At 38.5% G+C, this 72089-nt stretch overlaps 1 long non-coding RNA gene and 1 pseudogene across 4 annotated transcripts; both read right to left on the bottom strand.

The window, feature by feature from the left end:
- Positions 1 to 13720: 13720 nt before the first annotated feature.
- LOC102553276 (uncharacterized) lies at positions 13721 to 43737 on the bottom strand. Of its 4 annotated transcripts, none has more exons than XR_015643614.1 (5): positions 43678 to 43737; positions 39782 to 39835; positions 36765 to 36807; positions 19469 to 19544; positions 13743 to 13817 (listed from the first exon to the last, which is right to left on the bottom strand). It is a non-coding gene; the product is annotated as an uncharacterized LOC102553276 (long non-coding RNA). The 4 variants fall into 4 exon arrangements; XR_015643615.1 differs by lacking the exon at positions 43678 to 43737 and adding an exon at positions 42471 to 42619; XR_015643616.1 differs by lacking the exon at positions 19469 to 19544 and having other exon boundaries at positions 13721 to 13817.
- Positions 43738 to 59619: 15882 nt separating this feature from the next.
- Positions 59620 to 59826, bottom strand: LOC147999430 (translation machinery-associated protein 7 pseudogene; annotated as a pseudogene).
- Between the last annotated feature and the right edge of the window lie 12263 nt (positions 59827 to 72089).

Genomic DNA, 72089 nt, shown 5'->3' with positions numbered 1-72089 from the left:
ATTTGAGAAACTATTACTGGGTATGGTTTGGTTTTCTGTCCTAACCAAAAGAATTCTGAACGAAACTCAGTTGGAATGAACCCTAGTGCCATGTTGTCTAAGAAGCCACTAAATGGTTCTGTGCTACCAGGTATCACAGCAGATGCCTCTCATGTCACAAGACTAGCTGCTTCCTGAGGCAGCGTTCTCCCTCAGTGGCCATCATGGTTATCAGTTATTTCACTGAATCATAATGTCTCTTTTCTTCTTAGTCTGAGACAATATGTACCTTCCATGTTCTTTAAATAATGTCAGAAGTTAAGATAGCGTCTCTCATAGCAGGTGTTAACTTTTGTTTTTAACCAAGCCCTAATTAGCTTTTTTTTAATCTCTCACGATGCTTTTGATTGTTTCCTCCTTTCTGCATACATTACTTCAAGTAGTCTGGGAAGTATAGAAAACAAGATTTTCTCTTCCTTCATTTCAGGACTAACATTACAGTCATTTAAACTTCAGTTAATTGCAGCTTTTGGCTCCTTCACTGTTTCTTATTTGTGCTACAGATCTGGCCTCACTTCCTCCTCACGTGAGGCTTTCAGTCCTCCTTTCAGTCACGTGAGGCTTCTGAAATCAGCTGTCAGATCCATGGCGAGATCACATCAGTATCCTGGCATGCTCCATCACAAATCAATCCATCGAGTCATGGATTGAAGATGATGGAGAACCTCTGGCGATAGATGAATTTGATGGCTGCTCTGCAAATGTCCTTAGGCCACTGTGCAGTGCACTGAGCCAGTAAGACAGCTCAGCCAGAAAAAGTAGTTGCTGGGCAAACCTGATGACCCTGATTTGATCCCCAGAACCATGGAAATACTGGAAGGGCAGAGCTGACTTTCAAAATTTGTCTTCTGACTTCCATATGAGCATAGGCACTCATGCCACCCAGCATACACACAGACACACAGACAAACACATACGCACATGTGCACACATGTACGCATGCATACCATGAACAGACATACACAATAATGACAAATAAAACTAAAAATAATCTGCCTGAAATTGGAATTTTCTAAATTGAAACAAATGAAAGCAGTAGTAACACATCACATATATATGACGACCCAATAACTGCAAGCTTTTCTGTATTATATATAATATATAATGTGTATGTATACATATATATGTGTGTCTGTACATACATATTTCTAGTATATATTTATATAATATATAATATTTATTATATATTATATATTATATATGAAAATGATATGTGATGTGTGATATTTGATATATGATACATGATATATGATATAATATCTAATGTGTAATGTATAATTTATTATTTAATATATAAGTAAACATATACTTTATTTATATATAACATAATTTAATTAAACATACATAATTATATTTATAATATATAATGTATAATATATAGTAAACATAATAGTATACATAATAATCCTCCTCTGGATTAAGACAATAAGCTTTCATTCATCTCATACCCAGGTAAAGTGCCAAGGCCAGGATATTGAGCATGTGCCGAGATGCAGAAGAAGAATAACAGAAAGTGCCAGCTCATCCCAACTTGCCTTTAATAAGGTGCTCATGGAATAAACCATGTGTTAACTACCACTTCCTTGAGACTATGAGAAAAAATGTTAGGTAAAGGAAAGAACAAGGAGGATGGAATGATGTCGCTAGAGGAGGTGACTGCTCTCCACTGCTGCCCCTAGAGGAGGAGGTGACTACTGTCCAGTGCTGCCCTTAGGAGAGGAGGTGACTGCTCTCCTGTGATGTCCCGAGGGGAGGGGAGTGACTATTGTCAAGTGATACCCAAGGGTGTAGGTATCAACTCTGAGATGATGCCCATAGATGAAAGAGTTTTCCATAAGATTTGACTTGAGCAAGAAAATCCTAGCAGAATGCCAGCTTCAGTATGACACAGGAGGGTTGGTAATGACCTAGAGAAAAGCTTTCAGCTACTGGATCATCAGCTTTCCAAACAGCTAAAGCCCTGCCCCGTCTTTAATAGGTGTATTTAAAGACAGATGGTCTTGTGTACCATCTCCTGCTCAAACCTGTCGGAGATTCTCCCATCCTGTAAAGGACAGGGCAGAGTCCAGCATAAAAACTTCTTTATTATCTGATGGGTGCTGTCTATCTAGCTGCAGCACTCATCCTTGACACTCTTTACTTCAAGAGCTCAAAGTTCACTTGCAATTCCTTGACATGCTTTGGGTCTTCAAACCACCTATTCCCTCTGCTTATCAAGTCCCCTACCTCCTTTAAGTGTCAGCTTCACAGATTCCAATGGACAGCAAGAGCCTCTCTCGCTGTAGCCATAACACATTCATCTGGGTTCCTGCTGGACAATATGAGCATGTGGCTATGACACACCCTATGTGATTCTCAGGCTCTAAAGATAGCCAGGCCTTACTAAGACAATTCCCAGAAAACTGCTACATTTTCCAAATCCCCTGATCCTCTCTCTACTCTAGGACAGATTAACTGTCTCTTTTGGACTGACTTTAAATGAAGCATTTTAATGGGATAGTCTGTGTCCAGTATGTAAATTCAAATTTAGCCAGCAGGGCCCTGGTGGGAACTCCTGCTCACACCAAGGGCCTCATGCTTAGCCTGGGTCACACAGCAAATATTGTGGCAGCCTCTGTTTATTTCTCAGGCTCTATCAAGCTCCCCAAGTTGACCCATATTCCTTGTTCTCCAAGCTTGTCCTCAATCACCCCTTCTCTTTATCCAATCCTACATCTGGTTCAAGATGGAGTCCCTTCAGTTTCCAGGAAGGGAAACTCATGACCATTGCTAAAGTGCCTTGTCCAATCAGAGCTGGATTTCTTCAATTCAGAAAGAGGAAGTGAATTTCCAAGAACTGTCATTTTCCTGTCATTCCCAGAGTCACATGATGGTCTTTCCTTTACTCTTTGAGAATAAACAGTCCTTCAGGTCGAGTCTCACTTGAGCAGTGCCTTTCTCTCCCTGTGCACATTTTCATAGTGAAATGCCATGCTCCAGTCTGAAGTTTCCCATTGCTGCTCTGAGTAGTGTTGGTCTAATTAGTCTCTTTGCTTTTCTGCCATTCTATCTGCTGTCTCCCTCTCTCCATGGGGGTCCCTTTGTTACCCTGAGAGCAGTGTGCGCCACGAGTGTGTGCGCATGCGCGCGCGCGCGCACACACACACACACACACACACACACACACACACACACACACACGGCTTTCCTTCTCATTTTGCTCTACTCTTTCCAACAGCAACCCTTTTTCCAAGCTGCAGCTAAACTGGACGCATCCTCCCTGCCCAAACGCATTTACTTCATGCACTCCCTTTTTTATCCAGTGCACAAAGACCTTATTTTCTTAAATCTTCTCTAAAACAATTAATGCTACAGTTTTGTAATTTATTTGCCCGTGGTATTCAGAAGGGATTTATGGCATATGTGATCAGCTGGGAAAAATTACCCTTGCAAATAATGCAAATTATATAAATCTACCTTTCCTTCTAACTTGGGTAACTTAAAAAGTTCAGGTAATTATACTCTATCAGACATTTATTTTTTCATAATCCCAGGTTAAGATTTTGGAAGGCACTATTGAAACAATAAATACCTTTTCATATGAATATTTACAATACATTAAGTACATTCCCTAGGCATTTTCTAAAATCTCTTATTTTCATAAGGACTTTTTGAATTTGGAAGAAAGTATTAAACTTCTTAGACATATTTCTCTCAATACCAGAGAGAGAGGGGGAGGGAGAAAACTGTATGAATATTTTAAATACAAACTAACAGAGGGCATGAATTACACTGTTTTGTTCCCTACCATATTTAGCACCCAGGACAGTTGTAGGCACATAATGCACACTCATTATGTATTTGCAGGATGCATGAGTTCATGAATGAAGAGTGTCACTTAAGATTACATAAAATGTACATACTAAAATTTGAATTAATTTCAACCATCTCAGACATCAAAACCAATCATTCTTTTGTTCCCCTCATCCTCCTTCTCCTCTTATGCCTCTGCTTCCTCATGTCCTCCTTGCAAAAATACAGAAACAGGATACAATGACATAAGGTCCCAGGCATGGCATTGCATTCGAAGGGAATGTCAACCAGTACCTTTCCGTTTTCTGGAGATTTAAACTGATACACACTAAGAAAATGAGCTGAATATGGGAGAGCATCAAAACGGATGTGATTCACACAAAGTAAAATTCTAAGAAGGTGGAAGTTATTAGGAGGAAAGATCAAATAAGGGAAAATGGAACAGATACACAGAATGTAACAACGCATGTCCCTCCAAAAAAAAAGGAATATATATGTTATATCATACTGTACACACATGCACACATACATGTACATGCACATGCACACTCTCACACACATGCAAAAATATCACAATGGAATATCATTCAACTCTAAATATAGCATTTTGTCACTTATGGCAACAAGCACAGGACTGAAGAACATTATCTTTCGTAAAAGAAGTCAAAGAAAGAAAGGACAAATACCATGTGCTCTCACCCTTTTGTGGATAATAAACAGGCAGATGCCTAGACATAGAAATGGTGGCCATTGGAAGCTGGATGGGGACAGAAGATGGAAACAGGGAAGGTCTGTTACTGAGTATCACATATAGTTAGAAAAGGACTTTAACATTCTAGCACACCAGGGGGACTGGCAGTTAGTAACTTGTGCATTTCAAAATAAGTAGAAAATATGAGTCAAACTCTGGGACCCACATGGGGAATAATAGAATGGATTCCTATATTATAAACTGTTCTCTGAACTTCATGTGCACAAGAAGCTTGTATATTCCACAGCGCAAGTGTACACACACACACACACACACACACACACACACGAATAGATGAATAAGTCTGAATAAATAAAATAAATGAACAGAAAAACTGAAATAATCCCATCCAGAGAAGCAATAAACCTTTAAGATGAGAGGTTGGCTAATTACACTGTCTTTCTCCACACATTGTATGTATCAAAATCATGCAACAATTCCAAATCACTTCTCTTATGCCTGTGACAGAACAAATCATAGAAGGAACTTACGGGGGGGACAGGCAGAGTTTATTTGACTCACAAATAAAGGGATCCCTTTCATCCTGGTGAGTCAGTATAGTGGCTGGAACTGAAACTTGGTAGTCAGAGAAGAAAGTAGTCCTAGGGTGGTGCTATAATCATAAAACAGCCCTTGTGATCTCTTTATCTACCCCAGTGTATTTCCACAACTTCCCAAAACAATAGCATCATCTAAGCACCAAGTATTCAAATACATGAACCTGCAGGGCACTTCTTATTCAGCTAGATTTTGAGAGAGAGAGAGGGGTGCGGGGAGAGAGAGAGGTTTCCACTATAAACATTAACAAAGCTCTAAAGACAATCTGCCCAGGGTCTATCTCACCACCATTATTTCTCTAATGCCACTACAATAGTATATTCAAAGTCCATTTTTATACCTCTCATCTCATTGAACAAATGTCCTCATCTATGGATTATAAACTGAAGGCATAAAGACAATAAATGACTGAGTGGCCCCGCATAACATGGTAAACTTCCTGTGCTCTTCAAGTGCAACACAGTCCCTCAGCACTGTCCACTTTGACAGTCTCTGCATGAGTCTGCAGGTCAGATTTGGACAGTGCTCAACTGCCTTATTTTACTGCACAGTTTCTTCTATGGTCTTCCTTTATTTATCATGTAGTTGGTCAGTAAACACTATAAATTATTTACATGCCTTAAAGGATGAAATAACATTTTTAATACTTAAGTCTAATGACTTTTTAGCGTGTACCATTATTTTAATGCTATTCCATCAAGTTTAGAATAAATAGCACTATTAAGCTGAACTGGCAGCACAAAAATATGTTCTTTAAACCCCATGCTTTGTAGTGTTTTATTTTAATAAAATCTATTCAGAAGAAACCTCTCACATCTTACCTATTCTTTCTCATAAAACAAAACAAAAAAAAATTTGCTCTAGGCCTTTCAAGAGAGGCCAATTGAAAAATTAACCATAATTGCTATAGTGATGTCAAAGTTGCTCCAGAGTATCTTTGTAGCACTTAATTGACTATTATTTTCTATAATTGTCAAAACTTAAAGTCATAGTCAATGGAGGAGGAGAGAGATGCAAGGAAAAGGAGAAGCAGGAATCTGAGAAAGCACGAACTCTGGTAAATTTCAAAATGGTTAAAGAGTTAGTGCAATAATCTGTCAAACATTGATAATTGCTCCTCTGTAGTACTTCAGGCTGTTGCCATGGAAATGTGTACAGCTGCCAGGTGCGCATGCACACACTGAGGTGGGGTACTATGTGTCACACTGTCATTTTGTTGAATGCAAATGGAATTCCATGGGTGTCCTGTTGCCACTGCTGTCAGAAGTCTCTAAAAAGTACATGTGACTGTGAGCCCTACCGAATCATTTACATATATAAAAATATATATACATATATATACATATAATTTCATAGGATCCAGATTTTAAGATTAAGTGTGTATATGGTATGGTCATGTGCATATGTGAGATCCTGGGTAATGTTTTATTTAAATACACTAGTAAGAGAGAGGACTCTATGCATGGATTTCCATGTCTGTCCTTGCAGGCCCTTACTTCTTAACTCACCAGACAGGTATCAGGTAGATGCAGAAGTCACACAGCCTGTGGCTGTTATGAGCTCTGTTATTTTGTGGGAGCTGTACTAACATGACACCAGAAGATATTAATTGCTGGTAAGTTTGGTAGGTCCTCTGGAGGCAGGACGTCACTGAAACACAAAGCATTTTCAAGTTTTCAAGTCCACAGGGGGCAGGAAGCATCCTGATAGACGATGGAAGGTTTTCAAGAAACATAGCTGGCCCTGTTGGGTGTGGCTGTGGGCTTGCAAGAATGCTCTGGTAAACTACTCTCTCCTGCAAGCATTTCTAGTGTGCAGGAACCTGGATGGAGAGCAATTCTAGCTATTATTGTGCAAGGAAAGTGTTACCCTAGTGAGGTCAGATCAAGACTGAGCTAAAGATCTTCCTGATAGAGTCTGAGAACCTTGGTAACATTTTAACCCACAGTTGATTGCAGATAACTGTTTACATGCAATTTATTTGAGGGTCAGTAATGTAATACTTTTCATTTGGAGATTTAATTTTATTTTTATTAATGCTAAAGCCTCCTGGATATGGGGGTGGAAGCCAGCAAAGAGGGCAGACCACAGCTTATTCTGAGGAAGGAAAGCAAGTTGGTAAGTTAAAGACGAATCCTCTCTATCTCACCAACCTTAGAACAGTGAGCATCATTAATATACGATCTCATAACCAAGCCTGCATATCTCATATAGGCTTAAGGCCAAAGCTACTGGATGGTGGTGAAGGAGCCTGAAAACCCTCCACCTTTGTCTGCTGGATCTCTCAAACTTCTATGTTAGTAGCAAGGACTGACCTTTGCCAGTTTCTCTAGGAGCTGACAATATTCCAGAAACTGAATTTCTTATGCCCAAATGTGGAAAACCTTAAGCATGCAGTGTAGTATTGCCAAAGTGTTGGAGGGAAAGAGGTGAGTTATCATAATCAAATATATTCTAGAGATTTATGATACACAAATAGTATCATATTATTGACCTTAAGATATCCTATACCACTGAATCTATCAAGGTTTGTTACCAAAGTTTATTTAATGTATTTAGTAAGTGCATAGGTTGCATAAGAATCAACAAGTGTTCTGTTAGGCAATTTGCAAAGAAAGGCAAACATAGTTCTCCTTATGTTCTGTGCTTGCTACTCATTTTTGCTACCTTCACAGGGTAAATCCATCCTTTTGTCTGCTCTAAGGTCTAAAGTTTCTAAATGAAGGCCCACAAGATGGCCCTGTGGGTAAAATCACTTGCCACACCAGCCTGACAGCCTCAATGAGTTCCAGTCCCAGAACTCAACCCCCAACCCCCAATCCTGGCTTTTTTATGTGCCAAGAAGTTGAATTGTTGGATCATTCAAGATATAAGATATTCAGGGACTGGCGAGGTGCCTCTGTGGATTGAAGGGACTTGCTGCCTGAGAATGCAAGCCCAGTGACCTGAGTTTGACCTCTAGAAGTATGCAGCGTTGGAAAAAGAGAACCAATACCCACAAAGGTGTCTCCTAACCTCCATTTAATTACGTTTTATACATGAACAATAATTTAATAAAAGTAAAAATATAGAAAGAAAATTAGCTCAGATTTCTGACATTTCAAACAGTGTCTCCAGTGTCTGCTGCTGGGAGGCACACATCTGAATATTCATGTACCCAAATGTCTGTCCCTCCCACAGCTGGGCAGGTTTCATGGAGATCACCCCTGGATCTCTGAAGTGCATGCATTTCTGCACCTCACTGGATGGACAGCCAAAAATAACATCAATACTCGTGAGAATGTGAAAATGGCAACAATTGCATAAGGCTATCTATCCCGCTAAGCCTGTGTGTGTACAGCTTGGCTTCTCTGGAGCTTCCCCCCTTTCTAGGGCAGACTGTATCCTGAAGCTTCAGGGCCTGCCTCAACCACACTGTAAATTGCCTGGCTCTGTGTGAAAGCATGTTCCCCATCTCATTTCCGGTTTGAGAGTCCCATGCTTACCTTATCTTTTCTTTATAACCGTGTATCATCTCTCGGTGCTTTCCACATCTTGCTCTGTGAGGCCAGGGAGTCAAGGGAAATGATCAATCCTGTTTCATAATGGCCTTTTCCAGTGTTCTTGAAGATGCTAGAGCATCTCACATTACACAGAAAGATCACATTTGTCTCTCACACTTGATTTTTCTATGCTGGGTTTTGTATTTAGTCGTTCTCTTCTCTATTAGGTTAATATGTGGCAATTTTTAACAATGGGTGGACATTCAAAGTGACCTTTAGAAGAGAAAATCAACTCTTGTGTAAAGTCTATTGCGTAACTCTGGGACCCACTTTTTGCTACATCACTGAGCATCATGCCAGAGGCGGTGACTGGCCTGCATTTCCACTAAATGATTTTGTGTTATAGACATGTGAACTGCATGTAAATGTGTATAACACAACTGAAAACAATGTATGAAATCTAAAAGGAAATGTGTGTGTGGGTGCAACATGCATAAAATTAGAAGCAACAGATGGATAATGAGAAAATTACCACCAGACACTCAGTATTTCTTTACAGTAGGCAACTTGTCCAACTGGGTCAACGACAATAATGGAAGGACAGTTTCAATGACAGCATAACTGTGTTGTGGTCCTTAAGGGAAGTCACATGCTCCTCATTTTTGCTGTCTTTTGCCATTTCTAATCAAGGACATGGCCATAGGGTTTGGTTTTGTGATGTGCACTGGGTTCACTATTTCCTGTCCTCCAGTCTTGAGTAAAAATATTACTCAGATTACAAACCTGAGGCACAAGCTGGTTATACCTCAAACACTTTCATTTGTAAATCTTTTAGGACAAACTACACTTCATACCTTAGGTCCTTAGAGTTCTCCTAATACATAATCCTTATCTCTCCTTTATAATTCCATGTTCTTGGTCATAATTTTTAAATATATATGAAACATGCAAAGTTGTACTCTTAGTAACTTAAGAACTGTGCTGTGTGATAGAGTACAGAGAGGCAGGGGCAAATCCACACAACCCCTGATGCTTTATAAATGCTGTTTTCCTAAAGAAGACAAGGTCTATGGAATAGAAGCATCAAAGTGAGGGTCAGCAACCTTTCCAGATCTTTAAGTATATCTTTCACAGATCTGAACTCAGTCAAGACCTGGTAGGATCCTCTGTTTTAGAATATCAGACTACTTTTCTTTGTTTTCTCTTACTCTCCAAAACTTCCAAATCTTACATTTCTCAGTGTTTACTTACTCCAAACTTTTATTTATGTACATTGACCATGATGAAAATATCCCCTCTAGCTTCTCACTGAAAACTATGCTTTAGAGTTCTGCATAGATCAATTGCACACATAGAGACTCCATAGCTTTAATGTAAATAAATGGGCCGAATGGATACTTAAACCTCTATTTCATTTGAATAAGAGAATAATGCTTTTATTTCCCCTTTTGGACCACCAGAGGAGATCTCAAAGATTTCTGGTTTAAATGTAAATGGTTTAAAAATAAATGCTAGGGGCTGGGGATTTAGCTCAGTGGTAGAGCGCTTACCTAGGAAGCGCAAGGCCCTGGGTTCGGTCCCCAGCTCCAAAAAAAAGAACAAAAAAAAAATAAATGCTAGCCATATATAATTTACTTTGGCCATATTCTTTGCAAACATCTGGTATCTATCCATACAGGTTCTCAACTAGCAAGTAAGTTTGACAGCTATCCCAAATGTCAATGTTGGTTGGAAGGACCATTCACGACTTACTCAATAAGTCTGGACTATCTAAATATACTTTATGTAATTTGAGCTCTTAATAATTTTCAATAAAATGTATTCCAGAGTTTATCCTTATTCATAGAGTTCTTTTCCTTTAAAAATATATATGCTACAGCTCTAGCTATTGGTACCTAAGGCTGTGACCTTTTTAAGATATAATAGCATTGTTGCAGAGGGAATAAATTACATAGTACAAGCTTTTAATCCAGTATGACTGGTGTCCTTATAAAAAGAAGTTTGGATACAGATACTAAACACAGAAGAACACCATATGAAGAAAGTAGTAGTATCAGATGATACATCATAAACCGAGGAATAGCATATTCTAACAAGGTAAGGAAGCTTGGAGAGATGGCTGGATCAGTATTCCTCACAGGTTTCAGATGGGAGTAACCCGAAAACATGTTGGTCTTAGACATCTCGTCTCCAGAGGTACAAAACAATGAACTGCTGATGTTGTTGTTAGCCATTCAGTTTGTGCTAGCTTGTTATCATAACCCCAAAGACAGAATAGGACTGGGGCCAAAATCAATGATTCTCCAGCTTCCTATGAAATCCAGGTCTGACTATAAGGAAATTGCCAGGACATGGGCTGTCACTGGATGGATTAAAGCTCCTGCTGTGAAGAAATGTGTCCCATGGCAGCCCGTAGAAGGTGCTGGAACATAGTATATGCTTAGAGCTAAGCCAGTATTTATTGTGATTCTAGAAAAACAACAGTATTGAGAAAGCAGCTACCACTAAGATCTATGTCATCTGATAACACAGTTAAACCAGCACAGGGCTGGCCTCTGTTAGGATTTCCATAGACACCACAGCCATGGCTAATCCAGAGGGAAACTGATGTCTAGATTTTGTTCATTAATCCCAGAGGTGTGAACATTGCAGCCCACACAGGTCAGACTTGACCATGTCTGGTAGAAGTAATTTTGTTCTCAGTCCACTCTCACTCCACACTCTCTGAAACTGTTTTTTCCTTGAATTTTCACTTCAGAAAATATCCAGGACCACAGAAGAGTAGCTTCTCTAGCTCAATGAAAAAGCAATGAACAGTCCAAAGAGGAAATATGTATTGGCTTAATTATGGAGTCATATGACTAAAAAAGTCCTAGAAAAATCTCAGATCTGTTCCTCTATTCCTAAGCCCTTTATGAAAGAATTTTAGAGAAAAGAGTATGCTTTTTGTCTCTTTCTTGACTTCTTGGTACTTGAAATTATAAAGGAAAAATGGAAGAGAAAGAATACAGAAATACATTAGTATTATTACAAATCCACATCTATATTTGCCTCAAATGTTATATAGTGCTTTTTGTATCAGCTGTTATATGTGGTCTTCACAGAAACCCTTGGAAGCAGATCTTCCTTTTACAAATTAAACAACATTAATTCATCGTTTTACCTGAATATCGGCACTCAGAAGGAACTGGCTGAAGTTCAGGCCTCTAGTAATTAACTGATGAACCTCACATTCAAATCATGTATAATTTGCATCAAGATGTGTTTGAGAGAAACAAGAGAACATAAAAGGAAGGAATAAAAATGAAAGAAATGAAAGAAGGTGGGTAAGTCAGCACTCTGTCCTAACGGAACACCTGAGATAATCAACTTAGGAAAAGGGAGCTTTAGCTCATGGTCCAAAAGTCCACGGCCAGTGGCCAAGTTGCTATTTAGCTTGTCCTAAGTATTCTTGGCCTCGCCAGGTAATCTGAACATATATAATGGCCATGATATGTCACTAGGTTTCAGTTCTTATTTCATTTTATTTTTCTGGGCCAGGTTTTCACTATACAGGCAAGTTACCGAAACCAGCCAGTTCACTCCTGCCTCTGCCTCCTGAGAAGTAAAGTTATGTACTGTCTTGCCTCATGCCTCACCTCTTTCTGTGACTGTTACATTGTTGCCAACCAGTTTTCCTTCCTTGTCATTCTGGCACTCCCAAGCTTCTCTCCAGCCTCTTCTCTCCTTTATGTCTATTCCTTGGTTCTCCAATGCCCTGACTTTATTCTCTTTCTGAAGCCAGAACTAGAATTCTAGTTCAATTTCAAGTGTGTCTTTATCCAGTATATCTATGGCTCTGTACCTTGTAACAAATGAGTCTATCAAAAATTATGACATCATTTAATTCAATGTACATTACTTTTAAAGCAAACTATCTTTGCATGACAAGATGTACTCTTCAGGACCAGTGTTTTATTGAAGTAGTTCTTCATTTGTCTGCTTTTCCGTTTACTAAAACCACCTGATAATTAGATAGTGGGAGGGGAAAGTAAATGTCATCGATTCTGATAATACTCCCTATGTCCACATTTTCAGGGTAGCGTCTCTTGCAGACTTAGCAAATGTTAGTTCAGGCAACGTTGATTCCTGGTAAAAGTTCTGTCAAAATCTTCCATCAGTTGTTAATGGGAAGAAATACCCATCTACTTCAGATTACTATCACCCATCTATATTCAACAAAAGAACTAAGAGGATGATGGATCATTCAACTGCATCACTTGTGTTAAGGCCTTCTGTCCATTGGCCTTACCGATCTCCATAACTGTAGGATTTAGATATTGTAATTTTATAGTGACAAGAAAGATGTGAGTAAAAAAAACCAAGTGATATGGCTTATCTAAGTTTAACCTGAAGCTCTTAGCTACCACCTTCAGGCACTAGAATAGCATCCATACAAATAAAATAGCCAGTACAAATAAAAATGTCATAAAGAAAGGAGAAGAATATGCTGTAAAGACATCTTTAAAATAAATGAATTTAACTTTACACGTAACAGTCAGATAGAAAGAAGAAATGCTTCTTTATTGACAAAAATTTGAGAAGAATTTTTCTGTTTTGTTATTGTTTTCAGTTTGCTTTTCCTTTTTTTTTTTTAAAAAAAATTGCGGGTTGGGGATTTAGCTCAGTGGTAGAGCGCTTGCCTAGCAAGCACAAGGCCCTGGGTTCGGTCCCCAGCTCCAAAAAAAAAAAAAAAAAAAAAAAAAAAAAAAAAAAAAGAAAGAAAGAAAGAAAGAAAAAATTAAAAAAATTGCATTATTTTGTGTTGTATTGTGGTTTGTTTTCTATGATAAAGTATGTAGTTATGTGTTCCAGGGTGACCCAGAACGTCTTGCCTCTGCCTTCTGAAAGTTGGCATTACAGGCAGATGTCACCATGCTCAGTTAACATGGATCTCTGGATATTTGACCCTTTACCAAATTAGTAGCCTCCTCACCATACTTCTGCCATGACTTTCTCAAGCAGCAGAGCTGAGACTCATGTCTCAACTGTTACCCTGGCTGTTCTGTCTACCGTTCCTAAAGGATGAAATAATCCAGACAATTAACAGACAAAGTGATAGAATACTGATTGAGCCATGGTTAATTTCATTCTTTCCTGAGTTTAATAATTGTCTTGATCCACCATATAGCTGAACTTCTTGCTTCTTAGGGTACCTAGAATAAAGCATGTGGTATTTGAGTTATTTCCATAACATAACTATGGCCTTCAAATTAACCAAACACAAGAGATTTATTTAATTGTTTTCTTTAATACATTTTATAGTGCTTATATTTTTCTATCCAGAATACATACATATTTTACCTTTTAGCTATAACTTTGAAGAACATTCATCAATAAATTAAGCTACCTGCAAAGGCAACTACTTTCCATACTAGAATACTTTGAATTAATGAATAACTAATATTTACTATTGGCTACCATCGTTAAGTGAAAGCTAATAGAGCCTTAATGTTCATTTCAGAAAACAAAAATAACCTAGATTTATTTTTGCTAAGATATTTATAGTCTCTATTGTAATTATTTAGCCATCACAGTTTCTGCCAAAACAACATAATTTCACCAATAAGCAACTAACAAATAAGTAGTCCTGTGACTAACAAAATGACTGAGTAATAAGGGGGAAACCCACTAGTCTACTTTCTAGAAAGCTGGAATATAATAATCTCTCTGTCAGTCTGACATTCACCTAACTCACAAAAGTCTAAGTCATGGGGAAGTGAAGTTCTTTAGTCTAAACTAAAGAGAATCAAAAGCCTAGAGTTCATTGTCATAGGTCTGGATTCCTCTCCTGGTTCTATAATTTGGACTTGGAATGTCCTCTAAATATCCATGTTTTAAAGTCTTGGTCCCAAGAGTGTAAGTGTTAGGAAGCTATAGAACCCTTAAGAGGTGGGGCCCAACCCAGGTGTTGTGGTTCCCAGGCAGTGGCATATGGATCTCTGTGAATTCTAGGCCTACATAGAGATTTTCAGAACAGCCACTTGAAAAATCTTCCTCCTCTATGACCTCTGCAACCCGGAAAATGACAATGCAGTAAAAATAGCCCAGTCATATCATCTAATAACTTGGTCTGACAGTATGCTCTAAATTTTCTTACAGTCTTATCCAAGAACACTTAAGTGGTCACACCCCCTTAGAGTCTTCCCTTCTGCATTGCACAGAACCCAGTTCTGTTGCCAAGCATCTACACAGACCTTGAAGAATACAAACTAACACATGAATAAACGATAGGGAAAGCAAAAAGGTTGTTATTATTCTTGCTCGAAATAAAACTGCCCAGTATTTCCATCTGGATTTTCTGAGTGCTTATTATATAAAGAGGTTTATGTTTCAACAATAGAGAGTTAGAGCCCACTTGGCAACTTCCCAAACTTGTGCCCAGTTTCAAGCAGGAAAAAGAAATATAATGAGAAGCCACAACATGATATTATTTCCCAATGGTTTTCTAATTCTACTCATAACACGGATATTTTTAAGACAATGGTTATATTTCTAGGTCAGAAGATCTCTTCAGTGATTCTGTTGTTCCCTGCATCTTCCAGTTCACCCATCTCCAGCATTCACTGCTCTCTAGGCTTTTAAATTGAATTCTGTATCAGCCGTGACATTCGAGAGGCTGGTTTTTATAGCCTCCCAAGTAGAAACTCCTATAATCTTCTATAGTAATCTTTCCTTTTCAGCCAATTTGCCTCTATTTTTTTTCATATCTAAATCCTATATGCTGTAGTTGGGGCACAGTTCCTCTCATATTGACCCTTACTATAAATAAAGAATGGTTGATTTCCATCCATTATGCTAAGTAATTTTTTAATGTAAGCGTATTAAATAAGCAGTGCCTATCCTCCTAAGTTGAATTATCATAGTTATTTTAATTTTTGCTCATGGCCCTCAATTTTTTTATTTTTATTTTATTTTTTTATTTTTTGGCTCTCTAAATATTTTGTATTGAGTCACAACTTTATTTCTTTAATATTTTTGGTTTTGTCCTATCACTATCCTATTTTCTACTTTCTCTTCTCCCTCACACCTCCCTCTTCCTTCCTTCCTTTCTTCCTTCCTTTCTTTCTTCCTTCCTTCCTCCTTCCTTCCTTCCTTTCTCCCTTCCTTCCTTCCTTCCTTTCCTTATTTATTTTGAGACAGGGTCTTATGCAGCCCAAGTTGGATCTCACTCACTGGGTAGTAAAAGATACTTTGAAGTCTTGATCCCCTACCCCCTTCCCTGCCTCCACCTTCAGGAAGTTACAGCTATAAGTGGGAAACGCCCACTTATAAAAGTCAAGACTCCTATTCCTGCCTCTCACTGTACCGCTTCCCATGTTCCCCTACAGAGCTATATTCCCAAGACACTGAATATCAGCCCTAAAATATTCATCGGTCTCAGATTGAGAAGCAATGTTCTTAACCTGCCTAATGCTCCAACCCTTTACTACAGTTCTTGTGTTGTAGTGACCCTCATACATAAAATTATTTTTGGTGCTACTTCATAACTGTAATTTGATACTGTTATGAAACATAATATAAATATAAAAAATGTGTTTTCCAATTGTCTTCCAACCTAACAAAATAGTCCTTTGACCTGCAAAAGAGTTGGGACCCACAGGTTGAGGATCACTAAAGAGTAGGCTAGAGAGCAAGGATCAACTCTTAGAAGCTATTGTCTGCCCTCAGTATTTGAATGTGTTATGATAATTCTGCTAATCTCTTTCAATTTGTCAATATTCATGAGAAATATTCTACTTTAATAACCAATCCTATCCTCTGTAGTCTACACCATGATAAAAATAAATCTCATGGGCCTACCCTTTTCCTAAATTATTGATACTTCATTCACAACATACTTCCTTCAAGTTGGTATGTATTTCATAACAATTATGGGTTTGATCTTTGGTCTGGCAGTCTTCTGTAAAGCTGTTTTTTTTTAAAAAAATAGATTGATGATTGTCTCTTGTAGAATTTAATTTAAAACATGTTAAAGCCACAATAAAAATCCACCAAGTCTTCTAAAAACACCATACTTTTCATAGTCACAGCAGATGGGTCTGACAAGGTCATTTTCTTTAAGAATATGCAGTTCGTTATTCACGTTTAAAACAAAACCAAATTGTAAATAAGGGCACACTCTAAAATGCACACTCATCCATCACTGTCTTGCCTTCTCTTGGGTATAATACAGTTACCGATTTTACATAAATGCCTCTATCTTTCCTACCTTTCCCTGTTAAATTACCTCCCAATCCATGGTCTTTGATTTTGTTGTTAATCGCAAAAGTTTGGTCATTTCTGTGTTCCTTTATAAATTCTACCGTTTTATTTTTGTATTTTGACAATTATAAAGCATCATCTATCACATCAAAGTGGAAAAATGAGTAGCAGGTTTGATGGACTTCATTGGTCTATACAGTCAAAACAACTGAGACTAGTGGTCCTTTAGTGTAGCCTTTGAGGATTATATTACTTTTATCATAAATATGACTCCGTACTCAGTAACTTTCCTCTCTCTTAGAGTTTGTTTGTTTCCTTTCATTGGAGGGTACATTTTTACCTCATAGACTTGAACTGATGACACTTCTGTAGAGATTGCAGGTGCACACGTCCATGAAGAGACTGTTCTCGATGTTCTTATGTTCTGACAGTACGCTTAATTATCAGTTTTGTCTTGAATTACTATCTCTAAGCTGCCTAAACAGATATTTTTTTAAACCAGCATCCTAAGGTTACAAATATTTGATTGTATGCTAAATTTACTTGCCTGGTAGAAAAGATGCTACCAAGGAACTCTATTTGGCAAACACATTATTATTAAAGGAATTCAGAGCTCCAGAGAAGAATCGTTAATCTCAGTCTCGGGTGTGACTGAGGCCATGGGGTTAAATGGTGGGTGGCCTTTCTTCAACTCTTCCTTTAATTTTCTTTCAAGCAGTTCCCCTTCATTAATCCTATTCATGATCCCCCACATGTATCCTTTCCAATTTTTCTTATATGCCCATGCTTTACTTAGTCAAATAATGATTAAAAATCACCAGTGACTCTTCATATCTCCTCTCCAGTCATCCTCAGTTCTCTTTATCTTCATTCTCTTATTCAGGATAGAAACTAAATAAACAGGATTGTATTGCCTTCACCAAATGGTCATCAATTGGTATTTATTTCCATAGTATTATTCTTTTCATTAGCTTTAACTTAAACCATCCTTTCTGCCATGCATACATGGAATTTTCTCTTCTACAAGCCAGCTGTGTTCTAGATTCTATACAACATTCAAAGTGAATGTCATCTGTGAAGTTTCCTCTAACACAGTCATATATGAGGCATTTAATGTCAACTCAAGCTATAACCTGAGTTGACAGGCTAGCTTTCATGTACCCCAGGGCACTATCAAATGGTCCAAGTATGAGTAGAGTATATTTTAACATCTATTTGTAGTGATTAAAAAAATAACAAATAAATTGATAGTTACTTATATCTAACATACGAATTAACATATAAATTTCCCTGAGCATATGTGTCAGACACTAATATTATAGAAAGGGGTCTTCTAAGTCTGAAACCTACAGGGTACTGCTTCTTCTGTCTCTCATTCATTTCATCTTAGGGTGGTCTATAATATGAGATAAGGATCCAAATAGTCTTTATCTAGCCTTTTAAAATTAAAAAAAATGATCTCCTGTATGCTTTCCTGCAAAGAGTATACAAATTTAAAATAAGAACAATAATGTCCTTGCAATGTAAGGATTTGCAAGGAAAAGTGAATTGCGCATACATTTTCTTCATAATACAATGTTTAAAACAATACTCTTGATGCAAAATCCTCAGCATTCAGTCTGATCTGTTATAGAAGTCACATTACTATGACTGAAAATGCCATTAATAGTGTACTTCACAGGGCAAGGAATGGTTTCTGTAGTCATCCAGTAAAATCAAACCACCTCAGATATATTGCCTATCTCATTTGTCCGTGTGCTTGGTATTTCAATTTTAATATGGTTATCTTAGTACATTGCATAAATATATGATTTACATAGAATATCATATATGATAAGCAGGTACACAAAATTAAGAAAGCCTAATGATGAATCATGAGGCTGACTCCTCTCCCTGAACTCAGCTTTGTTTCTGTTTCTTCTGTGGAAGACAGACTTTCTTTCTTTAATCACAGCCAGGTGTGCCCATGCTTCACCCGCACCTCCCTCTCTCTTAAACAATAATCTCCTGGAGTGAAGGGTTATATCTTATCTTATCCATGTACAGTTTTCCACCGTGCTAATTATATTTACCAAACACACAGGTGACTTCAATAAACGTTTGGTAGAAGGATGAAGGAAGCTTACAGGGTAAAGTGGGAGGAACGTGCTGTGGTTTAAAGTGTTGTTTCTCCCCACTCCTAGTTGGATCACCAAGAAAGAATACTGAAGATGCCACTCCCAATGGAGGATGGGTGAAATTGCAACTTGGGTGAGGCGAGGAAAAGTCAACAGAAGACCTCAGGTTCTTCTGAGGAGAATGTCAGCAAGAGGAGAGAAGAGACAGCATTTGACTTAGTAGTGGTGGTTTCTGTGTGAACAGCACCAGAGCCCAGAAATAATCCCCTGGCACAAAGACAAGCACCTAGCAACTGATCGGCAGCAGCAGTTTTTTTTCTGCCTGACTCTGCACTATAGCCCAGGGCTTGGTCTGTTACCTGAAATGACCCGACACATCAGGAAGTACATTTGTACTTCTTTCTGTAAATGAGCAGTCCACCCCTGCTCACAGTATAATAGCTCTCTGAAGTAGCCACATTAAGAAGAGAACCATGAAGGCTCACCTTTGATGATGAAATTTTTTAATCATGGAAGTCGTTCAGGAGGCTAGCTCTGTAATTACCGAGAGATTCGTGTACCCTGCATTTAAAGAGACACAGTCAGGTAATAGTAGACAACCAGGCCTAGTGGCATCAATAAACTTGAAACAAATGAACAAACAAATATCCAAAATGGAGATCTTGTGTTTAAAGAAATGGTTTGCTAAGGGTAAAAGTGAATCTGATAAGAAGACTGCCACACACACTGCATCCAAAGATAGGCAGGGGACTGAGAGAGTAAACTCCTGAGAGGAAAGAAACTCCAACAGTGTCCAAGGCAAGAGGGAAAGAGCAGGAGATGTCACCACAGCATTGTACAAGAACTATTTTGGGCTCAGATGCTTCATTGGATCCCAGAACACTGCTGTGTTTCAAATACTTTAGCCACTTTACTTCTGACAAGTCTTAGCTAAACACAGAGCTCATGAAGTCCAGACACCACAGGGACGAGAGCCAGATTCAGCCATGAAGGATGCTCCAACTTCTCTGCTAGGAGAAGACTGGACAATCAAACGGGTTGGAGTGGCCAGTGGAGGAGCCTCATCCACGCTCTACTTGTCGGCACCCCAGTGTCTTGAAGCTTGCAGAGAAACAGTCTCCCAATTCACCGATATCACAAAGTCCTTGAAAAGGAAACAATTCCCTCCGCCCACCAAATCTACCTGAAATGGATTCAAGACAGTGACAGTGACAGTGTTAGGAATGTCTGCATGATTGTGCAGTGGAAAGGACATGAGGGAACATCACATAATTAGACAGTAAGAATACAGGTTTGTTTATTCGTCATTCAGTCCTACCCAGAAGCCTCAGTACCCTATGATAGTGAGGCTACAGGTCCTTGGGTGCCTTAAAGCCTATAAAATGCTAGAGTCCTTTCTACGAAGGGTACATGGGCAAGGGAATTGGGAGGGCACATAAAACTCCGTAATAGTTACAAAAGAAATATATTAAAAGGAACTGCATTAACAATAAATTTTATTTATATTTCGAAAGTATTTTTGTAATCTTATAGTTATATATTCATATTATATGAAATAAGAATATTACCATATACTCTCATACACAAGAATTGCCATGCACACTTTATTCATGCTAGTGAAACTTGGAAGCATCTCGTACGGTCATCAGCATCAAGTATAGAGTGAGACATTTTTCAGAAAATGGAAACTATTGACACACAGAACAAATAAATCTCACAAAATGCTGAGCACAGGGGACTAACACATATGAGTATCTATAGTATTATTCCATCATATGAAGCCGAAGAATGCACAACCTGAATCTATAGAAAAATTTAAATTATAGCTGTACAGGTAGGCAGGAAAGAGTTGGTAAGGAGAATTTTCTGCGCTAATGGGAATGGTATCTAAGAGACATGAGTTCTAGAGTGTGTGTATGTACCAAAACCCAAAATTAAAAAGCTCAATATTCTTTTATTTTCTGTATATAAAACATACCTTAAATACAGAATAGGAATGACACCCTCCCCCCATAGATTCATGTGTTTGAATGCTTGGTTCATAGAAATTGGCACTGCTAGTAGATGTGGCCTTGTTACAGGAACTATGTCACTGAGGGTGGGCCTTGAAGTCTCAGAGATTAAAGTTTGCCTTGTGGCTCAGAGTATTCTGCCTAAAGATCAAGACGTAGACTTCTCAGCTACCTGTCCAGCACCACATCTGCCTGCACACCACCATGCTTATTGCCATGATGATAATAGTGTAAGCCAGCACCAACTAAATGTTGCCTTTACAAGAGTTGTTGTGATTGTAGTGTTTTGTCACAATAATAGAAACTCTAAGACACTAGGAAAAAATATGAAATCCAGTAAGCACATTTTTTTCATCATGAAATTCTGAATCTAATTCCCTTGTGCTTTAAACGTAAGCAACTGAATATATAAAGAACAATGAAATTCAAATTTCTCACCATTATAGATACAGACAGGGGATAGTTAGGCTGTACATTGTGTTGTCAGATTATAAGTTGAGGCAAAATACAACATATGCACAACACCTAACAAGATGGAGACCTCTCAGGTCAGAAGGATCAGCAGAACAAGAACAATGGGAAGTCCTCAGCAGTGTAAAGCTTCCCCAAGCTGATCGGGCTTTCTCCTTTGTTCAGGATTTTCAGGGTTGTTTGTACAGACAGGTCTTTTCCTGCTCAAGATAAGACACTGACTCATTCTTGAATCATTGAGTTAATGGTGAACAAAATCTGATTAATACAACAGGGAAAACCACATACAGCTCAACTGCTTAAATGGGTTTTTTGATAGGAAAGAAACAAATATGCATTTTTATACACAGAATCAATAATCACAAAACCCTTAATAAACACATTTTAGAAAGAATTAGCAAGATTCCAGATACTCAAGAGATAAAGATTAGAGGACAATGGCTTTACACTGTTTGATGAAGATATTGAAGAATCCAGACAGAAATATGTGTAGCACATCGCCAGGTGGGTAACTTTGGTGCAGAAATGTAAATTTAAACAAAAAGGAGATGAGTAAAATTACTAAAAACAAAAATCATAGCAATTGAAAAGAAGAATTAATTCAGTCATCTTATCAACAGCTAGAGGGCTGGCAAGATGACTTAGTAGATAAAGCTGCTTGCCACCAAATACGGTGACCTGAATCCTATCCTCAGGACCCTTACATTAGCAGGAGAATACCAGCTCCCATAAGTTATCCTCTGATTGCCACAGGCAGACTATGAAATGTGCATGTAAGTACACACATGTGCACACACACATGCACATATATTACACATATATGCAAATGCACATACACACATGCACATGCCAATAACAAAGCAAATAAGTAAATATGACATTAAGTAAACAAGATAGACTGGAAACGTCACTGAGAATAGTCAGTGAATCTGACAATAGAGTAATACAATCTCCAGGCAAGCCTCAAACTCAAAAGATCTGCCTTCTGCCCCCAAGTGCTGGGATTAAAGTCTTGTGCCACCACTGTGGATTATCTTCATAATAATACCCTGATTATGCATTTCAGGGGATAGTTAAATGGTACATTAGAGATAGCATATAAGATGCAGCATATTCTTGTGTTGATGACTTAACTGTGATGATATAGAATATTTGTGTTTCAGAAAATAAATTAAGAGTATATAATGCATTATGTGTATGACATATGCAAAATGTATATACAGAAAGACTGAGCAAAGAGAGCAAAATGTAAGTATTGGTAAATGTGGCAAAAGAATTATTGAAGATCCTTATGCAATCCATAGCTGCTTCTTTCATGTTTGAAATTGTATAAAATTAATAATCATTCTCACAGGTCATCCTGAAAAGGGGGAGGGGATACTTTTAGAAGGCACAAGGTGTTTAGTAGATGGTTACAGAGTGAGCAGAGAAATGAAGAAGTCAGGAAAGTAGAGTGATTTGTGGTGGCCAAGGAAACTCTTTAACTCTGTACAGATTGCAGAATGTTGTTAACCTAGAATCTAAGACTTTAACACAAGAGAACGTTGGCAGTACCATAGTCTCCCCCCCTCTTTTATAAATAATGAAATTGCCGTAAGATGCAAAACCCAAGCTTCTGTGAGGAATATCTGAGCCTTCTGATGTTCATCTTGAGTCCACATACAGTTTTCATCCATTCATCCATTCATTCACCATTATGCCTCTGATCCTGTCTGGGCACCCATCCCAATCTATCCTCCCAAAGCTAAGGGTCTGTTTGGTGTACTGGTTTTTCTCTTGACGATGGGCCTGCCTGAGCTCCAGGAAAGGCAACACTAGCTGCTGAGGGCAGCATAGCTCTATGCAACTCCCTCTGAGCTTACCTCTTCCAAGGAGAGACTCATCTTAATTACTGTCCCTCCTATATTTTATTGACCAGCTGTTGAGATTTATTGAATATTCAACGTGTTCTTATCACATCTCTATCATATTGATAATATGACTCATTACTTCCAATATAGTTATTTCCCGAGCAAGCAGTCTTGAACTAAATGTGGGTGTGGTCTGTACATGGTGAGGGGTGAGAAATATAGACCTTCCATTTGCAGCAACTCAGACTCTAAGTACCATGTGACTGGTGACTCTTCCAGTAGATGGAATACCCTAGGAAAAAAAATCTTGACTTCCAGCTCCGTGTTGCCCATAAATCTCATTATTCTTCTATCTCCCACATATAGCAAGATCTTCCTTCTCTGAACAACATTTTAATAGCATCGATCCTCCTTGAGACTGACAGTGTTTTCCTCCTGTTTGAGAATGAGCATTTGGCCATAGCTGCAATTGTCATTTTGGTTCCTCATCCCCATGTCAGCAATCTTCTGCTTGTGTGCTACATAATAGTTTTTATCTACTTCCTAAAGAAGAATTAACTTTGCAGTGACCCTGTGAACAAAAATTCCTGAAAAGCTGTGTCTAGCTGTGAACAAACTCCTGGAGGAAGCTTGCATATGTAGAGACTATGGATTGACCAATGAGATTTCCAGTACTATGGGGAGAATGGAAATTTGTAGATTCAGGACCTAATTACTTTATCTTGGACTGTTGTTAGCCTTCTGGAACATCTATTCCTTGACCCACTCTGTACCTGATCTAATACCTCATATTGATAAAATATTGTGGGAGCTACTAATTTAGCAGAACCCTAATTGCTACTAATCCAAGAACTAAGAATGTTATCAGAGCCAATAAAAATCTTCCCCCATCTCCGTGTATCTAGCTCTCTTGTGAATCCACCAATGTATTTTAAACTTGCCTTGATTTATAGATTTCTTTGTTTTGTAATGTATGTATATATATATATATATATATATATATATATATATATATATCACCTTTGAAACTGCTTTTATTTTGGAACATAAAATTCAGAGTAATAAATTAAAACTCTGTTTTAAGACCATGGTAAGTCATAATGGCTCCAGAATATACTTTTTCTCTTTAAGATGAGAACTGTGTTTTTTATGTTAACCAACCCAGACACCATGAGAATGAAAATAGGGAGAGGGGCATTCTCTATTGAAAACCATTGTACCCCTCCAGTTCCTCTCTACTCTAGCCTCCCACATCACCAGTGGCATGCTTCTCTGCTTGCTTTCCAAGTTTCTTCCACCAATCAGTTCCTGTTGAGGACACTATCAGAGCCACTAACACTTAAATCTGGAAGAGAAAGAATGGTCTGCTTGGAAGAATATGAACAGACAGCGAGAAGGAAGAGCTGAGCACAAGGTAAAAGGGGAGTAGGGGTGTGTGAAGATGAGAAGGCAGGCGCTCCTGACCACTGAAGACACACTGCAGAGCGAAGCACCGATCTTGGCCTCTGTATCTCTTTCTATCTGTAATGTGTTTTTAGCTCTGTCTTTAATATAGTGGCTGCCAGTAGCATTTGCTAGTAGACCCTTGACATATATGTGTAGAAGGATTCTCCCATTCTCCCAAAACTCCTAGCACAAACCACCTAGTTGTGTATTCTCCTGATTGCAGTTCTCTCTTTCCTATTATCCAATACACTATGATATATGGAGGACTTTGTTATCAGACAAACTTAATTTTGAATCTTATCCTTTCTTTACTATTTTAGCAGCTTGGGAAACAGTGCTTAATCTGTTCAAGGTCTAGTTTCTTTTTCTGTAAAATAAGATTAGTGAGATAATACAAAATTCAGTTACAATTACTGTAGTGACAGGTATGTTAGGTATTATCACACCTCTTCTTACTTTCCTTTTTAATAAATCAGAGCATAATGCTGTGTGTGTTTCCAAGTGAAGTGGGTATGAGAATAAAGCAGTGACACTGTACAATGGCTAGCCTGTGACACTGTACAATGGCTAGCCTGTGACACTGTACAATGGCTAGCCTGTGACACTGTACAATGGCTAGCCTGTGACACTGTACAACGGCTAGCCTGTGACGCTGTACAATGGCTAACCTGCGACACTGTACAATGGGTAGCCTGTGACACTGTACAATGGCTAGCCTGTGACACTGTACAATGGCTAGCCTTGCCTCGCCTACACTTTACCTGGCTGCTTGTGCTCACAGAGGCTCTGCACTTTGGAAAGGTTGCTTCTGTCCCAGTGCTTTCATTGTCATGCACCCTATCCCAAAATTCCAGGAGCAAATTCTCTTCTGTTAGTCTCCTGCAGTTAGAGTAATGACAGCAGCATACATCCTGGGGTTTCCTCAGGGCCTCAAATTACTTTGGAAGACTAGACTTACTCAGAGATCTGCGAAGAGTTCATGAGAAAAAAGAGGTCTTATAATCACCCCCAATTAACGTGCTCCCAGCCATCGAAGTCTGGAGGACAAAGTACGCCATCAGACTTCCTCAAGTCCACGCTAACGCTGCTGTTTCTTTTCTCTCTTGACTTTAGACAGAAGTTTCTTTGTCTCCCTGTGTCTTCATGTTCTCATGCACAAAACAGAGCATCAATAAGCCTATCATAAGTTTTACTAAGAGGATTAAATCAACCAGTACAGTGAGGCATATAACCCCCACCCAGCACTATCAGGACTAGTGAACATCCACTCTTCCTATCACGTCTGGCCAGGCATCTTTGGTGAAGTGCCTGGTGAAGTCATACTTCAAGTCCGTCTCAACACTGCCCATAGTAAAGCTACTGCTTTGTAGCTCAATACATGGAAATATCACTAAGACTGTACACATCCTTGTCTTTACTGGACAGTATCATTGCTCCTGCTTGATCTCTTTAGACCAACGCATTCTTAGAAAACAGAACTCAGTGGATGTGGCACGAGTATCAGTGGTAGCAAAGACTTGTACAGAATAATCCATGCCTGAATGAACACTCCCAGGAAGAATACAAATATTCTAAGTGAAGCCAGCCCCTGGGGACTGACTTGGTCACCTTCCTTTGAAATTGTTCATTTAGATCAGAATATAGGTTAACAGCTGTGTGGAGCCCATGCCCAGCACGGCTACAGGCAGTGCTGAGTGGCTGACAGTGGCTGTTCCCACCGCAGTCGTCTTGGTTCATATGACAGAGGATAGCCGACTTCTGTCTTAGTGTGTGGCTCTTTTTGGACAAATTGCTGTTACATCAATACTTGCAAACTCTGGATTATCTTGGGACAACCTTTCTGTCCCTGACAGAGCTTCTCTGTAGTTGTTCAGAGAACAACAGATGCAAAAGCATTAGGAGGGAGACTCTTGACAGACATGTGAAAGGCAAGGTCAAGTTTTCAGAAAGATTAGCTTTGAATTTTCAGTGCTGTACTTTCCACAAAAATAAGATTTTCTTTCTTTCAATGGTAAATTATAATATATGAATCTTTAACATGGTTTGGTTTGGAGGGACTTATATATCCAGTGTATATGTTTATAAGTACGTGAATATTAATGCAATATGCATGTACACATTTCCCATATTTATGTTTACACATGCAAATATATACTCATATATTTACATAGAAATGGGTTGCTTTGTGCTATAGTCCATTTATAATAAACTAGAGAATTTTTAAAAAAACAGAAGTCTATTTCTCAGGATTATGGGAGAATGGGAAGTTCAATATTAAGGTTCTAACACGTAGTAAGGGCCTTCCTGCTGCATCACCACTTAATTGGCAACATGGAGTTGAGAAAGGATTCATCTTCTTACATAGCCAATATAATCCCATCATGAGGTACTTCATAAGATTGTTTTATCTAACAAATTATTTTCCCAAGGATTCACCTCCAAATACCATCATCATATGAATCTGAGGATCACATTTCCAACACATAAATTTTAAGGGACACATTCATGTTATAGTATAGTAATACTTTATATATACATATATAGCATAAAAGGGACTGTAGCAACCCATTTCTATGTAAATGTATGTGTATATATGTATATTTTAGTACGTGTAAACATAAATATAGGAAAATATGTGCATACATATTACATATATTTACATATTTATAAATACATAAAATGGATATTATAGGTCCCCCAAAGCATTATAAAGCATTTTAAATCTACTATATCAGTATGTTTGCATTTATTATGCACATTTCAACAAATTCTCATGTATGTATTCTACCTCAGAGTGGGAGAACTGGATAGTTGTCTGGGTTTCAGTTGACCTTTGATCTGTTGGACTTATCTGAGAGTTTGTTTCATAGACATATGAACTGACAGAGCAAACAGAACCAAGACACAGAGATGGAGTTCGTACTTCAGACACAGCACATAGGGTAGGAACTGTGAAGCTGAGGTCACGGCCATTCCCCCGCAGTGTTCCATCATGGTGGCTCATCTATCATTGCTAACTTTTGAAATGGAATGAAGAACAGAACCGCTCACAACCTGGGGATGCTGGAAGCAAAATCGACCCAAATACCTTGTAATAAAAAAATAGACTAATCAGCAGGAACATGTAAAGGGGGAAATTCTAAGTCACTCAGTAAATAAGCCCCAACAACCATGGATGAATGTAGGAAATGAGGAACAGAAGGTCAAAAATCCCAGAGAAAAATGGAACCTTTGTTGTGAAAGAAAGTTGGAGGACAGGAAATCAGAAGTTCCCTCATCTTTTATTTTATTCCTGTGAACACAAAACTCCTTGTTTATGTGTATCAACTACAATAAAGAAAAGGTAAATGACAAAAAGCAGACACTAGAGCCATGTGCACAAAGCAAGTCTCTGTACCTACCGCTGACTGAGGGCACCTTCTAGTTCATTCGGTTCATATCGCACTAAAAGGAAATACTATAAAAGCTTTATGAAGCAATAAAACTGATCTTGAAACCTTATGCATATGCTTCGTTCTGCTCCCCAACTTGCTCACAACTAATGCCTATAAAATAAACGCAACTCCCATAACTGATCTGTGGTTGCTTATTAAACATTTACCTCAGTGGCCACATATAAAACAGCCCAATATAAAAGGAACTTTCAATTTCACAATTCACCCAGTCCATATACAGCAACTACAAAGTGCTCAGTTGCCTGGGAACCAAAGGAGATGGGGTGCCTGGGTCTTTAAAATTAAATGTGGCTTCCTCTAAAAATGCTTGCACAGAATGAATTGTTTGCAGGCATTCTTGTCTCCATGTCCTCTGAATGTAGCAAGGCTGGCTTTGAGCACTGTTTTTGCTCTCGTCTCCAATTCTGTAAGCCAAACTCCCCTCTGACACAGTGTTTCTCAGATAGCTCCTCACTTCAAAATCACCTTATCCCATGTCCTTCACATTCCTCCTTGTTTAATCAAATTGCAGTGACATAAATATGTCTTCTCAAATATGTTATTAATTATCTCAGAATATCAGGCATGTATACCATGCATTTTGAGTGTGTTCACCCTACTCTCCCAGATCAACGTTTTCAACTCCTCTTCCAAGTTCATAACTTTTAAAAAATATCCTGCTAATTCCAATGTACCCTGCACATTTATACATGTTGTTGGGTCATAAATAAGAACATTGTCCACCCACCAAGGATATACAGTGAAAGAAAACGGATTTATCTTTCCCTATCAGTCATCATCTGTCAATAGCTACTCAGCTAGGGGTAAGGGTTCATGAGCCCGTCCCCCACTTATGTTGAGCTCCTGAAGTTTATATGAACTCTTGAGGGTGCATCCTGTCACGTCCAGAAGGTACTGTTTTCCCCTAGTACATCCAGACCTTATCCCTGTGATACAGATCTATGATTTGTGGTTAGAGACTCTACCACTCATGAAGTTTGACCACTCATGAGTTTCTGCAAATCCTTACAGTGTCTACTTAACAAAACAATAGGAATAGGTAATCCCAAGGGCCTAAAAGTTCCCTAGCCATCAGTTCTTCACTAGATTTATTTTTTATTGATTATTTCATTTATTTATATTTTGAATGTTATACCCTTTCCCAGTTTCCCTTCCAGAAACCCCCTACCCCATCTTGCTCCTCCTGCTTCTAGGAGGGTGCTTTCCTACCCATCCATTCACTTCCGCCTCCCCACCCTGGCATTCCCCTACAGTGGGGCATTGAGCCTTCACTGGAGCAAGGACTTCTCCTCCCACTGATGTCCAACAAGGCCATCCTCTGCTACATATGCAGCTGGAGCCATAGGTCTCTCCATGTTTACTCTTTGGTTTGTGGTTTAGTCCCTGGGAGCTCTGGTGGGTGTGGTTGATTGATATTGTAGTTCTTCCAATAGGGTTGCAAACACTTTCAACTCCTTCAGTCCTTTCCCTAACTCCTCCATTGGAGTCCCTGTGCTCAGTCCAATGGCTGTCTGGGAGCATCCCTGTCTATATTGGTCAGGCTCTGGAAGAACCTCTCAGGAGACAGCTATATCAGGCTCCTGTCAGCAATAGTGTCTGGGTTTCGTGTCATATCTATATGAGATAGATTCTCCAGGTGGGGCAGTCTCTGGATAGCTTTTCCTTCAGTCTCTGTTCCACTCTTTTTCCTGTATTTCCTTTAGACAGAAACAATTCTGTGTTAATATTTTTGAGATTCGTGGGTGGCCACATCCCTCAACCAGGGGTTGTGCCTAACCTTTGGATATAGTCTCTACAGGTTCTCTCTCCCCTTTAGTGAATATTTCAGCTAATGTTATCCTGGCTAGATCCTGGGAGCCTTTTGCTTCCCTGTCATCTGGGACTTTCTGGCATCTACTTCCCCATCCCTATTGCTACACACCTCTAGTCAATTTCCGCACCCTCTGTACATTTCCCCCATCCCTCCCATACCTGATCCTGCCCCTCTTTTTCTCCTCCCCTTTTTCCTTCTCCCCAGGCCCCTCCCACCCTCTATCTCCTGTGATTATTTTGTTCTCCCTTTTAAGTAGGACTGAAGCATCCGTGATTTGTTCTGCTTCCTTCTTGAGCTTCTTATGGTCTGTGAATTGTATCGTGGGTATTCTGAGCTTTTTGCCTAATATCCACTTATCAGTGAATACATACCATATGTGCTCTTTTGTGACTGGCTTAACTCATTTAGAAAGATATTTTCTAGTTCCATCCATTTGCCTAAGAATTTCATGAAGTCATTGTTCTTAATAGCTGAGTAGTACTCCATTGTGTAAATGTATGGCATTTTCTGTATCCATTCCTCTGTTGAGGGACTTCTGGCTTATTTCAAACTTGTGGCTATTATAAATAAGTCTGCTATGAGCATAGTGAAGCATGTGCCCTTTGCTATATTGTTGCAGCATCTTTTGAGAATATTCCCAGGAGTAATATAGCTTTACTAAATTTTTAATGCCAGGCATTCATTTCTCCTGTGAAAAAGGCCTTGAAACCTAGTGAGTAGCACTTGGTCACCTCCATAACTTCTGTGCCACTGTTACATTCATGAGTTTATCTTGACAGGCCCATCATCGCTGCAGCTTCTAGGCAAGGTCAGTTAATGTTATTCTTCCCTAGCAGATTTCATAGAAATATTCAGAATCAGCCTTTGAGGAGGAGCTTTCTCATTATTAACACTTGATTTCTCCATGTCTTAGATAAAAGTGCATGGAATCTTCAGCAATAGGGTCTTACCAACAAATTCTGCCATTCAAGCACAATGGCAATAACATGTTGTTTTCTCAGTCTCCAGGACACTCCTAATGAACTTCTGACCATCAACTTGAAGAGAAATATTCTGCACCAGGCCCTGGGCCACAAGGACACAAACACAGAAGAGTGGTGAAAAAATTGGCTATTTGACTCAAGAAAGTTATGAGAAATAAGCTAATAGGATCCTTGATGATGGATGAGTAACTAGAAGGATAGATAGGTGGATAGATGATGGAAGAAAGGAAGATATAGACAGATAGATAGATAGATAGATAGATAGATAGATAGATAGATAGATAGATAGATAGACAGACAGACAGACAGACAGATAGATGATGGTAGATGCCTTAGCCTACCATTTGATTTTCACATAAGAAAATTATATTACTGGATGTTTTACATATGAATATTGCTCAACATTTTTCTGTCACTAGCACTTGTCTTGGGCATCACATTCCAAGGATGTTCCCCCTCACATAGCTCTCCTGTCTCTGTGCTCCTATTGAATTAAAGTTATGGAAGCATCTCATTCTTTTTTCTTTTTTTTTTCTAGATTTTTTCCTGTTCCAGACTTCTCCCTATTTTATTTTTATTTATGCAAGTAAGATGTCATAATGTAGATACTCAAAATGAAAACTGATAATTAGATTGGGAAATATGGTTGTACTAGGTAGGATTCATGACTGTTTTTTCATTAAGGTTAAGGTTCCCCAGATAAAGCACAAAAGGGATCTTCTTTTCTAAGGACATTTTGCCAATTTATCCTGGGCTATATTCTAAGTATACTTTAAACACTTTGTGATTATCATTGTCGTGTCCTGTGATATAATTGACAAATATTATTTCCACCAGACATTTAAAACATTATTTGGAAATGTAATAACACTTTAGGTGTAAATGTCAGCTAATGATTTAGGGGAAACTTCTGTTCCCCTCCCCATTTTATAAAAACAGTCTATTACCAAATCAAATTTACAAACAAATGCCATTGAACTGACCACACTTTTATCATGGGAATTAATGACATTCTCTTCTATTTGTTTCTTCCCACTACTTGGCAATTGTAGTTGCTGCTACCTTCAATGAAAGACTTTTAAAGTAAGAAAGCGAGTAAATGTACACCCATAAATTAACTTTTAAAATACTTTGTTGGAGAAGCTAATGAATATAATAAATAGAATAAAGATGGGAAACCCAACATTTTCTTTCTGATGTTTTCTCCTAAAGTGTTTCTCGTTCTTTTTCATACTCCCTGGAGTCATATAGCTCTCCTCTCTGTGTGTTCCATTTGCAGAAATGTTTCCTTCCTTTCTGACTCTACACTTGATTTCAGATAAAAGAGCTGTGGACAAACCTACTGGCCTTGACTTTCTAAATGGGCTGTGTCTCAGTAATTATAGCCAAGTTCAGCATAAGACTAATGATCTGATAATGGCAGGCATTTTGATTCTAGATTAACCTAAATGTCTTCCTATGAGGCTAATGGTGCTATCGTATTGGTTTTAAGTGTATCTAAATGTCCTGGTGTTAAGGGCTTGCTTTCTAGTTTGATGTCATTGGGTGACAGAAGAACATTTAGAAAATATAATCAAGTGAGAGGACCCCATGCCTTTGTAAACAGGATAGGAAATGGGATTATGGGGCCCTGGCCCTTTCTTCTTTTGTTGTTTTGCATCATAGCCATGAGCTGAGCAGCTCCTTTCTATCATGATGAGCTACATGGTCAATGAACCCAAACAATGGAGACAATCAATCATGGACTATCCCCTTGCAACTGCAAGCCAAAATAAGTGGTTCTTTTTTAGGTTAACTGATGAATTTGCCTTAATTCGATAGTAAGAAAATGTAAAGGGAATTTTGTAGCATGTGGATGGTCTGTAAGTGAATGTCTTACTTCATTGATATATTTGCTTTATTCTGTTATCTTTTGACTGATCACCAACATTAATCAGTGTTTGGTTTTCCAAATTTCTCTGTTTTCCTAGTCATATTTGTGCCACTTAAAGAAAGAAAGCATATGGAAATAAGAAATCTCAGTAACCTGCTCTACACGGTCTTTCATTACTCATTACATTTAGAAGAATAAAATTTCAGATTTGTTTTGTTAGCAACAATTGACTCAGCTTCTTTACTGTACAAGAAAGTAAAGAGTCAGCCTTCAGAATGGGAGAAATCTTTGATGGTCATTCTTTTGTCAGAAGATTAAATACCAAATGAGCCAGTAGCCCAAAAAATAAATCAGCAACTGAACTGCAGTTTTCAAAAGAAGTAGTATGAATAACCAATAATACATAAAATACATGAACATGAATACCCGTTCAACCTTGTTAGTCATCAGGGAAACAAATCAAAACACATGAGTGAGTCAGTGACAAGGACCAGCAAGTAAAGATATCTGCTGGCAAGCTTGATTTTGTAGTTAGATTCCTGGGACCCACTTGATGAATAGGAAGAACAGAAGTCCTGTAAACTGTCCTATGACGTCCTGTGGCATGTGTGCACTCCTCACAATCAATCAGTCAATCAGTCAATCAGTCAATCAATCAGTCAATCAATCAATAAATATGAGCTGTTCATGGCAGCACATGCCTAAAATTCCAAGACTCAGGAAGCTGAGACAGGGGACTTACTGTGAATTGTAAGTGAGCTTGTGCTGGATAATGACTTTGACTTTCAGGGTGACTGGGCTACAGAGTAAGACAATTTCTAACACACACTACACTCACACACAAAACTGTGAGATAGCATGTTTCAAATTCTTTTAGTCAGGCATGTTCTTCTTCTACAGCAGTGATTCACTATGTCTACCTACCTTTTTCTGATCAGTTCTTAGAAAAGGAAGAAAGGAAGGAATGAAGGAAGGACGGAAGGAAAGAAAGAAACAAACAAGCAAACAAAACAAAGAAATCTTGATATCACAAAAACAAGCCTGGTACAGAAAGATTAAGTATCACTTATTTTATTTAATATGTGAACTCAAAGAAAAGAAAAATGAACAGTGGATAGAAGAAAGCACATGAAAATAAAGAGAATATTAGGGAAGGGAAAGGAATGAAGCAGAGAAAGAATAAGAGAAGCTAATAGAAAATACATATCATCAAAATATATTTAGAATAGGTATGAAAATATTGCAAAGACATTCATTTTTCCAATGACTATTGCCAATATAATATAAATTATATTTACTGTATGTTCTCTACAGAGTGTTAGTGTAGAAGCAAGAGATGTTTCAGTGGAAACACTGATGGAATTCTATGGAGCCACTCCATCACTGTAGGTAATACTCCCTACATACCAATTATGACTGATGTTTTGAATATTCCATGATGGCTTTCCATTTGGAAATTTTCTAAACTTATCCAACAACCTTATCTTTAAGTTTTAAAAGATATTTCTCTATGTTCACATAGGTTATTATGAAATCAGTGTCAAATTCATGTTTTTATTAACTTAAAAATCCATTTTTCATTATTTATTATCCACTCTTTGGTAGAAAAAGTTTAGCACTTAAATCAACTAGGCAAGATCAAAGGTGAGACTTTTCTTAAAACACATAAAACTCATGGGTACTTTGAAAGACATTGAAACATGGGAAGACCTACAAAATAAAATAAAAGCAAGAAAAAAAGTAAAATATAAGAACAAAAGAGCCAGAGAGGAGGCCAGCAATGAGGCATTAATTCTGACCAGAAAGACATAGGTAGGAATAGCCTGTCACTGCTGAGGAAGAATTTGAAACCTAGTGTCCTGTGCATGTGACTTTACAAATGACAAGGGAGAGCTGTAAGATCACCAGGGTCCTTTGTCTTCCATTTCCTTCTTCTGGTGTAGGGACCCAGGAACTCCTTGACTCTCCTTTTTATATTTTAACTCTGTTCCACAAGTCTTAAATCCACTTTGATTCTATCTGTAGTTTCCTGTTACAGAGTGAAATGTATTTTCCATCTTCCTACAATTAATCTATATTTAAATGCTTTATGAAGAAACCACAAAAGAATATATTCAGTGAGATTAATAGTATCTCTCTTACAAAGATCAGATGTTTTTTCCTCACTTCTTTTTTTAAACAAATGACATTATTTAATATATGAGGAAGAATTGTACCACTCCTAGTTTAGAAGCCTATAATTAAAATCCAGAAAGGTGAGTAAATGGCTGCTGCTCTTCTCAGAATATATATCTCACCAGCTACATATGGCAGAGTGTTAGTATGACCCCTTGACCTGCCACAGTCATTGTTATCTGTTTATGGTGTATTCCATAGGTATACTGATACCCTGATCCTTACCCAACACATTCAGGGTCCTTCTGTGGTATGCACACAAACACATAGAGACATATAGATACATGCAGAGAGAGAGACATGCACACAGACACACACACATGCACACACAGACACACATATATACACACAGACACACAGATACACATGTATGCACACTCATGTGTGCACACACATGTGCACACACGTACACACATGCACGCATACACATACATGCACACACATGGGCACACACACATGCCAACACAGACACACACAGACACATACACACACACACACACACACACACACACACACAGACTTTTAGTGCCCTGCTCATCATGACCTGTTTCATTAAGATTCTCATTTTGATCATTACATAACAATCAAACAATTAGACTCCTCTCTATGACATTAAGGCAAAGCACTGGTTCACATTGAGATCAAAGGAATAAACTTGCAAACATAAATGTACTTATTAATAAGTGGAACCAGTTTTCCCATGGACAAAACCAAACACATAACCCATGCATTTAATTTTCAAAGAAAAGCTCTCACCTCTATCAAAGGGTGACATACAATATATATTAAGATTTATAACTAATAATTACTGTCTTATGAATCATTAATTTCAAGACCTCCATCTTTAAATAAAATCAGTATGATTTTATTATAAATCTGCTTATAATTATACTCACTGGTCCCTTCTAACCTATGCTCCCCTATACAAGAAATTTTGTTTTATCGGACATTGTGAGGGAAAGGCAATGTACTTCCTCAAAGTCACATCTTAAGAAAGTGTTAAACTCTACTTAGCATCCATTCCAATTTGTCTTAATTTAAAGCTGTTAAGTTTAGCCAGTACATAATACACTTAGTAAAGAATTAGCTAACTTTAATGAGTAGCTACTTTACATTATACAGGAGCAAAGTACTTAATAATTTCATTATCTTATTTGAACTTCTGCAACCTCATAAGGAAGATATCAAGAGATTTTCCTCATTTTACAGATGAAATAAAGAAGTAACTTGACATTGAATGTACAATCTTGCCTATAGTTATAAGTAAAACTTACCCTATGCATAGGCCTTCCAGGAGTCCTCTACTGAGGTCAAGGGCAATGTTTAAAATGCTTTACGGTATTTGCATTCTCTCCTAATTTCAGCATGAGTCCTTGAACTGAGACTCCATGTCTTCAGTAATGGCAGTCAAAGAATGAATAATTCTAAGTAAAGCAATAGTCTGCCATAGGTCAGACACTGGGGGAAAAAACTAGCAAAGGACTAGTGAGGTGACATCATTATACAGAAAAGAACTATGAGAGCCAAAGGAATAGGAGCTAGATTCTAAAGAGCTCTGAAAAGCAAATTTTCCCTTGCAGTTGTTCCAAGAGCAAGAATTACTTTCACAATTCCACACTCCCCAGTATCCATGAAGGACCACTCCAGAAATGTTTGAATTTCCAGGTTCAAGTGGGCAACAAAGAGGCTGCTAACAGTCCTACCTCTAGTCGTTGACAGCAAAACTCACGAAGCTAGATGGTTCGCCTGAAAAGATACAGAGATTGTTGGAGACATGAGATAGTAACAGCGCTGTCTACACAGGTCTGAACTTTCCACTTATTTACACGTGTCTGGGAAAGAATAGATAAGCCCTGGGGAAAGCAGGTGCAGTTTGGGATGTATTGTCAAGACAGAAAGGGACATCAAAAACATAGTCCTGCTACAGGGAAGGGGAAGGCAGAGAAGGAAAATGAGGGAAAGGCAAGCACAAACAAGGAAGAGAAAGGAAGTCTGGTTTTAACTGCCGAAATTGTACTTCCTATGTTGCATGCATTTTCAACCCTTTCAGCAGCCTGAACATCTGTAAGCCCTTCAGCACTGCTGGCTCTCTGAGTATGGCCTTCTATGAAAATAAAATCTCAGAGTTATCTTATAAGCAGACTTAAATGTTCACAGTGAAGAAAAACGAGATTGCTAACCCAGTTCTTTTCACCTCCAATAGAATCGTCTTTTTTTTCTTCTTTCTTGCCAAATGCATCTGTAACGGTTGTGCCTTGTAGAAGTCAACACTTGGAGCTGGGGTTCACATTTTCTCATTTAAGATCTCAAAATTATGGGAATGTTATATAATTTGTGTAATAGTGGAAAAATATACTTTGTACCTGCTTTGAGAAATTCTATTCCATGTGCACATTAATCATGTTTGGATGATTTATTTCTGTATTTGTGCTGGCCTATTTTATTAGTTCATTGGTTTGGCCAAGTTAACTGAAATCTGCTTTCTATATCATCTGTCTGAATCAGTGGGTGGGGTCTGGGCTAGCTTATAGAAAGTCTGTCCCTCAGCCTTGTTCCCTAATCTCAGCTACTTCCGGAGATGTCCTTTCATACACTCCTCCAGCCACAGTCTTAACAACTTTCTCTTTATATAGATCTGTTCTGCTTTGTTTTCTGACTCCTTCAGAATCCTCAAGATTGTGTCAAAGCAGCATCTCCTCACACTGACATCATGGCGCTGGACCAGATCAGCATCTCAAATTGACTGTGAGGCTCAGGACCTAGCCAATACCCATTTTGTCACTCAATGTTCAATACTGTCCTCAAGCATTTTATGAAGATGTTATGTGCTATGACCACTATACCTCCCATAAGCACTGTTCAGGCTCCAGAGTAACCTGTCTTTGGCTACTGCCACATAAATGTTCCTTTGGCATTATCTAATTGAGTTGCAATCCTTTAATCTGCAAAGCAAATGTCCTCTATCATATTGTTTCTCAATCTTTTGCATTCAGAAAATTTCCTCCATTCCTTAGCCCCCAAATCCCACCTCAAGTATAGCAAAATGCTCAAGGACATATTGATTTGATTTTGCATTTCACATTTACTACCCTTGCCCGCCTGAGAGTAGATTCCACCTTTAGAACAGACTGAATTCTTAATGGCAAATAAAAGCATCTCAACAGGAATACCAAATGATGCTACCTGGATTTACTCCAACATCCAAGGAGCAGGAATACTAAAGAATGTTGCCCGGATTTACTCCAACGATCGTGATGCAGAAATACTAAATGATGCTACCCAGATTTACTCCAGCATCCATTATTCAGGAATACTAAAAGATGCTACCCAGATTTACTGTAACATTCATAGAGCAAAGGAAAAATGCTGGACTTACTCCAACATGCAAGGAGCAGGAATACTAAAGGATGCTACCAAATTTATCCCAATATCCATGTCAACGGGCATACTAAATGATGCTGGATTTACTCCAACATTCATGGAGTGCTTCTGAGACAGAAATTTAGGGTGTTTTCTTCCACTTCCAATGTCCAAATATCCACCACCTTCTGTTAATTCTGCCCATAAGCAAGTTACTGCAGAAAATTTCCACTTCTCGACTGTGTGTTTTTCTACAATGTTTTGTTTTCATAGCAAATGTTTGGCTAAACCTGTTGAGTAGCATTCATTTGTAACTAGTACCTGGGTGCTTTGTTCATTTACATAAATAATAAAAATAGACCTAGCTTTAACTATGTCAGAAAAACTTTATACAATTCATAAGTCACTGGCCAAGTACTTTAACTAGTCCAGGGCATTTTGAGAAGTGCAGATGAAAAGTAAGACGTAAATCTAGATATTCAGTCTGTGTAAAAAGAAAGGTTGAGCTTTAAGTTGAATACTTCACACTGTCTCTACATATTAGAACAATAGACAATAATGGATTTGGAGGGGTGAAGTTCCAACAGCACGTTGCAAAAACTACTTCCTTATTCTCGTACTCTTTTATGCCCTGTGCACTTGGCAAATAACTAAAGACAAGAACTTTTGCTTGGAAGCTTGCAAAGACCTAGTTCTGTAGAATGGGAGGGGGTTCTGCATTTCAGGACAAGATTGTAGACATTGCGGTCAGTCCCAGGCTAAACTTCTGGCACTTCTGAGACTCTAGGACTCTGGGAGTCTGGGAGTCTGAATCCAAAACAAAATTTGAGGCCCACTGCTACCTCATTTTTTTCATCTGCTAATTGAGAACAGCACCATGCCCACTTCACTGGGTTTTGTAAGTATGGAGTCAGATGTTGAATGTAAACTATGTGCTATCGGGCTTAGAGAAATGAATGATTAATTAATGCAATCATGACTAGTAAACTAATAAATTAGTGTAGCTATTCTCAATCCCATGTACATTAAAATCTCATTGAAACTCTAAGTGGCATGAAAGAACTCTGGAAATTGATGGAGAAACAAGTTGTTTTGCCAAAATAGAAAACAACACTGCTTTGCATTTCTCTAATGGCTAAGAATGTTAAACATATTTACATGTGTCTAGTGGCCATTTGTATTTTTCTTTTGAAAACTGTCTGCTCATTTCAGTAGCCTATTTGCTGGCCAGGATGTTTGTGCACCAATGAAGAGGGAGGAGGAGGAGGAGGAGGGAGGGAGGGAAAAAGGGAGGGAGGAAGAAGAGAAGGAAGGAGGAGAGTAGACATAAGGAAGTAACCAAAAGAAAATCGTTACTTACAGTTGATGGGGATTTGAACACATGAAGCCACTGTGGAAATTAGTTTAACATTTTCTATTTAAAGAAACAAAATTAAATTAGACATACCATATTAACCAGTTATATCATTCCTGGATATTAACCTAAAATACTCCAAGTTTAGTTGTCACAAAGATACATCAATGTTCACCGATGCTCTATCCAGAAGCTATGAAATCCACCTTGGTGTCTGTCAACAGACAAATAAGAAATTATGGTTCATATTCATGATAGAATATTTTTAGCCATCAAAAACAGAGTTTTGTTATAGGCAGGAAAATGGAGATAAATGAAGAAAACTTTAATAAGGAAATTAAGTGTATCTCTTAAAATAAGTATTTGTCTTTTCTCATCTGTGGATCTTAAATTTTATATAAATGCACAGCATAATTTATGTACACAAGGAAAGAAAGCAGGGAGGAAACTGTCTTATGAAAAAGGGGGGCTAAAAGAGGGGAAGGGGAGGCTAGCTAAGAATAGGAGAGTTTGCTCAAAGCACTTTACATACTGGCAAGAATAGTATATGTAATCTAGTTCTATTTATTTTAATTAATTAAAATCAATAGAAAGACAAAATTTTGATGCATGCTGATTCGATATGCCCAAACCCTCTTTACATGGATGGCCAAATACTTAACATCTTAACAGCTAGTCTTTGGAGAGAGAAGAGGAACTATTAGTAACTATTCTTGCACAAAACCACAAACAAGGTCATCCTCAACTGAACTAGGACTTGGGGTCACCATTTTTAGCATAGTCTGATTTCTGTTATTCTAAATAAGATTTGTGGAAAGTTATAAAGCACGAGCTACTGCTCTGGGACTTTCTATTCATGCTTCCCTTGAAATATCAACTACCGCAGAGAAAAAAAGCTAAGGATCTAAAAATTTGCCAGGCAGATTTAGGAATCTATAATCAAGAATGAAATTCAAGTGTTTGCCTCAAAGATCTGTGGATAAATCTGATTCTGCACACATTGAGCAAGCCATTCAGAGCTTCTTTTCTGTGTTTATACTTGGAAATGGGAAAGATGATACAATAGTACTTGTGCCATCCTGGTACATGAAAATCCACTTCACACACTGTGATGCCAATAACAAGAGCTACTTGGGCTAATTACTGTGGGGGAATTTCTTAAAGATCTTACTGTGACTGACTCCCTTTAAGAAACATAGGAGTTGCTTATGAGATGCTGTAACAAAGACTGGACATGGGCAGCACCAAGACTGGTGGCTCATACAGAAGCCTGGGGTAAAGAAAAGAGCTATGACAGTTGGTGAATGTCGCCTTGCAAGGACGATGGTCAAGTTGCTCCCAGAGTCATCTAGTTATTATGAAAATGTTTTATTTAAATAAATGTTGTAACTAAATCAATAAATCCTGAAGCCTCCATTAAAAATCAGGTCATAGAAGTAGCTCACATAAAGAAAGGTACTAAGTATTACTTTTAAAATCGTACCAAAGAATAGTTTGATTCAGAGTCTGTAGTATGGTAAAAACTTGGTAAAAATGTTTCCTATAACCCAATTCTCCAAATTCTGATTCTTTTCAGTGTGTGTGTGTGTGTGTGTGTGTGTGTGTGTGTGTGTGTGTGTGTGTGTGCATGTGTATGTGTGTGTGCATGTGTATGTGTCTGTGTTTGTGCATGTGTATGCAGGTGTGTATGTGTCTGTATGTACATGTATATGTCTGCGTATGTCTCTGTGTATGCATATCTGCATTTGTATATGCATCCATATGTGTACATGTATGTTTCTGTGTGTGTGTGTGTGTCTTCCATGACACATGTGTATGTCAGAGGGCAACACTCTAGACTTGTTCTGTCTTAGAGTGAGTTCTGGGGTGAAGCTCAGGTCCCCAGGTCTGTGGGACAAATGTCTTTATCCACTGAGCAATGTCACTGTCTATTTTTAAGTTTATACATTTCAACTACAAAAGAGACTATTACACATTAAAGATGGCCTCCCTCAAAGATCAAATCCTGATCTCTGAAGCATCAGGCAGCGTCCTAGGTATGCATATTTTCTGAAAGTTTCTAAGCAGGTCCTGATGGGTGATCAGGACTGAGACTACTGATAACTGCGAGGATAACAGCTAGAGTTCCACAGTCTCTCTCTTAAAGTCCTAATTCATATTCTTGTCTCTGTGTGTTTGTTCCTCACTAACCCTTGTAGACTCCAGCATCCCACAACTTATACATGCCTCTATTTTTCCCAATCAAATTCCAGTAAAGGGAGGATTTCTGTTTGTTAATAAGACTCAAAATTATTCGTCCTAATAACTTTTATATTTCAATTTATGAGCAAACATTAAGGCAATTCTGGAACTTGCTGAAATTGGAACAAGAGACTTTGGTATGAGAACAATAGATTTCTGAGAATTTTCCAGGTGTTTCCAGCTTTGTGGCAATCAAACCTAGAAAGTCTGCATGTAACTGCAGATGTAAAGTTAGTATGTGTAGCATCAGTTCATGAGTAACACAAAAACATAACTCAATTTCTACCGATGTACTTGATTTATACCTTCTGCTCCCCACACTGGTAGGTGGTTTTGTGTATTATCTTCAAATGCATCGTCTGACTGAAAGAATGGTTATCCCTAATGTATTTATGAGAAACTGTAGCCAAGAAAGCTGAAGCCCTACCCCTTGCCCAAGGTTTGGAGTCATCACCTCAAGCTATGGGACTTCAAAGTTCAGCTCTTCCCACACACACACCACCAACTTCTTCAAAGGTAATCATTACATTGAGAAAATGATAGTGACTGTGATAAAGGAAACTCCGCACAAAAGGACAAAGCCTAACAGAGGGGCTTATAAACCTTACAGGAATTCTGAGATGCTTTTACTTTCTGCATTCTGTGTTCCAACGACAGTGGTTGTGTGGAAATGCAAACAATAGAGAATTGTTTATGGCACAATTTCTACTCCTCCTTTCGACTTAGAGCAAGATCAGCGAGGTCCCCGCACCTGCTTGTCTGCAAACCTTTGAGGTTGCGGCAGAAGTTCATATTTCTGTTTAATCTTGCAAAAGCAGAAAAATCTGCATCATCTCTGGAATGGAAAGCCAGTTGTCCTTGTATTGTGTATCTAAGTCAGTCTGTTGACCAGCATCCAGATGTACTTGATAATGTATTGGTTTGATGGTTTAGAGAAACTATCCTCCATCCACGCAGGTAATTGTTTATGCCAAACAAGTCAGCTAGAGTCTTGGGAAATTGATCATTTTAAAGAATTATTCAATGAGTGGGAAATGAGAGGAACTTCCTTAAGATGGCCATCCATGTAGATTTTCAGGCTGATTTAAAGTTTGTACATGGGTGTTTGATGTTGAATTTCCTGTTGTTGAGAATTGGGAATTGACGTTGCATGTGAAATAAGATGAACTAGATTTTGCTATTGACTTCAAGTACTAGGAGTAGTGCACACAGGTGGGGACATCAATTGCTAGATAGAATAGGTTTGAAAGAATAACGAAATGTTAAGGAAAGGGGAAAATAAATCAAAGCCTACCTGTGGGACAAATTAATAATAAGACTCTATCACACTTACATCTCCCAGAGGGTTAGAGTTAGATCTCAAGGGGGGAAAAGTAGTTTTGATCTGACTTCCAGTAAAAACCAGAAAATTGGACCACTTAGATAGAGCCGGGGATGGGGGAGGGCATGCGATCTGACTCACTGTACAGGACAGAGGGACAGTGGGGGAAGGTGAATAATTTTAAGCCATCAATACAAGTAGAAAGAAATTGAGGTTAAGGCAACTAATCAGAAGTTTGAAATAAGCAGAGAAAACATCATCCCCAAACTGGACTTAAAAAAAAATCTATCAAACAAACAACAGAATCCCAGAAAGCTTGTAAAACTAATAGAACACTAACCTGTTACAAGATATTCACTGAGTCTGCTATTGTTAGACTAGGAGACTGAGGAGAATGCACAGACAGAATTCTTAGTGCTGTGTCACAAAGCGAGCAGTCGTAGGGTTGGCCCAATGAGAATCAGGCATCAGAGAGGACTTTGGAAGGAACAAGTGGCCAGAGGCCGCTGTTGCTGAGCACAACCTTGATGGCAGCTGAGCCTCCTGTGGCTATACAGTCTTCATATGAGGAAAAAGCTGATACTCTTAAGTATTAATAAGTCTTTCGTCCAAGTCCAAAAAGGAGAGTCACCCAATGGGCACTCAATCCTGGGTTAAGGTCTCATAAGGCCCTGGCTAAACTCTGCACTCCCGGTGCCTTCATTGCACTTACCAGAGCCTCAAGGCAGGAAGTTGTTCATTAGCACAGAAACTGAAGGGGGAACTTGAAGAGAAAAACAGCCGCGGGTTTATCAACTCAGGAAAACCACGTACAAATACGATGTACAGGCTAAAGAGAACGGCTGCTGGGATTTACTGGACGCCAATCCCTGCTAACCAGTAAGAGATAACAAGCCCAGGTTGGAAGGCAAAAGTCCACAAAGGCTTAAGGAATCACAAAGAAATGGACGAGAGCCTCAGATCTCTTCCGAAGGAGTGGGCAAGTGGCAAGGAGGCCTATGGGGGCAATCCAGAGAGAGGAGCGAGGAGAGGACTGGGGCAGAGGAGAAAGAAAAGCAGAGAATGCGCACAAAGAAGAACGAGTTGCTCCTTCCACATCACTGTTCTTATTTCTCAGACGATGTAGCGTTTCCCCAGGGACAATCCGAAAGAACTCCAAGCCCGGAGCTATGATACTCTGAACATCTGCTTGGCCGGGGAGCCTTTGGATTTATACAAATACCTTCTGATGATTTTCTCTAGCTATGAGACCAAGAGCCCTGACCACCATGCCTTTTCTCCCCTTTCTGTCCCCTTTCCTCCTCTGCACTCAGAGCCTACTGCTTTCCTTCGAAATAAAAAATATTACCTGTGTGGTTTTTTTTTTCAATCTCAACAGCCTCATGATTCTTCCGTGCTTTTATTTTGGTAGCAAACTGTTTCAAGGTATGTTTGAGGGCTGTGCAAACCCTCAAAGGGATTACAGAATGAACAAGTTTGAGAGCTATGCTCTAAATAAAGAATTGGAGGCAAAAATCTGTCATAATGAAAAATTAAACTAAACTGACTCAAACAAAGCAACAGAGAAGCCAATGTCTTGGAAAGCAAAGAGAAAAATTCAGAATTCATATAACATGGGGCTGGTAATAAAGCCATTTTCTTGCCAGTACTGAAGCCTCCTCCACCTGGGCAGGAAAATCAGAAGCATGGGTTTAGTCCTATACTCAAACCTGACTCTCAACAATGTCTACCTGTCTGAATAACCTGTGTGAGTGAATGAGTATGATAAGGCCAATGGACAACATGGCCAGACCACTTCCTCATTATAAGCTACATGGAATTTGCAGTCTTCAAAAAAAAAAAAAAAAAAAGCCCAGTAGCATGCCAGTGAGGAGCCCAGTGTAAATATCATCGTTCCTTCCTGGGCATCCTTAGGTGTGCATCCTTAGGTGAGCCATACTTTGTAAAGTGAATGTGATATCAGAGAGGTGGGCATGATTAAAATGCTTTAAAACTCAACATTAGCTCTGAAAGCTCTCAGTCTTAAATAAGCTGCTAAGCACTTCATGGGACTTTTTCTCACACATCTCAACTGCCTGACAGGTTGGTTGACTGGTTGGATAAGTGAGTGAATAGGTGAGAGGAGAGAAGGGTGATCATCAGCTCACACATTAGGGACGAGGGACTTGGATCTAGACTTAATAATCTGCACAAGATCTTGTTATTAAAGTAATCTCCTTTTACTGGTTTGCACTATTTTTATTTGGTACTCCAGTCTTGACTATATATCTCTCCAATCTCCTATCTCACATCCCTCCCCCACTCAGCCAAGGTTTTCCGGAGTCTTCTTTGTTTTCTTTACCCAAAACGTGTCTACCCAGCAGACATGAAAAGCTGAACTCAGAACTCAGTAAACAGTAAAATTCTGAAAGCAATGTATAAAGGGTTAAACACTGGAGGACCAGGACAGAATGTGATGCCTCCCTCCCTTCCGCTGACTCACAGTGCTAACACTGTTTTTAAAACCTTGAGTTCCATTCCTACCGCAGTTCAGTTCTACACATCCCACATCTCCCCTGTCCTGCCCAGCAAGTCCCTCATCATTGCCACAATGCTCTGAAACATTCCAAAGAAAAAGTGAAAAAGTTCGTTAGGGTGTTGTTTCTGCTTTGAGTGGGCAAATCTAGGAGAGCACTGCTTTCCTGCTTTTAAAGCCATAAACTTTCCTTGGGCTGTTGCTCAGCACGGTCAGAGATAACCACAACTTTCAGGGCATGGGACCTTACCATAAAGAAATGCCCCTGCATATTTGGAGACATAGAACTTCCACAGTGAGGGCCAAACAGGCACTAGAAATCCTGGTCTTCAGTAGCTATGCAGCTGCCTCAGGCATAGAAAGTTTTTGGTTCAGAAAGCTGGGTTTACCAATGTCCAAGGCCCTGCCCACTGACAGAGGGGTTGTGAAGAAATGGGCCTGTATCCGAGCATCATTTCCCTGTGTTTTGCAGTGTGTTTTGCACTACACTGCCTTTCACCATGTTTGCGTCAGACATTCAATACTCAGTATAAAGCACTTAGACACATAACTGGACACAAATATGGAAGGTGTTATCACTGTTACTTTCCAAAGGCAAATGAGCTATTACGTTTCTAAAGAGTATGCCCAGAAAGTGCTCACTCCCATGCCTCTAGAGTTCTAAGGCCCACTACACACAAGCACTCAGAATATTCATGTCACATTTTTTTAGAGACATGATGGACAACCAACTTCTATGCTTGGAAACTGCCAGAATGCCTTTCTGCTTAGTGGACTGTAATTATTACTGAATTACATTAGGATGCCCGTGGAGTCGCTTATTATAGCTGCAGAGTGCCAAAATGAGTCACCATGATTGAATCTGCACTTATGACTACCAAGGGATTTATGTTTGAGTCTCCAACCTGTAATGTATCTGGTCAATGAAATGAACATTCAAGGAGTCCTGTCCTAGTGATCTGGTTATTGAATCATCATAGGCAGTGAATAAGCAGTTTCACATGGCAGAAATCTAAGTGACAATATTGGCTTCTTTTTTCATTAACTTGATTAAACTGATAGACATATAGGCATACACACAGGTAGGTATAGATAGATATGTAATATCTACATATGTCATACCACAGAATAAGAACATAAAAACTTAATCATACATAATTATGCAATATTTATGAATGTCTCAAAATTATTTTGTGTAAAATGCTATTTTGTGCTATAATCTATGTAGCAAACAGAGAACCATATCTGTCATATACTTCTATTTAAAATGTGCACTAAAATAATGAACAAATAAAGGTCCCTTTTTCCTATAATTGAATTATTTCCTAAGAAACTGTTTTAAAACGTACAGGTAAACTCTTTTAAAATCTGTTTTAAGGTCAACATAAATTAATATCATGTTGATGGACTCTGATATTAATATTCAGAAATAAGAAGTAAAAAGACACTAATAAGTAATGATGCTATGTCTTGCAGGGGTCAATAAATACATAAGAATTACACCTAGTAATGTTACAGTAACGAGATGACATCATAGCGTGTAGACATAGGATTTCCAAAGTCTTGCTCCCCTGGGGCCTTTGCCACAAGATTGTAAGACAGTGAGCGAGGAGAAGGATGATGAGCACCAGAAGTATCAGAAGCAATGTCCTCGGGAAAGGAAGGTTTCAAGAATAGATGCTGGTGGAACTACTTTGCTGTTCATTCAGTCTAGATGCTGTAACCCTCGTGGAGCGCATTGAGAAGCAAGTCTTTGTCTCGTGGGTCAGTATCAGGCAAATGACTCCCGGACTTGGTTTAGATCATTTGCCTCCATCCAGAATCTACAGAACTCTACATACAAACAAGGAAAGCGTAGTCCATGTGCTTTGATTTCAGCTGGCTCTGTTCGCACTGGACTGTATTGCCAGAGAAGTATAATGACATATGGAAGATACTGACTTCGTTTTGCACAACAGGAGAAGCATTGTTTCTCCAGGTCTTGTTAGCACAGCTTATACAGTTGAGCTTCTTTTGTGACATTCATGGGCAAGAGAAGCAGTGTTTTTCTTGCTGCAAACGGGGCAGAAATTGAGGTTAAGACTTCCTCTCATCCAAGTTTTTCTTTAAAAGGTGGGGGTTGGGGTGGACATCCCTTCTTTTCTGAATTCTCCTTCCCATTCCTGATAAATTAGACATATTTCTAGACCTTTCTGCTGCTCTCTTCATTTCTAGTAAGTTTCAAAGTAGAACACACGAGAGAAGAATATTCACAGTTGGGAGCAGGTAGGCCTGCAGGATAACTCCCCATGGCTGGGCACACAGGACAACAGGCATTTCCTGTAATGTTAGTCTTGTTCTGTCATTTGCTTCCATTCACTTTGCTTAAACCAATGTCTTTGAGTGAAGCCTCAAGTCTCAAAAAAAAAAAAAAAAAGGTGAACTTCAGTTTTCATGTCTGAGACACTTGCTTCAGGATCTCAGTGCTAACCATTTCTTTCTTTCTTTTTTTCTTTCTTTCTTTTCTTTCTTTTTCTTTCAGGGATTTCAAACCCAGGGCCCTGCTCAAGCCAAGCAAGCATTTAACCACTTATTCGTGTCCTGCACATCTTTAAGGAAGAGTGGCATGATTATATCATAGGACTCTTAAAAGTGATGACACTATTGATCCAGAATAAGTCCTCCCAAGAGCAAATACCAATAAACAATAACACTGTTAAACCACGTGACACGTCTCCACACCTCCCTCATTCCCAGGGGAGTCTATATCCTTTCTACCAGGCAGGCTTCTCTAGTCACATCACGAAACCAGTATTATTGCGTATAAGACATCATGTACAGAACTGGGGAGATGCTTTTGTGCACGAACCCTTTCTGGGAATAGACGAAAGAGTGAGTTCCACTTCGTGTTTTACTAACAAGAGGCTGACTGGGCTATACGCAGTATGAACTGTGTGAATCTGGCAGGTCCGATAAACTTCCGGAGCCAGGTTACAAATACTGACGCTAATGCGTCAGTCTCTCTGTCTCTCTGTCACTCTCTGTCACTCTCTGTCTCTCTCTGTCTCTCTCTGTCTCTCTCTGTCTCTGTCTCTGTCTCTCTCTCTGTCTCTCTCTGTCTGTCTCTGTCTGTCTCTGTCTGTCTCTGTCTGTCTCTGTCTCTGTCTCTGTCTCTGTCTCTGTCTCTGTCTCTCTCTCTCTCTCTCTGTGTGTGTGTGTGTGTGTGTGTGTGTGTATTTATGTGCAGAGGCCAAAGGTCCACAGTGATATCCTCCTCTAATGCTTTCCATCTCACTTTTTTTCCTTTTTTCTTTTTTTTTCTTTTTTTCGGAGCTGGGGACCGAACCCAGGGCCTTGCGCTTGCTAGGCAAGCGCTCTACCACTGAGCTAAATCCCCAACCCCTCCATCTCACTTTTGAGGGAAAGTTTTCCACTGAATGCAGAAGACATCAATTCGCTGGGTCGTTTGATGATCCCTGGAGTCCTCCTCTTTCTGACACAATGCCATTTTGATATTAGAAGCCTAGCACCACCCTACCATGTTTGTTGAGGATCCAAAGTCCAGTCCTCATGCTTTCAGAGAAGCATGTCACTGACCGAGCCATTTCCCCATCCACGACACCTTTGTTCTGATGTCTTCTTTTGCAGTTTTACTCCATTATTTTAGGAAACCCAGCTATAAAAATGATTGGAATGATTTTCACAACCAGAAGAGCAATCTGCAAAGTGTTTGCTATAACGTAAAATTTATGCCACACTCATGGTAAGTTTAGGAGGCTTCCTCTCGCTGCTGTAATAAATTGCTTTTCTTTCAATTTCACCCTCTAGTTCAATTCTGCTTCTTACTAAGATGGGACTTTGGGAGAATTTGGCTGCTTCAAAATACACAATCCTTTCCTCCCATTAGCATCTCATGAAGACCTAATGAGGAGATGGGGAAACAGAGTCACATACTAATCTTTAAATCCATTCCATATAAGTCTTTGGAAACACTCTTTCAAAAATGAGGGTAAAGGCAAGTTGGCAATGAAAGGATTTTGTGAGCAATTCGGAAGTTAAATTTAGGGTGAAGCTTGACTTTCATTTTTGCTATGCTATTTATGTTTTCTCCTACTTCACCCGAGCCCTCTGGCAGAGGGATCCAGTTTTTATTAGAGCCAAATGCTCTATGCTGGCCTGGTAGACTGGTTAGACTAGGGAAACTGAAGTCCCATCTAGATAAAGTTGCCTGGAGGGACACAAAAGGGACCTCCAGAGAAGTTGGGTAAACTGTGAATGGAATCTTCTGAGCCAAAAGGAATTAACTACAAAAGGCCCCAGGTGGCTTTTCCTATCTTCCAAGAATTAACAACGTCTCATTGTTATTGAATAAACTTGTGGGATTATTTTTAAATGACAGAATGAATGTTACATATCCACTATACAACTCATTCTGGCCTGGCAGGAAATGGCCTGCAGTTTTCTCTGGGGAACTGTGCAAACATCTGGATAATCTTGAAATCTTTTAATGTGAAAAAAGCAGTAATTACCCTCAAACTTACTAACATCCACATCTTTTTCCTCTTTTTAAAGGATTAGGATGTTACTTCTCTGCCTATGAAAATGAAAGAATAATTTACCAAAAAATTAATCTGGCAATGTATCCATCCACCAAGGGTAGTTACCAGCCTGACCATGTGGAACTCCAGAGAACATTCATTTGCACCAGATGTATTTCATATAATTTTTTATTTGTATTATTTTCTTTGGCGTTAGTTGTGGAACTAAATGAATTTGTATTTTATCATTCAATATTATCCGGGTGTTTATATCAAGTTCCTCATTTTCGTTCATCATTACCTTGTGGAGGGTCTGACCGCAAAGCATATCTCAGAGGTTTGGCATATTTGGGCGCATTCATTCCTGGTAAACCTGGAGCAGGATTTCCAGGAGCCTGCATGGGATGTAAGTCCAGTCTCAACACTCCACTCCAGACATTGACTTTTATCAAAGCAATGAACCCTTTTCACTCTTGTGTTTTTAATAGTATTCCTTCGTCTTTATGTTACAATGTATCCATTCTTTATTCTTGTAGCAAATTCAGTGTTTCCTAGAGAGCTTGCAATTTCTTAATGTCATAGGCTTTTCTTTTCTTCCTTTCTTATTGTGTGGCCAGTGAACACATGTATATCCGTATATATGGATATATACTCCTATATTTCCTTATTTGGCAAAGTTAGAACTGCTTCATTTTCTTGGTTTCATTTTGGTGTTCAAATCCTGAATTATGAGTTGAAGAAGGATCTCATTGTCATGGAAGGTGGCTGTGTCACAAAGCTTCATTCTGTTATAAGTATGGTTTAAACATAAGCAACTGGGAAGATAAGGATTCTTTTCGGATTCCTGGCTTCTGATCAGAACTAATAATTTATTATGCTCTGTCTTGGGTTACAGTACAGGGAAACTGTAAAGTCTTTGGAGGTATCAATGGTATGATCGAATATTGGCTAGCATCTGCTGTTTTGCTGGCACCTACACTGAGGGCTCCGTGAAGACCAACTTGAACTATCTTTTCTCAAAGAACTCTTTGAGTGAGAGGCCAATTGAGAAACAGTGTTTCATATGGCCTTGATAAAAGCTTTGCCAATACATGTAAACATACATATGTGATTTCTAGCATTCCAGATTGAAATAGCAGCAAATTAAAGAGAAGAAATAAATTCCCAACATAATCTGGTCTCTTCAATCCAAGCAAAACTATGAAAACAACTTTGAATAAAGTGTGTCCACTTAGTAATGATTATCAATTCTACCTTTAATTTTTTTATGTCTAAGAAGTATATCTGTCATTGAAGGCACATTTTCCTCTTTTAACTTGAGGGAAAGGAAGAGAGAATATGTACATGGTACCTACCATGAACACACTGTTTCTGAGGTATTTGAATAAGCACACACATTTCTCCACAGTATATATCGTTCTCTCTAATTTCATTCGCCCAAAGTCAACAAGACAATGCTGGTCAATATTCACCAGGACTCACATTGACTCTATCACATCTATGCCAAAGGAGCCTTAGAGCTACAGCTCAATTAGATAAAGATGCATAGAGCTCGTCAGAGAAATAGTTCCGTAACTACAGCATTTGACATAGAGTGAAGACCTGAGTTCAGAATCCTAACTCCCACGTGAACATCAGGCATGGTATTACGTCTGTCACTTCAGTGCTCACTTCCCAGCTAATCCAGATGAAATGGAGAGTTCCGACTCAAGAAGAGACCTTGTCTCAAAACATCAGGTAGACACTGATAAAGAAAAGTATCTGACGTCAACCTCTAGCTTCCTTGTGTTTGGAAACATACACACACACACACACACACACACACACACACACACACACACACACACACACGTACAATAGAGCTACCCTGACCCCTGAATCTAGCTGTTTCATCCTGCAGATGAGAAAAAGTAAGACTTTGAAGAAGTTTGACAGTGTGTCAGAGCTCATTTTGCTAGCTGCTAGTAGACACCAGTGATTAGAATAGAATTATAAAATTTTCACTTTGTTTATTTTAATTTTTTGAGACTTTCAGATGGGATTATTATATTTACATCATTTCAAACTTTACTTCACTCTCCTCCAATTCCTTCCATGCCCTCTACTACCTTTCAAATCTTCTTTTAAAATTAGTATTATTTAGTGTGTGTATTCTCTCCCCCACCTCTCTCTCTCTCTCTCTCTCTCTCTCTCTCTCTCTCTCTCTCTCTCTCTTTCTCGGTGTGTGTGTGTGTGTGTGTGTGTGTGTGTGTGTGTGTGTGTGTGTGTGTCCTTGTAGCCCTCTATTATTGCTTCTGTTTAGAGTTGACCATTCATGCCTGGGAAAGGCTGATTGTCCCCTTGTCAGCCATTAAACTTTTACAGCTTTTCATCTAGTGGTGAGTCCTGTGAGAATTCCCTCATCCATACTAAGATGTCAACTGGTGTTGTCATTATTCAGATCTTGTTTAGGTAATCACAGTATTGAGCTTTTTTGAGCAAAGATTCTCTGTTATGGATGTAAGATGCATTCTGGTCCTCTGGCTCTCATACTCTTTCTGCCCCCTCTTTCAGGATGATCTTTGACTCTTAGATGTAGGAATAACATTGTTGGCATATTATTAGTCAGAGCTTGGAACCCCACAGACAGTTGTTCTCTCCATTTTAGACTAGTTGCAGATTTTTGTAATAATTTCTATGTGCTATAGAAATGAACTTCTTTGATGAGGGCTGAGAGGTATGGTTATCTGTAACTATAAGAATTCTCATACTCATGGAAGAGTCCTGCTTTCAGGTCAGTTCTGGCAGGGTTCCCCCAAATTCTGTGAAGTTTGTAGTGTGTTCAAAATAGAATCTTACCTTCGTGTTCCAGGAACGCTCTCTCTCTCTCTCTCTCTCTCTCTCTCTCTCTCTCTCTCTCTCTCTCTCTCTCTCTCTCTCTCTGTGTGTGTGTGTGTGTGTGTGTGTGAAGGAATGAAATTTCATTCCACAAGAAGTACTTAAGCACAATTATTATGAGCTAAAAATATTCTTGGGGGATTTTACTTACTGAATGGATGTTTGAATTTGAATGTTCCCTTCCTGTAGAATGGCAAATATTGTCCCATTATCTTTTTTTCAATTCATACATGATTAAGTCATTTTCCATCAGTATTTTATTTCTGATAACTGCTGTCATCTCCTTTAGGTTCTAGATTCTCTCAAGTTCACCTTCTCTAACCTCGAAGCAGAATCTAAGCTCCTGAAACAAGGAGAAATGAACTCAAGAGATAAGTGACTAGACCATTCTGTAACCCTCTGAGCTCTCCAGTCTGCTTCTGATGATCTCAGCTCCCCTTGTCACATTGTTCCTTTCCTTCATCTTCAATTTATCCCTCTCTCTTGAATCATTATCTTCCTCTTTTATATGCAAATACTACACACAAACACACACATGCACACTCACTCAAGTGCACACACGTGTAGAGACGCACGTGCGCACACACACACACACACACACACACACACACACACACACAAGTGTCCTTAACCAGTCCATGGTCAACATAATTAAAATCAACAAAGCATAGGTGAACATGATGCAGATATGCTGGGTGGTGGACTATTCCACTCTTCATTCAAATATTCAGTTATTTAGTATCCACAGTCTACTTTGCTATTTTATTGTTCTCTTGGATATTTCTTTCCTTGCAAATATCCATGTAAGGCTTTCAAGGTAGAAATTGCATAATTTAAGTGCCTTCCCTTATTCTTGAGTTTAATATAACTTAAATTGATAAAATTCATATTATGAATTCATACTATGAAGTTTATATGTTAATTTTGTCTCCTACATGTGAAATTGAATCTATAGTACCAAGGTCATTAGCTCATTTTTATCATCAGATTACAACATTATGAGTGGGAACATGTAATTAGTTTTAAGTCTAAGTCAATTTTTGAAATACCTTTTAAATCAACCAATGAATAAGTGTCAAGTATGTAAATAGAGACAAAAATCAGCTTTTATTTGATGGATTTTACTTTTAATTAACATAATACTTCTTGCTTTTAAACATACAAATCTTGCACTGTAATGTTAAAGTGAACATTTCTGTCCTCCTTTGACCTTGCTTCATAATGTTCATGGGTTAGCTCTGTCAGCGATTTAGTTTCTAGACTTGAAGACCTACCTTTTTGCACATATGCCTGTGTACACAAACACAGGATCAGGTTTTATTAATACTCTCCAGTTTTTTTCAACTTAGCAATAAGTTATGGAAGCATTTCTGTTGCTACACAGATTTACTTATTCATGTTAGTATTTAGTATTTTATCTTATGGATATAACTATGTATTTATTGTATCTGGCTTTCAATATTTACAATGACAGAGTATGCTGAAACATCATTGTTCATGTATGATTATGATAAAAATTTTCACCAGCTATCCAAAATGTCATACTAGTCTGAGACTAGAAAAGCGCCATGTTGTCTACTCAATGTTAAGTTGTTTCGCTCCCAGTTGGACATATCTGGGCCGGGACAATTTGTACAGCATGGCCTTTATTACAGTAGTCTACAGTTGACATTAGATCAGAGCAATCAACGGATCTTAATATATTCTCAACAAGGAGAGAGCCCATTTAGCTACAAGCTCAGATATGCAATTCATGTTTACAAAGGGAGGGGATAAACGGGAGAGGAAATAAATGCTCAACAGGTAGTGCTAGAAATAGCAATCACAGAGAAGGCATTTGAGGTAAGACTTGGGAGAGAAAGCGAGGGAAAGGAAGACAAACACACACACACACACACACACACACACACACACACAGAGGGGGTGGGGATCCAATATTTCCCAAACACATAATTAAAGGTCATACATAGCTGGAAACTTTGAGATTGTTTTCTGTCTTTGAATGACTAAACTCCTCTAAGTTGCATTAGCTATCAGTTCTCATGAGTACCAAACTACTGTAGAAGGTCTATAAGCAAATGCCACACAAACGCAGTCAATGCACAGGGTTTTGTATAGGTGATAGCTTAATCTCCTGAAACTGCAGGTCTCCATAGATAAGGAATATTCCCTTACTCTGTTCCCTTCACTCCCAAACAATATGTATTTCATTTATACCAAGGTAGTTTAGCTGAAATTTCAATGTGCCCTGCTCTTTGCTAAGTACCTTTCGGTCCTTACCCTATGAACCTTCTCAACAGAATTATGAACTCAATATCATTATTACCTGTAATATAAAGGATCCTACTAATAAATGAGCAAAGGAAAATTTATAAAGTGTCGTTTGTTTTATTCTGAACGTTCAAGGAAGAGGTATGTTGATTGTGTTAACAATACCATATGAATTCCTAAAAATATAGTAGAATAATTCAATTTTCAATTTTCCACTCCATAGGATTCTTAGTTGGTTAGAAGAAAAATATTAGCAAAAAAAGCTCTGAAGCCCCAAATAAGAGAAAAGCATCTGGCCTAGATCTTACTAGAAGGTTCTAAAGGAATGGCTGGAAGACAATCAAATCATAGTTACCTCTGAGCAGTTATGGATAATGAGATACATGATAAATGATAAAAGAAAGATATAAATGTAGATTTTGAGTTCAAAGACGATGGGTTGTACAAAATTCACATATAAGAATATATAATTAGCACGAGCAAGATTCCAGAACTTGGCTATTTAAAAAGAGATATTTTTTTAAATATAAACTCCAAATTTCTCACACAACTCTAGATTTCAAAAGGTGAATCAATCCCTCTCTCTCTGTCTCTCTGTCTCTGTCTATCTCTCTGTCTCTCTTCTTCTTCTTCTCCTTCTTCTTCTTCTTCTCCTTCTTCTTCTTCTTCTTCTTCTTCTTCTTCTTCTTCTTCTTCTTCTTCTTCTTCTTCTTCTTCTTCTTCTTTTCTGCTGCTGCTGCTGCTGCTTCTGCTTCTGCTTCCTCTTCTTCTCTTTCTCTTTCATGTGCTAATCTCCCTTGGCATTGCTAAATGCTCTGTTGTTTTAGAAAGATGCCAAGCAGAGGCTGTCACAGGAAGGATGACAAAGAAAAGATACAGATTTGCTGATATGTGGACGAGTGAAGGACTTATTCTTCTTATATTTGAGTTGACATAAGATTTCTTCTTTCTTTCCTTTCTTTTCTTTCTTTCCTTTCTTTCCTTTCTCTCTCTTTGCTGCTTTTTCTTGTTGGTTTTGTTTTGTTTATCCTTTGAGAGATATCTCCGCATATAGCCCATTCTGGCCTGGTCTTGAATTTCTGATTCTCCTGATTTAGCTTCAACAGTACTGGGGTACGTAACACTAAAACAGGTTTGTAAAGAAGAGTGAATAAAAAGTGCTAGAGAGGATAACAATAAAAACAAATGGGAGGAATAGATTTGAGACCCCAATAATAGCGATAAATGAACACCATGAACATTTTAACTGCCTTTGCTCATAATACTGCTAAGAATAAAAAGCAGTTAAGCAACACAACCTCTATGCCTATCAAGTCTTTGCCAAATTACGTTCTTCTTCTCACTGAACAGCTGCCCTGCTGGTGGAAGAATACCACAGTCAGGCTACAGCTTTAGGGTGATCCTCCACTCCAGTTATTGGCTGACCTACATTCAGACTGAGCTGCCCATCTGCTACCTCTGTATCCAGTGCCTCATTTGAGCCTGTGTATGATCTGTAGTTGGTGGCTCAGTCTCTGAGAGCTCCCAGTGGTGCAGCTTAGTCAATTCTGTTGGACAATCAGAATAGCTAATCCTGATCAAAACCTCAAGTGACAGCACATGCTTTCATGGATGTGGAGAAAAAGGAACACACTCCATTGCTGGTGGGATTGCAAACTTTTATAACCATCCTGGAAATCAATCTGGTGATTTCTCAAAAAAATGAAATTAGTTCCACCTGAAGACCCAGCTTTACTGCTCCTGGGCATATACCTAAAAGATACACCACCATACCACAAGGACACATGTTCTACTATAGTCATAGCAGCTTTATTCATAATAGCCAGAAACTAGAAATAACCCAGATGTTCCTCCATCAAATGGATACAAAAAAAATGTGATTCATCTACACAGTGGAATGCTATTCAGCTAAAACAAACAAAGACATAAATTTTGCAGGCAAATGGATGGAACTAGAAAATATCCTGAGTGAGGTAACCCAGACCCAAAATGACATGAATGGTATAAACTCACTGATAAGTGGATGTTAGCCATAAAGTACAGAATAGTCATGCTATACTTCCCAAGTCCAAAGAAGTTAAACAAGAAGGAAGGCCTAAGACAGGATGCTTCCGTCACACTTAAAAAGGGGAACAAAATAGTCATAGGAGGCAGAGAAAGGGAGGAACTTGGTGGGAGAGGGATGGAGGAGGGGAAGAGCAGGGGCAGAATCGAGTGTGACAAGAGACAGGAGAGGGGCCCAGAGGGTCAGGAGAATAAGTGGAAATCTGCAGCTGCTGGAGGGGAGAGGGATTCTCTAGGAAGTCCTAGAGACCTGGGATGTGGAAAGATCCCAGGAGTCAATGTGGGTGACCTTAGCTGAAATGTCTAATATAAGAACATGAAACCTGAAGAGGTCACCTCCTGTAGCCAGGCACGACCTTCAGTGGCAGAATAAGGATATCAACTCACCCACAAAATTTTCAACCCAAAATGTGTCTTGTCTAAAACAAATGCAGGGACAAACATGGAGCAGAGCTTGAAGGAACGGCCAACCAATGACTGGCCCAATTTGAAACCCGTCTCATGGGCAAGCACAAATACCAGACACTATTAATGATACTTTTATGCTTGCAGACAGAAGCCTAGTCCTGTGAGAGGTTCTATCCAGCAGCTGACTGGAACAGATGCAGATATCCTCATCCTTGGCCAAACATTGGATGGAGGTCGAGGACTATTTTGCAAGAATCAGGAGAAGAATTGTCATGCTCTGGAGGGGATGGCAACCACTTTGACTGTGTTAAAGGGTCACAGCATTAGGAAGATTAAGAATCTAATTTATCCTTTACATTTGATTGTTATAAAATATATTTTAAATGCATATTTTAATCATAAAAATATCTCATCTAATGGACTGATAGGCTCAAAAACCAAGACACCCTTTTAATAATCCAAGTGCATTCACTCACTAGTAGAAAAGGCAGAGAACACTAAATAGAAAAGGAACATTTTAATGTAAGGGAGCATCCTAATACAATGCTATTCAGATTGAACCTCTCCAGAGTCTCATGTTGAGCTGCTCAGTATTAGCAAAGGGCTCACCAAAGCCAAAGCCCTGGGGCTTAACAAACTCCTCCAAGAATTATGCTCTAAATTAGCTTGTGTTCCCTCCATCGTCTGTTAGAATTTTATAGCCAGACCCTGAAATTAAAAGCCATATATTACACTCTCTGTCAATATTTTATGCGGTATTTTAAGAAGAAAGTACTCCAGGTTTAAGTTTCTCATTGGCTCTCTGCCTCCAAAAACACCCATGGGGGAGGTGTTACCCTGCCTCTTACCTGACAGTAGAATGCAAAATGTTCTCACTACTCAAGAAGACAGGCCAGGACTGGTCTTGGGAAGACTACCTGGGTAACTGGTGAAAAGAATTTGATAACATTTTAACATTGGCCCTTGCATTGCCAGATAAGTCCTTTTCTTACTTAAGTATTTAGTGAAAGTAACAATGTGCATGTGTGAAGCTGCTTCAATAGCTCCCTTAAAACTGTGAACTTTGAGCATTAGAATTCACAGCCACCAGAGACAGGATTCCAAAGGAAAGGTAAAATGGCAACTTTTCCAATATTGAAAAGAACTCACAAAGGGAAGTAGTTATTTGCCCATGTCTTCCCTCCAAGTACGCAATTATAAAAGAGTTGTAACTTGAAAGTGGGGACTAAGAAGCAACACAAAGATTAAGATAAGAATGAAGCCAGTCGTCAGAGACTGAAACCCCTTCTCACTACCTTGTTTTCATTCTCAGAGCACCTTCCCTGACTTAACTGTTTTTATTAGTATGTCTAATCCTATGATCTTGGTGCAATCCCTGGTCCTGGATTACAAAACCTCGTGTTCTCCAGGACTCAGATCTGCACATATATGCATGTATGAAGGAAAGAAAAGCCATATCTTCCTTCTCTTTTTCATTGCATTATTCAGTTTATTCATTTTTTTTTACAAAAGTTTATTACAATGTACAACGGCAGGCTCAGGGATAACACTTCATTCTAGGTATTCCGTGGCAAAGATGTTATGACAGGGAATCCAGATGTTTAAGTAGGATTGGAAGAGGAGGTCACCATCACCTCAGATGTGACTTTTTGCCAGATTTCTTAATTTCACCTGTGTCCAGAGAGGGCCCTTCCCCACGGCCTTGACTTTGAGCTCCAAGTTTCTTCTGTTCCTCCTTTTGTTTCTGCTTAAAAGTCTTATCTTCCTCATCCATCTCCTTGGTCTGCTTCTTGGGCTGTTTTAGGGGCTTCTTTTTGCCACCTTTGCAGCCCAACATGGTGCCTCCTGCCCCTTCACCAGATCCTAACCATAACTTCCTTCTAAACTCTGCATCTGTGCCTGTTGTCCTGGTGTTTAGCAGAGTCAAGCAGACAACTCTTGATACGAATTTGCAGTTCATGAAGCTTTAATTTACTACAAAGGAATCTGTTGTCAAAGGAGGACACCAAAGGAGACTGACATTTCTCACTCTGGCCCCTGTACACAGGCGTAGGGTGTAGCTATCTCCTGTTTTCCCCAGCATTGGTGGGTTTATAGGAACCTGTTACCCAGGTTATCCATCCATGTTACCATTCCCAGTAACACCAGCTAATCCTGAATGAACCAATTTAAGGATCCATGTGTCATATATGGTAAGACGAAAGGAGTTTACCACTTTGTGAAATAGTTTGCCAAATATTTTGTTTGCAGTAGTATCGACATCCTTAAAATTATGTTAACATCTTGTCTACATTTTTAAATTGTCAAATAAATCTTACCTCATCTTTAAGAATTTCAGTTATTTTGATCATTTCCACTCCTGCTCTCCCTTCCTAACTCCTTCTAGTCCCCCTCACTATACATCTCTGTCTTATAGCCTCTGTCTTTCACTCACTGAGTTTAGTCAGTGACACCAACACATACCCGAGTGTAAGACCATCCACTGACCTTGGGCAACTTACCAAATGAAGTGGCCTTCAGGCTAAGACTCTATGAAAAAAAAAAGACTAATCTTTCTGAGACCCTAAAGGCTACCCAGTGCTATTCACAACTAACTAAGAAAAGAGGTTGAACAGCTGAAATTCTAAATGAATATATGTCAGCTCTGCTAATACAGAACATCAGAGTACCCTCCCCTCAGGTGTGTGAGAGATAGCGCCAAACTGAGAAAACAGCAACAGAGACATCTGTAAAGCTAGAAAGAAGAAAAAGAAATGATAATTTTCCAGAAGAGACTGGGTTAATAAATGGATGATTCCATCAAAAACAGCCATCTAGTACTCTATCGAGTGAAAGTGCTCGATATTTTCAACACTTAGCAAATATTTCATGAATTGCTTACTTGAACTCTATCATGAAAAGGGAAAAAATTGATAATACCTTTTTCTTCAAACAACTTCCACTTTTCATTGCTCTGTAAGCATTATAATTACACCCTGTACACATTACCTTTAGCTTGTCCAGAAAATGTCCTTAATATCCTCATTGTGAAAGATTTACATCTTTCCCCTTGCTCCCTAGGATGCTGTCAGCTGCATATATCTATTATTAAATGAACACTGTGGCCCCATTTCCTTTTTCATTTTCAAAGGAAGACTAGCCTGGGCTTTATTAGCATTTTAAATCTATTTTTCCAAAGGGATAAAAGATACCCACAATCAACTAAACTTTTTCCTGTGATATTAAAAGCACTAGGTGGTCTTCAATCTCCTGCCTTTACAGCCTTCTTTCATGTCAAGAATTTGAGATGCATTTTCAAGTTGGCTTTTACCCAAAGAGAACTTTAGTTGACTCAAACTTTCTTGTACCTGACAATTCAAGAAGAAAGAAAGAAAATTGTAATTCAATTTACTAATCAAAACAGAAAACATTTTAAAATAGTAAGTGGCTTTCTTCCCACTGTACATAGAAAAAAATCAAGGCCAAAAAATATATCATAAAAGAATAACACAAGTACCCAAATCCCAAGAGAGAGGGAGTTGGATAGCTGAGTCATTTAGAACATGAGGACATGAAACGCAACAACATGGGATCAATTCATATGGTAGACAAGTTGGTTCTATCCAGTTTGCCACAGATAAAAACCACTGCCAATTTTCACATAAATAGTCACACATACCAGGTATTTCAGTTGAAAAAGAAGTCTTAAAGGCCCTGGCCTCTAGAAAACCTGGGAATACCTGACTTACCAGCTTACTCAGGTTCAAATCCACATCAAAGTTTTTCTCAATGGAGTTCACAGAAGATTCAAGAACATTGGTTCAACTTTACTTTTAATCCACCCTCATTAAGATCCTAATAATAAATACATGGATGCTATATTATAAATATATATAATATAAATAAATATTTTAGTATAATTCAAAATGTAAATAAATAATTTATAAATAATAAATGCATGAATAATATATGATAAAGACACCGGGTGTTGCATTGTTATTTAGATGCTAATTCCTTTCAGGTAACAGAGATCAGCATAGCAAACATAAAGTTCTACTGTTCCTAAATTACCTTAGCCTGGGTCAGGTGAAGTTTTAGTACTAAAATGAATTTAATTTTTTATTTCAATATTTTTCTTTACAAGCAGGATAACAAAACTAATATAAAAAGTATTAGTACTTTTTCAATCTAGTACTAATAGATAAAAAGCTTTGTTAGCAAACATTAAATAAAACCTTTCTGCCCCTCTTAAATCCTGCTTTTAAAAACATGCATAAAGATAGATTTCATTACAAAAAAAATCACCTTTCAAAAACAAGTTGTACATTGATATGTTAATTTATATATTCACATGTTGGTTTTATACATTCATATGTAAATTTATGTGTATATATGTTAATTTTCAGATTAAATTTCTACTCAGAGAACAAACTATCTAAAATTTAGTAAAAGATGATGCTGAGGTAAGAAAAATATATTGGATTCACCCAAACCTGGGCTGGAAGGCCATCTTTCTCGTGTACTACGGTTAGGCTTTGAATAATTTAATCATCATTAGTTTATCATATAAAAAGGAAAGCAGCAATTTGTTCTGTCAGGTTCTTATGATTACTGTGGCATCAGTTTTAAGGCTTGGCTTATTTGGTTAATCAAAATATAGGCTCTTTTTTTTTTTCCCCAAGTACATTGTATTATTGTGAGGAGATTTTTTAAAATTCCACTGTGAAAACTATTGGAAACTTGGGAAGAGGCTTATGCTAGAGATTCTAGACATACTTTAGCTCTTCTATGGGATTCAAGACATGTAATGTACTCTCCAATTTGTCTGCCAAATGGGACAATGAATGAACCTGGAAGGAAGACTCCTGACAATCACAGGGGCCCATTAAGAACTGGATTCTTGTGGATGATAAGTTTTAATGGCAAAGATTTTGTGTTATTTCCTTTAATTTCATTAAACAAACTCAAGAATGAGGTTATTAAACATAAATTCATGAATGCTAAATGATAGCTTTTATTGCAAATATTTTAGATACCTGTATTTTATTCAATCATATTCATGTTCAAGTAACTCAATGCTCTACCTAAGAGCTTTATTGCAATTTACATGAGTGCAACCTAGATGCTAGTCCTTTGACATTTAAACTTGGATGATTTTAAAAGCATCCTATATTGTTCCAAATTATATATAATGTACTCTTGCTGTATACTAAGTAATCCATAAAATGCACCACAACACAAATAAGATCTATACAGTACTACGTGATTGGTACTAGAAAGGAAACAGAAATGAAAGAACTGAACGAGCATTTCCTTAGCTCATAACATTTCTTGGAGTACATCTTGGATATACATGGTGTTGTTGCTGTTGTGTTTTTGCTCTTTCCTGTAGAGGCTGCTGATTACTGATGCTGGCTCCCTTTCTATCACATGGCCTTCATGTTTTTGGTTTAATAGATATATGTTGGGGGAAACTCCCTGTTTATTGTGCCTTGCTGATCTCCCTTACTCTGGAATAGTCATGTATTCACTTGACTCCCATATGCATAGTAATTTAGTATTTTTACATTCTGATGTTTCCTCAAATTGAAGTAAATACTCATCATTTTCTAAGAATTCAAATGCTAGTCTTTTTTTCCCATTTTCAGGTGGCCCCTTTCTTCTCATTGATCTCCCACTACCATTTATGCAGTATTAAAATAATCATGACTTTCTCCATTTTTAAATAATTCTCTGGCCAATTGGGATCATAGCAAAACTACAAGTTAATGACATGTAAGCTAATGCCCCTCCCACCATAAGGAGCCAGGGAGTCTTAGGAATCCTCTGAGCCTAGCAATAGAATAGAGAAAATTTTATCTGTCTATATAATCACATGAATTATAAAATAATGATCTCATATTTAATAAATAATTAACAGTAATACTTAAATGCAGATTTTTCTGTCATTTTCAGTTTTGAGAGATTTACAGAATTTCTGTTGAATATAGAGGTTCATGGGTCCTCATTAAAAAGAGCGTTTAATACACTTCCCTTTTGTAGATTGCCATAGCCACATATACATTATTATTTTGTAAGTATTTATGTTTTACACGTTTTTCTAATTGTTCTTCTTATGTATGTTCTTGTAATTGTATCTATGAGAAGAGAGAAAATCAATCCTGTTACCCTAATTCTGAGAATCTGATGCTCTGGTACCTTATATTCAATATATACTTGTTTAAGGAAATAATCAATTAATAGACACAGAATATTTAAACACTTTAGAGCCAAGATACAATCTCTAGGTGTGCACTCATATTTCTAAATCCAACTAATCAATTCTGCATTTTGATCATTTTGACCATTTGGTGTTAATTTGAAAAATAAGTTATTTTCTAAAACTTATTAATCACACTGTTGTACACTGAGTGGTCATTTTATGCAATTGACATATCTTTAAGTTCAGACTTCACATTGTGCAAAAGTCTTCATTCCTGGCTATGAAATCAACATGAAGACAGAATTCACAGCAGATGGAGTGCAGTCAGAGATCAAGTCTCGGGAATTTGCTCATCAAACCCACTCTGAGGTCTTCAGATCACCAGAAAGTAAAGCAGTGGGAAGTCAGGAGAGGGAAGTCCTAGTTACAGAATTTCCCTCCTAACTTTCTGTGAGAGTATTTTCTGAGAACATCATCAGGATTTTAGTATATTAAAAATTAGTTATAAATAATATTTCCCTAAAGGTAATGATTAGGTATGTAAAACCAAAATGATCCAACTTTCCTCCTAGATGGGACAGGCATTGCTGGAGAATGAAAGTCCATATGACAATGGAATGATTTGCCCCTATGTCTGGAAAGGGGGGGAACTGAAACAGCATCAGAATCATGCATGAAAGGTCCAAAAGACTCTTATGAATATTACAAAAATGGACACTCCTGCCAAATTAAATGTAATAGTCTGGAGGAGACTTTCTGTATATATTAGCTCCAATTCTCTGACCCTTCCAAAGAAAATGGGACCTCAAGAAAAATTCCAATTATCTTCTCTGAGCCTAAGGCATATTGAAGTCCTGGTGACCACTGCAATGGCTTCATAATGCAAAGGTAATCTGGTGACGCTAGACAGAGCTTTCTCATCATCCTGCATTTTCCTCTATCAAAGGAAAGGAAAGAAAAGTGCCTGAATGTGATATGCCCCTAACAAAGAGCCATCCAGCATACAGGAAATACTACTTCCCCTTCATACACCACCATTAACCTACAAAGAACCTATTGGAGGCACAGCTGTTTCCTGGGAATAGGAGATCTGGGAGTTTGCTGAGAAATATGAGTGGGGGGCGGGGGACTGACTCTAAAGGCATATGAGTGCCTTTCTTGTTTTCTGCTCTCTTCTATGCAGAGAGCTTGAAGGGGTGCTATTCATTCATATCTCTCCTGTCATGGTTTCAATAAAAGTAAGAGAGTCTCTTAACATTCCAATTCTCGAAATTCTTTGGGTGCTGAGAAGTTCCTGGGTGTGTGTGGGATCAAATTTGTGCCTAAAGACATCAGGCAGATATCTGAAACGGTAGATGAGTTTTACTTCAACCAAGGCTACAGTCAGCAAAAAGCAAATCTGGTCTTTCCTGGCCAGAGCTCACCCTAGAGCAGTGCTCTCGTTGGAAGGCAATTAAGCTTGAGAAAAGGCTAGGTGGACCAATCTTCATTCCCCATGCCAACTCACAGGGAGTGTACCTAAGGAATCTGTCCACAGATAATATAATTGCTACACACCAGTGTGTTTGTTACTTGTTTCTTTGTTGCTACGAGAAAAATACTTGATAAGAAGCAACTTGAGGAAAGAAAAGTTTTATTTCTGCTCAGTGTATGAAAGTATCAAGTTCATCATGGCAGAGACGATATTGGGGAGCTGTGCATACTGCCTCTAAGAAAAAAGTGTGAAGTGCTGAGGCTCAGCTGGCTTTCTCCTTCTCACACAAGTGGAGACCCCGATGAGACCCCAGCTCAGGGGCTATTGTTGCTTTCTAAGTCCACTGTGTCTGCTCTATTCTCACTGTAACCTTTATGGAAACAAACTCATCTACATACCCCAGAACTGGGTTTTCATTGCTCCAAACCCAGTCAAGGTAATCATGAACATGAACCATCACAATAAACAAAGGTTATATGATTCATGACTTCCAAATCAGTCTCTGTATCTGAAGGCTCATCTTAGAAAATATTTGGATAGTGTGCTGTTAGCAATGATAAGAAATAAAATAACTTCTTGAAAGATTCAAAAGGTGTTTTTCCTTGATACACTGAGCTAAGTCTCTCAATTCTGGGCAACACTGGGCAACTGTTACCAATACAATTTGCACAATCTGAAATGACTTGTACCATTGTAAGGAATAAATGGGATGTAAAACAAAGGTTCAGACTGGTTTCGTTCCCACAACCCTCCTACCTCAGTGTCCTGGTGGCTAGGACTACATATGTATGCCATCGATCTTGGCTAATGAACTCAATGCTTTTGATTTTGAATAGGAAATTTTAAATGAAAAATTTTCCAACCATATATTGGAGATGTTTTATCTCAAAAAATTCAGAGTACTTCTTTCAAGAGTGTCCCTTACAGGTTCTTTAGCAATGTTTGCTTATTTAATTTTTAAAAGTATATTTTTATATAAAATGTTAATAAAAATTTTATTTTATGGTGTTTAGAATTAAACCTTGTACATTGTTCATCCTAAAAGTGATCCACCTTAAGCTCTACCTTTGACCCCTAACACTCTTTTATCTCAGACATCTCTATTCTTTTACAACTTTATAGTTCTTTATTAAATTATTACTTTTAATATAGAGCCTTTTTGCTTCAAATAGTACTTCTTTTGATCATGGGGATTTAAAGGTGTACTAACTTTACTGCTCATTTACAATGCTGAAAAATAAAGTTTGAGACCACACTACCTTTGGAATTCCTGGGAATGGAAGAGGGTCAGTGAATGTGTGGGAGAGGCAGCATTCCAGATATTCACAAACTCCAAAGGCTTCCCACCACAGCCCTTCCAAAGAAGTCTTGGGATTACTTAAAAATTTTTTTCAACATAAAATATTGAATGCAACATTCTTGCCAGCCTAATTTACTGAGTCAAGAATATGCCATTCATGAAGGTGTGCTTCCAACCTCTTGGCTAATACAAAGATAGTACTTTGGTTAGGTGTAGGGAATTTTAATTACTATAATCAGTATCTGTGGATCATTCATATTCTAGCCACAAAATATCAGGGATAAAAGGAAGGAGGTGCATCCCATAATGTTTCCATTTGCCAAAATGAGGGAATGAAGACACAGATGAGGCCAGCTCCTTGACACCGTCCTTTGTGTGCATGCTTCAGGTTTGGAATTTATATCCACTGACTCTTCAGTGTCATTTCAACAGTGTCAATCTTCATTCACGTTACTCCTTCAAGACTTCGTGCTGTGCTACACATGTCTGAACTTCCCCTGTGTGAGTATGGCTCTATACTTTTCCAAAGTAGCACAATCAATAACTCTGGTTCCATTTTTATATGTGCGTACAAAGGCAGGTAGCAGGCAAAGGGCAGAAACAGAGGCATGAGGTCTGGGATGAAGAGAGAGCCTCATTGCAAACGTGTATTGAGTTCAAAGAGAAGCTATAAAACTACTAAAGTCCTGACGGCTACCCTTGATAGTTACTCCTGGGTGCAAAATGAGGACTGAAGGTGGAGAAGTGCTTGGTGGAAAAGAAGTAGAACAATCAATCGCCTTTCCCACCAACAAACAGGGGAGCTCAGCACTCTTTCTTTTTGCCTGTCTGGGAGATTTCAGCTACCTACTTTGAATCTTAAGGTAGGCAGCCAACATCCACATTGCAAATTGAGAGTCAGAAATAAAATCTCCAAAGAGAAACAAGAAAGTCTTTGAAAACACTGTCTGAGGGTACAGCCAGTTGACCAGCATTCACACCATGCCCAGAGTCTCCTTCATTTCGTTTGTCAAAGTGTTGGGAAAATATGGAACTAAGGAAAGGCACTTGAGTCCTCCTGGCTAAAGACATTGGACGATGAAGAGGAGATTCATTATTTCTGTTTCAGTCTTAAAATATTGCTAGGACTCAGCTCAAGTGCTCATTTTGGGAAGCCATGATGCATATGTAACATGGAGCAACTCTTTATGTACATTTCTCTGGTAAAAAAATATTTTAGTGTCAGTAAGATGTCTTGTTATTATTCATTTTACCTTAAATGTCTCCTGTCCTCTCATTTCTTAAACTACTAGTTTAATCCTCAATTGTTTCTATACACTCCATCCCCAGTTTGTTTACCCTGGCAGAACAAACATCTCCATGAAGTGTCCTGGATTGCTTTTAGCCATGTGGTCTGCAAGAGTAAATGGCCTGTCATCTCCAAAGTTAGGGAAGCTGCCACTTAAAGTGCAATGCAGCAGAAATTGCCAAGGGCTCCTGGCTCTCCAGACACTCGTCTTTCTGGAAGTGAGCATATGTAACATGGAGCAACTCTTTAGTACCAACATCCTTGTCAGCAAAGAAACTGTCATAGGAAGTCACCTGACTCTAAACTGTTGCCATCCAGTCTAACAGTTTTACAAAAGAGGACTACTAATAATCCAGCCCCAAGTGTCAGTCTTCAGAGGTTTTTTTCTGTCCTGTGAGAAGGTATAACTCTCTGGTTCCTTGACTCAGTTCATTCCTAAATTTTCTGGTGTTCCACTTTCATGAGCAAACAGTCTGCTAAGACCAGAAGGGGTACAAATGTCAGAGCCAACACTGTACTATCTCATTTGCCATCTATGTAAAAAATAGTTACCCAATAATACAAAGATGACATGAGAATGCCAAAAACCCTTCTGAAATCAGAGAGGCAAATCCTCCTAAACAGCAAAACACCCAACAATTTATTTTAGAAAAAACTTCTCCCACTTTGGCAAAGAGAGGCAGCTGGCACCCAGACACAGAATCGTTGGAAATGATCACATTACTGGTTTATTCTTCCCAGTGAGCTCTTTAAAGATGTTTGACTTCTGAAATAGAAGCTAAATGATTGGCACATGTGTCCAGTTCTATATGGTTCTTTTTCTTTTAGCATAGGACAGGAAGATGTCTTTTCCAATATTTACAGAGCCACTCTGAGATACACAGGAAGGGGACAGGACCAGTGCAAAGGAGTGTACCTCTGTGAATATCAACAGGCCACAGCTTAAAATATGCTTCGTATAAAAGTTGAGTATGTGACCAAGAAAGAAAACATCTTTCTTCTAAGGTGCAGAGTATCAGCTTTGTTCATCATGATCTGTCTTCTACAGAAAAGTCTGAACTCATTGGTAATAAATTTCAGCTTCAACTTCCCCATTTCTATTCCAATTTCAATAGAACTGAGGTTACCAATTGTGTAAATTGAGAAAAGAGAGAAGTAAAGACTAAAACTCATCTATAAATATATTATTAGGACGCAAGAGTGCACAAGAAAATGAACTAAAAGGAAACACTGGGCAACATGAAATGTGAGCTGAAGAATAGAGAGAAATAAATTGAGCCAGAATTAAGATATAAGGCACATCCAGCCCCCAGGATCAATGACATACGCAGTGTGTAATATCCTCTTATACCTGCTGCTGTTCCCCTATCGAACAGGGAAAAAAGGATCTTGTACCACAGGCAATGTTTTAAAAATATCTAGATAAAAGTCGAAAGACGTCTTCCTTACAGCATACTATTCATTTTAGGAAAGGGAACACTTGCCTGACCCATGTCTTCCAGCAGAAAAGGGATGTTTGGCCATTGTGTTTCCAGAATTCAGCAAGGTATCTGTACACAGGAAGCTCATGAAGCCCTTTGAGAAGTAGAGGATGAAGACCAGCCCTTTTCTTGGAGAGCTTTAAAGCCTGACTCCCCATCTGGCTCTAAACAAAGAAGTGCATGGCACTGCAATCTCAGAACTATCAAGGCTTAACTTCCTGGTGCCAATGACAGTACTGTGATCAGCAGATATGTTCTAATAATAAATAGAACTCTACAGTTCCACAGATTTTTTCACTCTGCAACCTTGAACCTGCTTCAAGCTTACACACTCTGGAAAGCAAGTTAACCAGGCTTCATGAGATGAAAATCATAGGACATAGGACATGTCAAAGTATGCCATCTGCAGTGGTCTCAATACATTCCTCAGCTCCAACGGGATCAAGATCAGGTGTGTTGTTGTAAGATAACTGTTCTTTGTAAAGACAAGGTAATGTTTACCTTAAACTACCCCTCTTTTTGCCTTCCAGGAGATATAATATTCAAATTGTCTGTAACCATGGCAATTGGTTCAGCTGTGAGCACCCTCACTTATTCAAAGCATAGAGGCAATATAGGAGATAAAATACCATTACGAATAGGGACAATGCAGTTTAATTTCAGATGCCAAAAGAGGATGGGTTTGGTATTATATTCCCAGCCATATGAGGCAGGCCGCGGTCTCTGGATTTCATCAGCTACCTACTGATGCTCAAGAGCAATGTTGGCTTTCGTCTCTTCCCAAAAAAATGCTTCCTGTATTCTTGGGACTCTCTTGACATCTTGTAAGCAGTAGAATTTAAAAAGCAAGCAAAGGATCATAAGGCAACATCAGCCTACAATTTCTTCTCTCTTTCCCTCCCTCTTCTCTTCCTCCTCTGCCAACTTCTTTTATTATACTTTTATTTACTGTGTATATGTATTTGTGTTTGTGTGCTACCACATGCCATATAGAGGTTAGATAGCCTTTTGGCAGTAGTTTCTTTCCCTCAACTCTGAGGAGTCGAGAGATTGAACGTGATTCGTTTGGCTTGAAGAAAGCACCTCTACATGCTATTACTACCTTGCCCACACCATCACCACTTTCTCTTCCTCCTCCTCCCCCACCTCCTCCTCCTTCTGATGTTGTTTGTAGTGACCATTTTCAAGTCAATTTCCCTTGGGTAAGTAAGCACTTATTAATCTTCTCTTTAATTTAGCTTACTTATAAATGAATGGATTTGAAACACATTCTCTCCACTTGCAGATTTTGAAGCTTCATGAGACTGTCATTTGAAAACCACTTTATTTCCCTCAAGCTCTGCAGAGATGAATAAGTTAAACCACTTTGACTCCTGGTAGTCGCACATTTCACCCTCCCAAGAGTTCTCTGGATTCACAAATGAAAGACTCTCTCTCACACACACACACACACACACACACAGAGAGAGAGAGAGAGAGAGAGAGAGAGAGAGAGAGAGAGAGAGAGAGAGAGAGATCACAGCTTAATTTTGATATGCCTTGACTAGCTCAATGGTTGGACACTTCTAAAACTCTCTGCAGCCAGCAAACACTCCCCTTCGGTATTCCTAGCTTAATAACCCCTAAATCCTTATTATATTTTTGCTGCCCTGGCTCCTTCTGGGTAGCCTTTTATCTTTGGTGCCAAATACACTTCTAGGCAGCCCATCTGGGAGCCACTTTCCTTCTTGTACCTACATTTTGGCCGTTACACCCTCCTGTTCCTTCCCTGCACCCATCCTCCTGGCAGCCCTTTCTTCCTCCTCCCCCATTCTTCCCCCGGGGATCCTAGAAGTCATGCTGCTTTCATTCTGCCCAGCCATTGGCTGTGGTTCATTATTGATCAATCAAAAAACAATTGGGGACAGTGACCCTCAGTGTTTGGACATGCAGATTTCCAATTTTGGGGACTGAATTAAGACAAAGCATGAGAACCAGTTCCTAACATCTTACCATTTCTGTCCAAATTCTTTTTTGAAAAAGATCTTCTTTTAGATACAAATTGAGTATAACCATAACAATTATATAAATTACAAAGTCTGATATACAATTAGCATCCATTCCATTATATTTATCAATTAGATAAAGTACTAACCGAAGAGCTTATAATTCTATACTTGAATTATATTCTGATTTTAGCTGAAAATCATCCTTTCAAATCAATCTCATCTATTTCAATGCTAAACAACTTGAGTTTGATTATGAGATTATACCTAGTCTTCAATCCCACTAAAAATTTGAGAATGAATTAAATATGACCTGAATATATAGGAAACAGAGTACATAGCTTTCAACTTAAACTAATTGTAGATGCAGTCCCTAATTTCTTATAGTGTT

Source organism: Rattus norvegicus, chromosome 19 (genome assembly GCF_021556685.1).
Source record: "Rattus norvegicus strain SHRSP/BbbUtx chromosome 19, alternate assembly SHRSP_T2T, whole genome shotgun sequence".
NCBI classification, from domain to species: domain Eukaryota; kingdom Metazoa; phylum Chordata; class Mammalia; order Rodentia; family Muridae; genus Rattus; species Rattus norvegicus.
Note: the sequence above shows the minus strand (reverse complement) of the source record. Positions and strands in the feature narration are given on the sequence as shown.